The sequence below is a fragment of the Drosophila melanogaster genome, chromosome 2R (genome assembly GCF_000001215.4).
Source record: "Drosophila melanogaster chromosome 2R".
NCBI classification, from domain to species: domain Eukaryota; kingdom Metazoa; phylum Arthropoda; class Insecta; order Diptera; family Drosophilidae; genus Drosophila; species Drosophila melanogaster.
Window position 1 is genome coordinate 13,321,409 of NT_033778.4, and position 55,945 is coordinate 13,377,353.

The following is a 55,945-nucleotide window of genomic DNA, read 5'->3' on the forward strand; positions in this document are numbered from 1 at the left end:
CACATAAAACATCCAACCGCAAAACATATTAAATTTATTATCAATAAATTTTCATTAGTTTCGTGTATCAGTTAGAGAAGTACCGAAACGCACCCCCGCCGCAGCTAGCTCCCCTTGCATATCCTTTATAGCACTCCAACTATAACGAGCTCTGTGGGTCGTGGCCAGTTGACATAATTTACAATTTTACTCATAAAAAGCACAGGCACACTGCCGCCACACCCCCTTCCCCCCCACACACACACACACACACACACACGAGACGAGGTGACACCACCAACAATACCACAACAGCCCAGTGACCCGCCACCCTTTTTGTAAACCCCCTTTGTAGCCCCCTTTGTAAAACCCCAACAAAAGCCGTCGACAAACCCCTTTAAAGTTTGCCGTTTGGCTGTGCCAAAGTTGGCCAACAGCGAATCAACACAACAGTAAATGAAACATCCAGTGGGCCTGTGGGTGGTGGGGGCACGGGCTAAAATACCCCCACTGCAGCTATTATTTCATTTTGCTTAATTTCCCAAATCAGATTTCTGGGGGCTAATACATTTGAAGGCTTGCCACATTTAATGGAATTTACAATTGTGTTTGTCTGCGATGTTATTTTATGCATTTCAGCGTAATGAAATTTACTAATATTTGGCATTCAGTATAAATATATGCAAAATGGTAAATATTCTTTTAATATTTAATAAAACAGAAAAGTTTTCATTTTGCTAGCTTTATCTTAGATAACTTTGGTTTTCATCCAGTAATTTAGACGTCTAAGCTGGTAATATTAGAATCTAAGCTATAGACCCGTAAAATTAAAATTATAAATTATTGTGCTTAAGATGAATGCTATTATTTTTCGCTTTTTTGTTGCAGTATGTATAAGCTTGGCAACACTTTTCGTCGGAATTTTCTCGGTTTCTTTGGTGTCCAAAGTTAACCGAATTCTCCCTAATCGTTATCGGTTTTCGACTGTTGGTTGTTCCTCAAAATCGAGTTAAGTTTTTATTGAATAAAAAGTGTAAGTTGAGACTTTTTGCATTTCCCCATCGTCATTGAATGGAGCATCGGTGGGAGTAGCATCAGCATTGCCATCATCATCACCACTACCACTACCAATGCAACTACCAATACCAATAACACTACCACCACAACTACAGCGATGTGGCGATGATGATAGCAGCAGCGACGCCATTTTATTTTCTCTTTGTGCCATTTTTTCCCCTTTTTTTTTGCAGTCCGCTTTCTTCGGCAGAGAGCTGATGCTGTTGTTGTTGTTGTTGTTGTCCGTGTTGTTGTCCTTGTTGCTGGCGTATTATAATGCCAACTCATATTGCGCTCGTTATCCTTTTGTGTATCGTCGTGCAACGGAATTGACCCTTTTTTGCCGCTGCGTGATGTCACCGGGGGGATGTCAGTGGGTTGGGGCGGTGGGGCGGTGGACCGGTGGGGTCACGGGTCACAGGAGGGGGCGGGACAGGGGTCAGGATCTGGGAAAAGGTAACACGCGGCGATGGCAACGGCGGCGGACTGCTAAAGTATCAAAAGTGATGGATGACAGGTTAATATGCGGCGACATTTTCATGCTGATGCTGATAAAATTTTTCGTTTTGCATGCGGGCACCGCAGCTAGTGCTGCTATCATGGGCTTCGGAAGTGGGTGGTGGGGTGGGTGTCTGGTTGTGGGTGTGGGTGTGATATTCGGCTGGGAGGACACCACAACCGGATCACGGCCATGTCGACGGTCCTGCTCGGTGACATTTTAAATGCGCAGCAGACAAGTTTAATTTTACATAGCCCCGGCAAACGTTCAAACAAATTAAGCGGAACATTTTCTCTACACCCTTTGCCGTCCACACTGTCTGTCTCACTTACCATCCGCTGAATGAGTGAATGAGTGAACGAGTGAGTGAGTGAGAACACGAGACAATTGCATTAAATTCGCCTGCACAACGGTGCGTATGCGTAATGTTTAATTGCCGTCAGCAGCTTCATTAGAAGAGCTGCTAAATAACTGCCAGTCAACCGGGTAGCGACCACCACCAACCAACTTCACCTCCACACCATTTTCGTCGTCCTTGTTCCGCCTTCCTGCAGCAGCAGCAGCAACATCCTGCCAGCTCATCTGCATGCCGTTTGAATGTGCAACACGAAATGGCTAACTGACTGGCTGGCAAGCGAGAGAACCAGAATATCGGGGAGTCGCCCCCTTTGGCCTGACTCAGTACAGACGAAAAAAATATCAACCAAATTGGCAGCAATTATATAGTTTTTACACCTGTTAAATATACTATGTGATATACATATATATTTGTATAGCGCGAGTATCAGCAAAAAGCATCTGTATAATTTGAACGGAACAATGATTCAAAAAATCTGCAGGGCCATAATGTGTATCAATAAAATTAAAATCTTATTTATGCATGAAAAACAAATTAGTCAATATTTACATATGCAAAATAAAGACATAAAAAATGCATATGAATTATAATACAATGTACACATGTATTTAAATGGTCGCATTGAAATTCTATTTAGTTCTTCTGAAAATAAAAGATAATTTTTTTGATTTTCAATCGTAACTATGTAAGGAAATCAAATGATTAAAGATCCATTTGAAGAGTTGCCATAACATATGTGGTTTCGATTTAATCCCATTTTTCTCTGTCTAGCCGTTTGTTGCAGCAAAGGGCCTGCGACTCAACGAGCGGCATTCGAATGCTTTGGAAAAACTTCCGCTCCATTAGTCTGCCTGTTTCCGGCAGCGTTTTCCAAGCACAATTTACGCAAATTGATGTCATCAGAGGGAGGAGGACTTTGACCCCCACCCTCCCAGCACACCCACTCCTAACGGATCCAATCTTCCCAGAGCGTGCGTAACTCGGCAAATGAAGTGAATGAATGAGTGCATGTTGCACAGGCCGGATGGCTAGACATTTTGGGGTCAGTGCGGGCAGCCGAGGGGCCACCCAAAAGGGGGCCAGTCGACCAAGATGTGTTGACATATTCCGGTCTCTTTAAGCCAGGATATGCAACGGTGGCTGGGCGTTGGGGGCTGGTGTACTCGAACACCTGGCAGCGGCTCAATTGGCACTGCCAGATATGTACCGAGATGCTATACTTGTTATTTAACCAGATTTCCTTGGATGAAAACAACTTTATTCTCGGGCCACAAAAAGTGCAACATCATGGCAAAAAAGCGAGCACAACTCGAGCACAAGCAAACAAACAAACAGGCAGTCTGACAAAAGGACGAAAGGACATCGGGACAGACGGGCAAGGCAAACTCGCAGGCAAACTCGCAGACAGAAGGCAGCGAAAAACTCAGCCAACACAGCCAACTTAGACTTCGAGTGAGTTTCGAAAGTCAAGTGCGTGTCGCTCTTGGCAATCGCAAAGTTTGCCATGTGTGTATGAGTGTGTGGGTGTGAGGTCCTGATTTACAAATATTTACCTGGCACCGCTAATGCCAGAAGCCCTTGCCATATGCACTCGCTTAATCAACTTTAGATGGATTCTCGTGTCGCAGATAGAAGTTTCGGCGCTTTAAGCGATTGCCCAACTTAAACGATTTAAACTCGTTTGAACCGAGATAAAGGCCGCTTAACTAATATATTTTAATTACAGCCATTAGCCTATGGCCCAAAAATTGATCCTTAATGGCCATATACATATGTATATATGGTCGCATCGAAACGAGGACATCGCCGGACATTTAATTAGCTGCATAAATTATGGCTCCGGTAGTAGAGTCAAATAAGCTGCTTAGCTAATGTTATTGAAAATAAACGTTTTCCTGCTTTAATTCGGAGTTTAAAAGGTGTTTTAAGTCAAAGAGTATTTCATGGAATAAAAACTTTAAAATTGATGGGAAGGTAGACATAACTTTCAATAAAGCAAATGCTGAACAATCTTAAAGAACTTCCATTTATGAATCGCATTGAAACTTCCCTAATAAGTTTGACATTTTTGAATCGTTTTGGGATTATTTGTCCAATTCAATGCATTAAATATTTCATTATTAATTTAAAGTGCTTAATTAGAGAATTTTAATTGCACATGATTTATAAATTCGATCAATAGAGCCATGTATTTGAAGTCATGTTTAAGCTGTGCCAACTGCTGAATTCCTCTTATTTATTTATATGGCTTATTTACCTGCAACAATTTGCATACTAATGCGCTGCAAAAGGTTATCCTTGCCACATACCAACACACACACACACACAGCTCAGAACTCACAACTCATGAGTGTGACACAAAGTGGTCGCAAAGTCCTGACTGCAAATGCAAGTGGAGAGCTGAAAGTGGCTGAAAGTGGCGCCAAGTTCATTTGGCACTGGCTAAATCTCGGCACCTTTTGGCCTGCTTTGCGTGGAGTTCATAAACCAAAATGCATTTCATTGCCAGCATTTCACTGGCAGCCACGTAAATTCGCCAGTTACTTGCGATGCGAGTGGAAAGTTGCTAAAGTTTTAGCCGCATAATCTGCCCGGGCGATGCCATAAATATCCAATGGCTTTGTGTCTGTCTTGGTTGCACCAGGATGCGAAAGCACACAGGCTGTCCTTGTATGTGTGTGTTTGTGTGTGTGTGTTTGCCTGGTTAGCAGGTTAGTGGTTGCAATCGATCTATTAAAGGGGCCCAGGAGCTCGTTATTAAAGGCCGCCTGCTGAGTTCATTATTCGACGCTGGATCCTGACCCACCGCCCATCCCCGCCAGCTTCTGCTCACTCGTGTGTGTGCAGCCATCGATTAAGCCGAGCAGACGGGCGTACCTGGCGTATGAGCAATGCTCTTAGCGCGGGACGACTCCACACCCACTTGATATTTGCTCCAACTTGGGGCGGGAAGGCTCCTGCTTTTTTATTTGTTCGACAACTTGTGCGCCTCGCGGGAGATGGCAGCACTTTCAATTGAGAGACAACAGCCGCACCTGGCGGAATTCCTCACGCGACTACTCCAGCTCCAGCTCCGACTCCCTCGGAATTCCAGCTGCAGCTTAGCTCCGCAGAGGATCCTTCGTTCTTTTCACTTGAATTGCCAGCAGCATCGATTGCACGTACCACTCTCGTACCGCCCGACACCTCACTACCCCAAGGCCCCCGTACTGCGATAAACAAACGGATCCAGGGGGGATCAAATGGGTTGGTGGCGGGTTGGACGGTCGAAAGAACAAACAAAAGTGCACAATTCCCGGGCGATTACAAGTTGGGTCCACAAAGTGTCGGCATCTCTAGGTGGCGCTGAAACTCTCAAGTTTGATTCTTGGCAAACATTTAACATTTACCGCAAGCAGAGCAAAGTTTTCTGTGGCATTGTTTTTAATTTATCTAAATTGAAAAGTGCAACAAATCGCGCAACTTAAGGATGACCAACGAAACCAACAAGAACCAAATGCCAGACAGGACAACCAGGGGGCGATTTCGTCCTGGCTGAGTGGGTGGCTCGATGGGCGGTTAAGATGGGAGAAAAAACAGTAAGGAGTGCTGATTCTACACCTAAAGAACTAAGTAACCAATTCCAAATTTAAGACCTGAGATACAAGGTCAATTTAGAACATGTTTTAAAGAAGGAGTTTCTTACAAGCTACACTTTTAATGATTATTTTGATTTAATACTGTTTATATAGTTTTTTTTTTGCAATACTTTAATAATTTAACAATTCAAACACATGAATTGTTTTTGGGTGCTAGACAATTTGTATGCACTTTGTTCCTAATTATGCTGGTTTCACGTTTTTCTCTCACTGTTTTCTATGGAGGTAGACAGCCGCAGAGCGCAAAGGGCAAGACATTTGCTGAAATAAAATTTCAATTTGCTTGAATTTCATTTGTGTGTGTCCGTCCGGCTGAGACTTTTGCTCCCGTGTGATTGTGATGGTGTTCTGCTGCGCTGGTGTGTGTGCCCCTAGTATCTGTGTGGGTGTGTGTGTGTGTCGCTGCTTTATCGCCTTGCCAGTTAACGTCAGCTTGGTTTACCGTTATGCTTGGCTGCGTAGGTTGCGTCCTGCGTTCTTCGTCCTGCGCCTTCAGGCCACAGCCACTCGAACTTGCCAACTATTTGCCGTGTGTATCTGTATCTGCTCGCGTATCTGTGTGAGCGGGCAATCCTCCCGGACTCACGTGTATGCGTGTGTGTGTGTGTGTGGAGCAGAAGTATTCCCGCTGGTGACGTTTGTTGATGGTTTCCAGGTGAATGCACGAATTGCGTTTTCGTATTAAATAATAAATGAATGTTGGATTGTTTTTTCGCCCCTTGCCGGCAGTTCCTTGGTCCGCGCTCTTTAGTCCTTGGACCCTGATTCCTGATTCTTGATACCCCCCGATTCGCTGCTCTCTGCCATAATTCCAGCTGCCCTCGCTGATTGCCGTCCTTGTTCTGGTTCTCGTTTTCGGCTGATGGTTTCTCTGGCTCGTTGTACTTATGCTCCATTCTTTCTGGGGCCCCGGACATTTAATGTGTATTTTGCTCATTCCTTAAGTGCCGATGGTTTGTTTATTAAAGCGTCTGCAATGTCACCGCGGGGAATTGCGCACAGTTATTGGTCCCAGCTCATTGTTGATAATTAAAGCGAGTGCGATATGTGTGCGCAGTGCTGGGAGGCAGGAAACTGGAGCCGGAGATGAAAGCTTGTAGCTGGGGTATCTGCCACTCGCTGATAGATTAACCGCACAAGGAATGTGGCAGGACCCGCTGAGTGGAACTTAATTACCCGCCAGGAGGTGACCGAAAAAACAGGAAAAGGACTCGTCAATGATCTTCTGCGCGCACAGCGACAGTTCGTTGAGTCACTTTTATTGGAATTCATTATGGGGTTTCTCGGCTCATCGCAACATCAGCAGTTTCCTCAATTAGTGATGATTTGCCCAAGAACTAGTTATTTTTTTATCTTTTTTAGCTGGGATGCTCAAAATACGATGTCGATGAACTTGGATTTAAAAATCAAAAAAGTCTATTTTATATTAAGATAAATATCATATCACCCTTGTAACCCCAACTTTTTTGATACTATTTCAATTGAACTACAAATTACACTAATTGCTTGCTTACTCTTTCGATTACGGAAATTTATTAGATCAGAAACTTTCCATTATGCGTTTTAATCCTATTAAATTAAGAAATAAAAGCTTAATAAAAGAACACATGCAGCATTAATTGTTTCAGCGCTGATTAAACCCTGGATAGCCATAGTTAAATACAGGAAACCAGAAAAATGTCATTAAAAGGTTAAATGCTTGATTGGCAAACATTTATGCACAAGATTAAATATTCCGCAAAAGCCACTACAAATGTTCGGTTTATAAAAATAATAAATTTATTAGATAATTGCAGATAAACACTGCTGACCGCTGTGGGCAGTTATATGAGTTATTTAAAAAAAATTTTGCAGCCCAAAATCAGCTCCCCAAAGAATCCAATAAAATGCCGATAATTGCATTACCATAAATGCAGCTTTTTCTCAGTCATGTTTGCCCGAGGGAAATAAATAGATCAACGTATTCAGCGCGATGACAATATTGAATTTCGGTAAATACTTTTGGTATTGCATGGCAAAGAGCAATTAATTAATTCCGCAACCACAAAACGCAATGTAAATGTTTAAATATCGCTGCTTGATGAAATTATATCACAAACATAGACGAAGGACACCGAAATGCGGGGCGGTGAGTACCTATATACAATCATACGTACTATCAACAATTTAATTTCAGTTTTGCGCACGTTCAATTTGCAATTTACTCTTGCAGAAGGAACGAAAACCAACAGCAGTTGGTTGATTTTTGTGCAACGTTAGCTGCTAATTTGAAAATGATTTTGCACACTGAGCAGCCACATGGGAATGTGGATTTACACGGCATGGAATCGGATACGGATACGGATTCCTGATTTCTTCAGTTTGTTTTCTATTCACGCTTTAGTGCACTTATTTACTCGATTGTATGATCCAAAGCTCCTCTTTGACTCGCCGAATTCCTGTCGATTCAATGGGTATTGGTTTGATGAATTGGTGATACGAGCCCTTATCAGTTCTCCGTCCAGTTGTCTTTAAGTGCACACGGGGCGAGAGAATGATAAGGGTACGAATGCACCGGCCAACCCTCGGGTCAGCCCAGTTAATCCACTGATTTGCACACTTTTCTTTATACATACGAGGATACTTACCCCACGTTTCGATTACGCGCATCAATCAATCAATCATTCAATCATTCGCGCAGCTGTGAAAAGTTACCCATCCAAAATGACTAAATGGCTAGCAAAACGCTTCTCACGACTTTTCGGGGGAAGGTGTTGAACAACAGCTGGCGGAGGAGCAAATGAAAAGCCAAAAACTAAAACTGAAGAGAAGCCCTTGGCTGCTGGCTGCTGTCTGCCAACTCATGTGCATAATTCATTTGCATGACGCATATGTATATATAAATCAGCCGAGCACACACCAAAATGTATGTAGGATGCGGTCCGTATAAATAATTCAACAATCAACGCAGCTCCAGAAGAGGCCCCTTTAGTTCGCACAAAGAATAAACTAAAACTGAAAAACCCTTTGCCGCCTTTAAAATATTTTTCAAACGGTTTTTAGTTGCAAACTTGCTAATTGATTTACTCGCCAGTTCGTTCGAGTAGAGTCCACTCCAGAGTTTTCCGTTGGGTTTCCGTGGATTTCAAGTGGCAATGTTGTTTAGGTATTTTTGCCAAATCACATTCAGGGCCAAATGCCAAGCGAGGCATTTAAAATTAGCTCTGTATCCGCATCCGAATCCGAATTCAAGTCCCAGTTCTAGTCATGGCCTGTCTCTGGTAATATAATGCCCTGATATTGCGGATATAAACTGGGTTCCTGGATGGAAGTGGTGGAAGTGGAGGAAGCGGAGGAAGTGGTACCAAGCTCCATTTTCCACCTTCCATGCCATTCACGTTCGCCGGGCGGTCCCGTCTCGCTGCTGCACGTTATGAATTTTCAAATGGAATTCGCTGTAGCTGTCTTTGCTCTGCGCTGCTCTGCTCTGCCTCGCTCTTCTGTGTCCTGCTCTTCTCTGCTCTGCAATAAATCAAAACTATGCAACAAAACGCGGAGCAACTCCTGCAGATCCTGCTGCCATGCCATGCCAACCTCGCCGTCCTAGCCATGCCAAAAAGGATGCCAGAGGACTTATCTCTCTGCCCCGTAAAACGTTGCCATGTAGCATAAACCAGCCAGCTGGTTGGGCTGCCTGCCCCATCGTCCTGTCTCGTTGCTTTTTTCACTGTTGCACTTTTACGGTTATAAATTCCGCCCATCGCTCCCCATCCTGCCAGACGTGGGTTGGGGTGTGGGGGCGTGGCACATAAAACCGGACACATGCTTTTAATCTTCGGCGCAAACATGCTCACAGCTCGCTGATGCATGGCAAAGGATGCTGATGCATGGCAAGGAGCTGCAGTAGCTCTAGTAGCTCCTCATCTACTTCCGCCGGAAGTTAAAGCGTTTTCCCAGCTGCACCGTCTCAGTCGGTGCCCAAGTTCTGTCCATGTGTGTGTGTGTGTGTGTGTGTCCTTTTCAATTAGCGCCTCAACCTAAAATTGGACAAAAATATTCAATTTTAGCTTAGTGCCGAAACTTACACGAAAAGTGAATGGAGACAGGTTGAGGTCGAGAGTGGGTTAACCTATCCAATTCCTGGGCGAGTTTTTGGGCGCATAAATGTCGCTTATCGGCTTTTATCCGCTCTCTTTGTGACAGTGTATGTGTGTGTGAATGTGTTGGTGAGTGTGTGTGGGCACAGGATATGACCGGGAATCCCGAAAAGGGGGCCATTGTTTGCATCTGGGCCGTGCGGCTGTCGCTCTGGCTAACCAATAATGGGAATTGGCCTGGTTTGGGGGCTCCGGGTCGAAGATACGGCCTGCTATCGCCAATGGCCAGGACACGCAGGACGTGTCGTGTTGGTGCAGCACCTACTGCGTTATCGGGCCTGCTGCTGCTCCTATTGCTGCCGCTGCTGCGGCTGCCACAACCCAGCGCAGGTGCTTTAAATTTCCCAAAATGTTGACCAAACTATGAGGAAGAGAGCAACCAGGATCCTACAACCAGCATCCAGGATCCAGGGTGTCAACATTCATGGGCCTGTGACATCGAATACTGAGTTTTTATGCGCTTCCGTTTCGGAGTTCTTACTTTGGCCCCACTATGGTCATGGAAAATCGAGCATTTAGCGCCAACGTTATGAATATTGAAACAATTTTACGCTTGCCATTTTGCATTTTGAATGGCTTGTGACCCCCGTTTCACCCCGTATCACCCCGTTTTCCACCATCCCTTTGGCAGTTTTGCTCTATTGCGGTTTAGCTTTGTGATGGTTTGGCTTTTCCTGGGTAACTTTTGGCCCGACATTGGTTCAATGCAGTTTGCTGGTGGAAAGTTCAGAAAGTTTTAGTGCAGTAAATATGGTAAATACACAAAGACACCTATGAATTATTAACCATTGAGGTAGGCAATTGCCAAAGTTTGAGCAGTTTATCATCACGACTCAAGACAGTCCAAGTTTAATTAGCTATACTAGAATGCTGAGTAAAATAGTTAATATCATTCCAATGGCGCAAGACTCTTTCTTACAGTTTATGGGCTAGTTAGTCAGGTTCTATCGTATTTCATATTTCAATATAAATAGTTGAAAAACGAGAAATTCACATTCGCCATCTTTCTTATTTACTGAGTTTCTTGAAAAGCCACTAAGGCCAATGCAAACATTCCAATGGACTCGCAAACATTTCTCATTTTTGGCAGATTTTCAACTTTTCATTGCAAAACATTTACCCGCCCTCAGCAATTTGCTCGGTGGAAATCTTGTTGAATTTTGGACAAACAAGTTGTTAATATTTATTTGGCTTTTACCTGCATGTAAATTGGGGAATTTACTGGGCCAAAGGAGCCGGAAAGGAATGCCATTCGCAATGGGGCTATGATAAAAATCAGTTGATGAGTTGAAAATCCGAAATGAAATATGCTCGAATCAATTTACAATCCAGCCGTTGATGACGACGGCCCTCCTGGTGATTCCTCGTGATTCTGATTGTGTGTAGCTTGTGCGTACACCCATTTGGACAAGGACATGGACACGGATTGGGATTCGGATTCGCATGCGGATTCGTACATAGAGACATGGCCTGTTGACATCTCGCACACGGCTTTCCTTTACGGATATTTTCAGGCGGACAGTTGATGGTGTGCGGTGTGTGTGGGTATGCAAATGCGTTCGCATTTCAAATGAATGTGGCATGCAAATACCGAGCCGTGCACAAAATCGTTCCAAATGGTTCGAAATGTGGAAATCAAAACAATCAAGTGAAGCGTTTAGCCCCGGCCGCACCAACTACATACAATGGATGAATGAGATGGCAGCACTCGGCGAGAAAGAGACGACGCGATGCGAGACAAATGTCATAAATATAAAATCAAATGCAAATTGGAAATGCAGACATAGAGGCCGCTCTATGCAGCAGCAGCGGCAGGAGCAGCATACAGATGCAGATACATATCGAGATTTAGATACATTTTAGCTCAACTGAATTGGAAAGGATTTGCGAAACATTCAAATTGCGGCAGAGCGAGAGCGCAGCTGTGGCAGAATGAGACAGCGCGACATGGCCAGAATATTTGCATTTAATTAGCAAAAAGCCCGGCACATCCAATTGCCGGTGGATGGGCATGAAATTTGTTTATGGACAACTATTAACATTTTCCAATTACACAACATAACGCTCATAAATTATGCCATGCATGTGTAATTGTTTCGAGCCCCTTTTCCCTCCTCTCACCCCGCTCTGCCCCATCATTCCTTGCATTTGTTTGTTGTTTAATTAAGTATAACTTTGCCGTGGACAAATATTCAATAAGCAGGCCACAAAACCAAATCAACGGAAGTTGTTGTTGCCGTTACAGTTGCAACATTCGAGTAATTAACATTAAATCATAAATGCCACAAAACGCTACGGAAACGAGCAATATAGCCGATTCACTTTGATTATGATTGTCATACGGATAGACACATAAATCCGAACGCGAATTGCAATCCAAACTGAAAACTGCGGATCGTATTTATTCTGGCAACTTTGTCTCGGCCCTTTCAGTTTATTATTTCCAGCAGTCAGCACACACAAAGTGCTGAGCTCTGGAATGTGTGAACGAACGGGCATCGCATTTCTGCCATTTTGGGTTCCTTGAATTGAGATTAAACGCCAATTCCCAAGATCTTAAGTCACAGCTCGGGGATAGTTTTTGTGAGCATGCGATAAGAGTAGTGCCGGATAGGGGGACTCTATATACACATGTACATGCATATACATATGCAAATATTGAGCTGGCATTTCGAGGGCAGGCGATAAAAGTCGAGCTGCAATGGCTGCAAAGATAACCATGTGGCTCGGTGACATCAATTGAAGGCCATTGTTTGGCTCGCAACCGAAGTGAACCAAACCAATCCTAACTGAACCGAGCCGAACCGACTGCATAATTGATGCCGCGCTCAGCCAGCTCATTTGCCTACCAAATGCCTTCGAGAAAATGCCAATCAATTGGAAATGTTTTCAGCCCGACATGTATGTATGTAGTTATACTTATTCACCATTAACCCCCATCCCTATGCTCTTCTTCTGGATCAAGACGCTAATTAATCATTGCGATGTTTGAGGGCTGGGGCAGCAAAGTCAATTTAATTGATGGCAGGATGAAACCGGAGCCACCACCAAAACATCCGGCAGGACGAACCGCAGACCCAGTTACATTTGTGATCCTTCGAGCTGGGGTTTCCCAAGGATGCAGAGGCTCGTGTGATTTGCATGGCTAATTTGACAGATTACATGGAAGACATTGTGTCCCGTCTAGATATCCAACCACACACGCATGACCAAACCGAATGTGATTAATTGCATTTAATGATGCGACAAGCAAATGAAGAAATCAGTAAAGGAATCGTTGTTTAATTCAAATGTGTTGAATCTAAAAATCTTAGGAATGTAGAGTGAACTCCCAACAAAATTCTGTTTAATCACATTTAAACATTTATAGAAGAAATATTTGTTCAATCAAAATAGGAACTGTGATAAAATTCTAGCCTATGAAAAATTACTCTAGCTTGAAAAATTCTTCAGCTTTGAATTGGATTCGAAATGGATGCTGATGTGCAAACTAGTTTTAATAGCTTGTAATGATTTTAGTTCGTTTTCTTATAGATTCCCATCTTTAGTTTGCCTAATATTTTTAGCTTCAAACCGTCTTTAATCAAAAGTTTAGTTTATGTTTTCGGTTTCCTTTCTCATATGAGTTTGCGTTGTAAAAGTGATGGATGGGCAGTGGCTCCGCTTTTGGCACTGTCAATAAAACTCTTCCCCTCTCTAAAACCGAAGTAACGCCCCCTGTCCACATACCCCATATACTCACTCCCAGTCCCATGCCCATATCCCATATTTGAGTTGAGTTTAGTTGAGTTGAGCTGCTGCTTAACTGTCCACTTCCTGGCGAGGCCCGCATAGCGGAAGCCCAAGCTCAGGGGCGTTGCAAAGGGGGGAAGCTCCAGTGGAGGATGAGAAGGGGTCAGCTGTGTATAGAGCGGGGGCCATGTGGGCATGTGGGGCACATGGGGCACGCGGCAGCTGGCTGAGAATGGGGTATTCGAAATGTATGTAGAACGACGGCGACGCCGACACTTAAGCGATAAGCGACGGCAACAACGTCGCGCATTTGAATTTCAATTAGAATTTTAATAATCGAAGCAATGAGTGTGTATGTGTGTGTGTGTAAGAATGAGTGTGTGTGTATGTGCGTAAGTGTGTGCGGGCAGTGGGGCCAATGCGTTCAATGTGCGCATAAATTTCGCTTCCGTTTAGCCTGGCCCCACCATCCGAAAACGAAGCCCCATCCTCAATCGGGCAACTCTTTGAGCTATTTGGAAATTGTTTTGACTCCGGCGAGGGAATTTATTAAAATGTTTGCGCACAGAGGCAGAGGATGTGGAAAATAAATGAAAACATAAACAAAATTAGCTGGGGGCGGCTCACGAAATTAGCACAAGGACAAAGCCGACAGCAAATCCCGCAAGGATACGTGGGAAAAAACGTGCGACATGTTGCTAATTTTTTTTCCACTCTGGCTCCTGCGTAATGTAATGAAAAAATGTGGTGCAACAGAAGACGAGACAACTAACTAACAACAAACAGAGAGCGAATTCCCCGTGGGCGAACAAACAATTCGTGGAAAAAAGCTAGAAAACCTGGCTGGCTAAATGGCACAAAAAATGGGTAAAAATAATACCGAAAAGAGGTGAGATATAGGGAGCGTTGGCTCAACAATTTCATTTGATAGGGAGGAGGAGGATTTCTCTACAGAGTCGCATATTCAACAGGAAAATCCCTTAATTGGAATAAATTAACTGTTATTGCTGTGGCATCCACACACATGTACAGCCGCACGCAGCTCAGATAGAGATACAAATACATTCGTTGCTATCATTTTGCGCTGCTCCCAATGGGGCATGTAGTTGTATCTGTACCTCTGCATCCATGAGTGTGTGCATTCGTATCTGCTGTGTGCTTGTTGTGTGTATCTCAGAGTTCGCTTTTTTTTCGCTCAGCAAAGAGGGAACCCAAAGCAGACATAACAAAATTAAATAATATGATAAAAGCGAAATTTATGACACGAGAGCGCGACTGCGACAGCCAAAAAGAGGGGAAAAAAAGGAAACGCTGCCAAAAAATACAGTTTGGCAGCAAACTGCTCTGGTTATTCTCAATGTTTGCGGTCGAGAACTTAGCACGGTTCAAAGTTCACACAATGCTCGGGAGCGAAGTAAACCCGAATATCCTGTTTACAGGGATCTTTTGCTGTTAATGAATAGAAATAGAGGACAGGATGTGTGTTCTTTGAATTTGCATTTGAAGGGGAATATATCAGTAGAGTTGGTCATTTATGGCTTACTGTATTCTCAGAATCTAAAACTGAACCTGATTTCCATTAAAATTGATATCTCGAAAAAAAAAACTAAAAAAGCGAAAATATAACAGAATGTTTCTGACATAATATATCAAAAAGTTGCACATATATCTTGTTCGTATTAAAATGACTTAATTTCAAAGTATTTTCTTGGTTATTCATGGTTCTTTGTTCAAGTTCCCAACTAGAGATGCCCTCACTTTATAAGAAACCAAGTTGAAAAGGATTCTCCAATAGATCTCGTTCGAGATTAGATCCCAAAACGTCATGGACAGGCATGAGAACAACAGTACAATGACATATCCCCCATCTTTTGCTTCTGCTTCTTCTTCTCCTTCTCCTCTTTCTGCCCTCTTTGTGTCGCCTTGCTGTTCGCTTCGTTTTGGTTCTGTTATGTGGCTTTCTTATCAGTTTGGTGAGCAATTTGTTGGGCGATAAGCGTATGTATTTTCGGCATTACTCGCGCTGTTTGCTCTGCCCATGTGTGCGTACATGTACGTGGCCATGTGGCAGGCAAAGTACTTAAATTACTGTGATGAGTAAACCCTGGATTGGATCTGACCGAGATATCTGCGTATAAAACTCACCCGAATAAAATTCCAATCTCCAGTTCCAGTCACTCGATCTGTTTGCCTTCCAGGCACTTCAATTAACAGACGCGGAACGCTTAATTTGCTGGATAGTTCTCTTTTTTGTGTGGTGGGAGGGGGGCTGAAGTAGCTGGTTGATTTGACATTTCACGCGATTGATAGCAGTTATATGGCCTAATTGAGAGGTCTTTCTCGCAGCCATACTATCCTCCTATCCGCATAGGGCTTCCAATTTTCCTTTCTTTCACATTTGGGTTGAGTGATAGGGTACTGATTCCGGGAGGGGGGTGGGCACATCCTTTGGCCTTCACCCAAATACCCCGTTTCACTCCGAACCGCTCCGCTCCACTCCGTTCACCACCGCTGACGACGAACAACTGTGTGTGCCGCGGAACTGTAAAAGGCAAAAGAAACGGTCGAAATTTGTATAATTGAAACGGAACAGGGGGAACACGGGAAAGGAACGAAAGAGAGCGCAAGAGAGCGAGTGGATGTTTCGCTTCCATTACGGTTCTCTGCTTATCACTGATCGCTTGTTGCGCCTGCGAGAGCAGGATGGACTGAGACTCCCCAACCCTCTTGCTCGCACATTATTCATAATTTTGTTCTTTCTTATTTTATCGCCTATTAGAACTACGTATTTTATGCTCAAGAGCGACAATAAAATCTGCAAAAATAAGAAAAAAGCAGTGACAGAGAGAGGGAGAGAGATAGACAGGGAAAACAACATTTGCGAAACACATGTCAATGGCATGTCTTTTTTTTTTTTTGGTTAGACCCTGGGATTTGGGCACGGAAATCCTTTTGCTTGCGTCACAGCAGGCGAAATGCCACGAAAAGGTAGGGTGCATAAAAATTAGGCGAGCAAAAAACGGATTTGCTGAGCGCGCAGCTAAATATTTGAAATTTCAAAGGGAAAACAAAGGCATGGAGCGCAGATGAGCATGGACTGAGATTCAGAATCACCATTCATTCAGCAGCATTCAGCATATGCAAATTTTCTCCGTTCTCTATTCCTCACGCTTTCATCGTTTTCGGTTTCTGACGTATGAATGCTGATGTCAAGCTGCCCGCCTGCTGCCCCTCCTCCACCACTCCGCTCAACCGTACATCTTTAAATATAATTTATTTCCATGGAGCACCATGCGGGGAAGATGCCACTGCCATATGCAAGCGTTTGCCGCTCCTCCGCTTCCACCTCCTCCTCCGACCCCTCCTCGGCCAGCCACCAAATGGGGCAGCGTCATCGAGTTTTATGAGCAATTACAACATCTGTTGAATATCGCGATTCTCGCACAAAGAATATAGGCACTCGCACAAGGACAACCACCAGCATGAAACACTTTGGCGTTTTATTCGCCATACCTACACGGTGAAAAAATAGTACTTCATAATAGAAAGTGCTTCCATCCACATAAGAATAATTAGAATAAACTATGAGAAGCTCTTAAAGTGTGTAACCAAGCCTCTTATTATCTCAAAGTTCCAAGGATCCATCGGATCAGATACAGTACCCCTCGTTGTTCCCAGTGTTCTTCAAATGGCAAACAGATCAAGTGGGAATATACGAGTCCAACAATGAGACCAGTGAAAGAGGCAAAGAATCGTGGCAGAAAGAGCGAGCGAGGGTAGCGAACAACCCCAACCACTTGGCATTGAACTTGGCTGCTCCCCTCTCGCTTTGGAAAAAAAGGGAGCATCGTGTCCTGGCAGTGATTGAGCCATTGAATTAACATTTGGCAATGATTTACAAACAAATTCAGATAATGGCCTCGAAATCGAGCTGCGTGGGCGTGGCCCTTGTGCGTTTGGAATTTCAAGTAACCATTATACCGAAACTACACCAGCGAATCATTCCCAGAAGGAAACCCACTCAAGACAGAAACCCTGGGGGAAAACATGGGATTAAATATGATATTCTCGAGGCCATGTCTATGGTTTCCTCAATAATTTGGTTAGGTCGAAACCTCGATATATGTACATATGTAAGTATACAATTGTAAGGGAGTGATGATGATAAAAACATAGGTTTCAATAGCTGTTAATTAATATAAGTATTGTGCAATTCAAAACTTGAAATATTGGAAAGAGCGAATACGAATTAGTAATAACCACGGTCTTGTATTTTTTTGAAAACTTCTCTGTTGAAAAGATATTAAGAGATCAGCTTCAAAAGCATGATGAAGTAAAACTTGTAAGGCAAAAATCCAACTCGAATAGCATTCGCCACACCAGGCCAAGTTGCCCCACTCAAAAGCTCTAACCGCACTCTGTGCGCTAAAAACCCTTTTTGAAGACCCTTAACCCGGTTTTCCCCCTGAAATGCACCAATCAATCAGGAATTAGGGTGGAGGCAGGGGCACAGGACGATCGCGGAGGGACGACAAAGGATGCAGTGCCAAAGGCGGAGCAAGCGAAATCTGTCAAAAAGTGGTAAATGAAACTCTTCAGATGTCAGTGAGCCATAAAATTATGCGATAATTAATTTCTCATACACAAATCCCGTGTCGTTTTCAATGGATTTCAGGGCAAAAATGAGGGGTGCGACGATGGTCCCGCATTCCCCGAGTGCATTGTTTGCCCGGCGTTTGCTTTTTAGCGATTTTTCAAATACATTTTTTCGCTTTTCGCCAGTGCCGAGAGACCCTCTCAACCCTCCCAATCCTCACAATCCTCCTCTTGGCTGGCTTCTGCAATTATGATTGTCCTTCGTCACTCGTCGCCAGGCGTTTCTTTTTCTGCACTCGATGCTGTCTCCTTGCGGCCTTAATTAAAATCTGTACAAATTTCTGTTTTCGCCAGCAAATTGCCGGACTGCTGGCCACTGTGCTAGACAGGGGGGTGCCGAGGGGTTTTGAAGGCTGGGGGTGGTGGGGGGTTTCGGGGGTCAGAGACAACCCCCGCCGACTGGCGAGGACAAACCTTTTCAGTGGGCAAAAAGGTTGCCAAGCGTGGATATGCGGTGGCCTAAAACAAAGCGCACAGATTTCAATTGTTTGTCGCCATTGTTTGGCTTAGCCCATAGAAAGGGGCGTGGTCGATGGGGGGGGGGGGTTGGATGGGAATGGTGTGTTCGGTAGTATCTGAAGCATGCTATAAGTTCCCATTGTCTTGAGTGCGCATTGAATATGCGAGTATGTGCGGATGCTGGGGCCCAAATGGCAAAAGCCAAGTCCCGATCCCTGAACCATGGCCACCATTTCGAGAAGAAGTCTCCGTGTGTGTGTGTGTGTGCGTCTGTATAAGTATGTGTGTGAGTACCGGAACTTACAGCTGTTCGTTGCACCACCCAAAGAGCCACCCACCGACTGAAACCCACTTTCAACTAATTTGTCAACCTCAAGGCAAATGAGCATAGCACCATTACGAATTCCACCGCCGCCAGGTGGCGCTTTGCCGGCAAACTTCCGTTAATTAACGTTAATTTACTTGAAACTCGCCCCAACATCCGCCAGCGGAAATGTTGGAAAAACGAGGTGGGCTGTGTGGGTGGTAAACTAAAGTACTTGAGGCGATTTGTCCGCCTGATGGTAAGAAGAACAAACATCAGGGAGCTGGGAAATCACTGAAAATGAAACAATGGAGCTACACCGAAAGATAGATATTATAGGTTGCATTGGACCAACAATAAAATATTGAATAATATTAATTAAAATATAAAACTCGTAGAGCTATATTATTAATTGAGATATATTTGAGAAATAACTTTTTCGTCCACATAATTTATTGTCAGTGCACAATGAGCAGGCCAATAATGTTAAGTTGTGGGCGTGTTGGCTGGCAAAGCTGGCAAGTCATCATCGAGTACGTGCCACACTCGCCCGCAGCCATTCGCATGCATCGAGGATATTTTGATGGGTGCAACGAGGCGGCAGCATCCTTTCTCTTTGCGGAGATTAAAAAATTATCCCGCACAAAAAGTTGACAAAAAGTCGGGGCAGCGGAACTATTGGAGGCAGCTTCGGCAACGATGACGACGACGACGACGACGACGGACTGTTCAGTATGCGCAGTGTGTGCCCGATGGAAATATGATTAAAGTCAAGGCGAAAACAAGCAACAAAGGCGTCCTGGGCCAGGACGTGCTCCAACTGCCGCTGACCGTGGCAGGATTATGCAAAGGCACGTCAGGAGTTGTTTGATCTCTGCCGGGGGAATCGACGGATGGTATAAGAAAAGGTACAAGTACATGTAGCCGACTGGGGAAATGGAAAATCGGGGAGATGGCAAACAAATACGAGGTCCTGCGGCCATTTATTGATGCGGTGCACTCTGCACAAAGTATCCCGATCCTGCGCCCCCGTACAAAAAGTATGCTGTATCTTTGTTCATCTCTCCCACGTGAGTTGAACAGAATATTTTAGTTATAACTTTTCGATCCACCCAGCCAGCAGCCAGCAGCCCGCAGGGCCATAAAAATTCTATAAAATATCGAAAGTTTTCGCCCAATGTTTTTACTCCGTTAGTGTAACTGGTCGTGCAGCTTACATTTTTGCAGGAAAAGTTATGAAAATTCATAATATGCCAATATACACACACACACACACATATGGCGTCCAACTTTGTGGTCTTTTAAAAGATTGTCTGCATTATTTGCGGCTGTTGTTGTTGCTCCTGATCCGGATTCTATATACCACCACCCAGTCATATTTCCCAGCCCGCTGGAATTAGAAGCCCGTGGCGAACCGAGGCAAACATTCTCTGAGCTGTTAACAAAGTGAAACCGCACAGTTTTGTTTTGAAAAGTTTTTCATTCCACACCCCCCTCCCCCTGCCACTTTTCCCATCTGCATCATAATTTTTTAAGCGATAACGGTATTTAGTTCTGGCCAAGCATCGGCTTTTAGGGGTTTTTCTGGTTTTCAAGGTTTTTGTGGCTCTCCTTTTTTGCTTCGGATTTGTAACAAATAGGGGGGATGATGAAATTATGGACGGGGGTCTATGATTATTCATGGCCTGTGGCTTAAGCCCTGAGATTATGTGCAAAAATAAGAAACTACAGCAACGTTCCATTAAAACCGTTTATTGATATTGGCTTTAGGCTAATTGGTTTAAAGTTTTGTAGCTAAACTATGGTTAACTGCATTAGGAACATGTTTTTAAGTAAAGAACAAGGCGTTTCCATTTTAAGTCTTCAGGCCAAACATTGCTGTTTAAATATCTTTTAATTCTCAAAAAGCTTTACGTTCTTTGAGCAATAGTTGTAATATAATACTTTCATCTATTTTAGCTCTCCATTTGCAGTTAAAGTTGCTTCAAGTTAACTTGTACCTTCATATACCCCCACCCATATGGTAACTCTATTCCCCGAAAAGCCAAAAGCTAATTTAGTTGATGCGTGAACATATTTTGGCCTATTTGGTTGCTTTTCTGGTTTTATACCATCGTGTTTTTGGCGGTCTGGCGTAACGAGCTGCTAAATCGATTGTGACTAATTCGCGGCAGGCGAGGACGAGGCAAGGACCAGTCCAAGGACCTGCTAATAAACCAACACCGTCACAAGTCGAGCCGGGCCAGGCATTATTATTAATATATTAAAGACAATTCAATTGGAAAATTGGCAGACGAAACGCCGCATTGCTCGTATGAAGTAATTGAAATAAACGAGCTGCGCGAGATGGAAATGCCATACATTCAGATACAGATACAGATACAGATACTGATGCAAGTACAGATACGGAACGGTACTCTCTGTTCTAGAGTTGAATGTTTAATAAACGATTTCCGTCCGCCAGTACAGAAGCATTTCAAATGCAGGCAGCTCCGAATACGAATGTATCCGCATATCTATCTATCTATCTGAGTCTCGGATATATCTATCTGTATGTGCATCTGTATCTGTATCTGCATCTGCGTTTGCCGAGATTAGAGCAGTGTTCGTGCCTGCCAACAATTGGCAGAGCAAACTAAAATCAGTGCGTGGAGTATCTGTATCCGAATCTGTTCCATCTGTGTATCTCTATCTGCCACAATGAGCTCACTTTGTGTATGTTCTGTGTTCTGAGTTCTGCGTTCTGTGTTCTGTGTTCTGTGTTCCTCGGTGCTCAATTCTCGTTTCTGTGTGTTTTGCGCTCGAGTGTGCGGGTGCATGTCAGACATTTCATTATCGAAATGTGTGCGAGCCCCTCGTCGAAAATGATAATGAGGGCTTATCGGCCAGCTCCGGAACGGAAGTGACCCGCTCTTCCATTTAAATCAGTGCCACAGAGCCACGGGGAGGCGGCAATAAAAATGAGTGGCATTTAAATAAATAAAAATCCATCAACAAGTGGCGGTTAGCTATGCTAAGATAATTATAATTAAACACCCCTGCCAGCATGCTAAACTCGATTCACTCAATCCACGGCTGTGCAATCAAATAGTCATAAATAAGTTATGATGTACCCGGGGATTCCTCTTTTATCCTTGTATCTTTGACTATCCGAGTATCTATGTATGTACATTGCATGCGAGCAAGCACACACATACACACGCTCAAAGAATGTGTAAGTGCAAAAGGCATTTATTTCTGGACCCAAATGAAGGCACGACCAGGCGTGGCTTCAAATTGTAATGATGCCACGCCCCCACACCCATAGCCTACTCCCCTTCTCATGATCCCAGGACTCGCACTGAGAAGTTCCTTTTGCCAGCGGAGAGCAAATAAATTGCTATAAAATTTTACCCAAAAGTCGCATACGAAAGCCCACAGCAGTCGTGTATGTTGCTGGATGTGTGGAAGGGTGGCTTGGGGTGGTGGGCTGCTAGTGGGTGGCTGGTGGGTGGGGGCGTTGCCTTGCAGCCTAGTGCCACTTTCAATGGCATAACCAGACCGAAAAGCAGAGTCTCAGGACTGAGAAATGAGCCTGGGAGTTGGGCCACTGTCGTCATGTCAAGCAATTCAATTCAATTTGGTTTCTCACGCGTTTGTTTGCCCGCCTCGAGGTTCGCTCCTTCGGTATAAGTGTGTGTGTGTGTGTGTGTGTTTATTTTTATTTAATTCATTTCATTTCACTTCTTTTCTTTCCCATTCGGTTTTGCTTTTCATCTGGCAACCGACATTGTTGTTTGTGCCGAATGCCATATGCCATCTTATTTTTTGGCCTGATTATGCTAATATTGATGGCAAATAAATAACAATCTGTGAGAGTGGAAAACTTTTGCAGCGCATAATTTATTGAAACTTTACTGGCTTTTGTCGTGGGAGCTCATAAATTTTACGTTTTCAAAAATATGAAAAGACAGGCCCATAAAAAAGCGAAAGTGAAACAGATTATGGCTGTCATAGATGGTAATTTATGGGGCCATGACTTCAACTGCCATACAGCCATTTAGCCATTTAATTGATTTAGCACAGGTCCAGGAGAAGCGTACACACATCCCCCGAGATCGGCCGAGATGGCATTACCAGCAATTTCCTCGGGGAACTCATTTATCTGGCTCACTCACGCAACATATTTTCCACTGGCAGCTTAAAATTATGCTACACACACGCACACGAACACTCGACTCTCGACACTCGCAACCCGCAACTCGATGCTCGGATGATTTAAACACGCTTACTTACATGCCAGACGAAGTGTTTCCAGCTCGATGAGGGGGGTTTTTTCCAATTTCCGCTTAGCTGCTTCCGGTGTTTTTGGCCGCCGGCGACTTTAAGTGGTCGCCACCGCAGCTGTCATCATCGCTCAACTTAAAGCCTGGCCGCCGGCTGTTGCTCCGAATATTGATTGGGAGCTAGGACTTGGCAACTGAGATGGGCAAACCTCTGGCCAACTGGCCCTTTTCCGCTTCGCCAGCCAGCCAGCCAGCCAGCCATCGGTTTCAGCCGCTCAATCAACCTGACACGAGCGAGTTCTGCAGCGAAATGAATCCGTGGGATGCTGCGTATCCACAAGATGCACGATTTCGAGGCGGTCTCTGCTTCTGCTTCGTGAGCCGAATGCTCGCGAATCGTTTTGGGACAAAAGCTGAGAGAGCATAGTGCGCAGGGCGAGAGTGGAAAGTTCGGAGGGGAAATGTAAACAAAAAACGCTCGGCTAACGCTCGGCTTTTTGGGATGCTGCATTTAATTAGCCACCGCTTGCATATTGGAGCTTTGCAAGAGAGCGAAATCCGGGTAAGAGAGCCCCAGAAGAGAGGCCTGCTGATGAGGCTACTGACCTTTGTCTTGGCCAGAGGCGTGGAATCGGGGGCCTCTAGGGTTACATATACTCCTATAAATGTATATATATATATATATATACTGTAGATATACTGTGGGCTTAGCACCTCGAGCACTAAACGCTCTCGAGTGTTTTCTAAATACGTTGAATTTACACAATTTTCAAATTTCGCCGCCGGCGAGCGCTTTTAATTAAATTAATGCATTGCCTACATTGCGGCACTGTTGGCCACTTAATTGTTGGCATTTTTCTTGCCCCGTTTTTCGGTGAAGCGTTGGGCGGGTGGACAAACAGCTGTGCCATGGAGCGCATAGATTACACAACAAACAAAAGCGGCTCAGAGACAAAAGCCACTGGCAGCTGGGGCGCAAGTTGGAGTGGAGCAAGTGGGCAGGAGCCACTTACTTGCTGCGAAATCTGAGCAGCTTTAATTCGAGATACCCGGCATATGTCAAATGTTGAAATGTTGAAATGAAGGCAAATTTGTTTTCCCTTCGTGCTAGCGAAAAGAAAGAAAATGGTAAAAATTCACGACGAACGAAGGAGTGACGAAGGAAAAGTCGGCTAAAGTCAGCGGGGGCGCTTATTAATCAAAACGAGTCCGACTTGGACACCGGACTAATTGCACGGCTCATATGTACGTCCATTTGCTGGGCAGCATATCTGGATGCCATTTAATTAAAGTGATTCATTCGCTGACCATTTTTCTATATATCTCATGGCTGCTCTATCAATGGGCTTCTATCATCCCCCTGTGTCTGCGTTTCGCATTTATATATATTTTTCATATATACTTTCATATTGGTATTTGATTAATTCAAATAACTTGTGTAATTAAGACCAAAGGTGTCTAAAATTATGCCATATCAATGCTGAAACGTGTCCAAAAGTATGCATTTTGCAATCAATTTCACTGCATACCTTTGCACATGTTTTTCAATTTCCATTGCTTGTTTTTTCAGCAGTTTTTTAATAATTTCTGTTAAATGAAAATTAAACATTACATCAAACATTAGCCATTTTATTTCTGGCATTGCTTTCTAATCAGTCAATTACCTGACTAATTGTCCGACCTTGTTTTTCCAGCGCCCTTTTTCCAACCCGCTTTTCACGGGAAACTAGCTTGCATTGCCCACTGAACCAATTTGAATTTAAATACCGCCTGCTGTTTGTTTGCCGGCTCTTTCGCACTTCGACATGGCATCTCGCTTGCTCTGCAACAACAATCAACACATGCCGTGTTAAATTATCTAGTTTTCAATCACGGTGTAGCAACGCTTTTTCATTTTCCTTGCCCGGCTCACCTCCATCCCATCGAAAACCACCTCCTCCCCACGATCTTGTTTTTCCGCTTTTCCCATTTTCCGTTGGCCCAAAGCGAAGCCGAATGATTAATGACCGCTCTGCATTGTCGCTGTTTTCGTCCTTGCAGCGCAAACTGTCGATGGAATGTGTCACGAACAAAGTAAAACTAAAAGCCCGCTCGAAGGAAACTCGGGTGGAAATGAAATTTGATTTTGTGCCGGCGAAAAGGGCTAAGCTAAAAAGCTGCAAGTTGATTGAGTAACCTGGGTATGGCTGGAAGGTGGAAAAGCCAAGGAAAAGTCCTCGACAACTTGCGAGAAAAAAGTGTCGATTGATAGCGATAGCGCTGATATGCAAGCCAATTTTTTTTTTTTTGTGCTTCTCCTCTTTGCTGCGAAAATCGCAAGCCGTTGTGGAAAAAACAAACGGAACAGCTGACGATGCGGGTCGGAAAAGCGAGTGCTGATAATGACGATAACGCCAAATTCGTTGACAGCCCATACGCGCCCAGGCCCCAAAAACTTTGCCTTCCCCCACCAGCAACCCACCAACATAGCAAAATACAAATAACAGGTTTGTATTTTGGCCAATTCGAAGGACTGGAGTGTTGTGTGATGTGGCTTTTGGGTTGGCTCTCCATGACAAATGAAAAATGTGTCGGGCATATTAAAAAGGATTTGGTTGGAAAACCAATCCCTAAATAGCACTGGCCGACGCATTACTTAAATTAATTTCGCTTTAAGGACAAAAACCCGATGGAAAACACCCAAACAAAAGGATGAAAACTCCGGCTAAAGTAAATATTTAAATGAGCACAAAAGGGACAAAAGGGCAGCGCGCTGCTGCAAAAGTAAAACAAATAAAACGCAAACACGTCGAACGCATTAAGCACGTGTAAATATTTGTGAAGAGCAGCATTTGTGCAGCAGCTACCCTGGAATTATGTGTGTCAAAAGCTGTGCAAACTCGAAACGGGAGGGTGACACTTTTATTTTAATTAGCATATCATGGCGGAAAACTAACCAAAAGGGTGTTATAGTTATAGAAGCGCGACAAGGAGATTAGATTAGTCTGTCCAAAAAAAAAAAGTTTTAGAAATTAAAGTTACTCAGTTGACTAAGCTATTTGATATACAATTTCAGCATAGCCAGTTATGAACAAGAATTCGACTGCATTAAATTCTCCTTGCCTTACCTGCATCGCTTGGCTGCTCACTTTTTGTTTTTACTACTATTTAAGGGCGTGTCTACTGCTCTTTGACAATAACTAAAAAATCTTAGCAGCTGTGGGAAAACATGGAGGAAAACCCTTTTGTGGCTGCCTCTAATTAAAAAAGTGCCAGCGGTGGAAAGCGGTATCCGCGGCAGTCTTTGTCGCCAATGGAGCAGCTGCAAAAAAACACGAACTGCAAGCCGCAAGATGGCACAAAATTCGTGGCATACTTTCGAGAGCAGCGCATATTTTTCCCTGGCATAATTAATTAAAATTATTCGCCGGGCAATAATAAATTTCTGCCCCACCGACATGTGTGTGTGTGTGTGTGTGCCTGGAAGTGCTAAAGTTGGCCATAACTGAATTTCGTGTAGAGCAGCCAGAACATAACTGACATCATTAGCAAACTTTAATAGACTTTTTTGCAAGCAAGGACCTCGGCCAAAACAAATGAAATGAAGCAAAATGAAATGTGGCTCTGTGTTGCAGCGCATTTTCTTCGGTGTCTGCAAAAAATTTATTTAGTAAACAATTTAAACTTTGCACATTTGTTTCGAAATATGCAGTGGACTTGGCTTATGCAAAACTCCGCTCTGATCTGGCCAAGTGGCTTAGATTTTTTGGCCCAAACACACACACACACACACACACCCAGACACACATCGGTCGGTGGGAAAGAGAAAGGAAACATGCGCAAACATAATGACAAAGTTTTGCCACTGCCAGTTGCAAGGTGGCAAGAACTATGTGGGATTAGACAATTTGTATGCCGGGCTCTCCTGCTTTCCTGGCAGAGCCCAAGCTTGTGGTTGAACAGAACTCCAAGTTCGGGGGAGTCCCAACTCAAGCCGACGCCTTCGCATACCCATTCACCCACAACCAAACCCAGACCCACACCCATACCCATACCAAGACCAGGACCAAAGCAACCGCCGTCCGCATTAAGCCACAACTGATGTTTACATTTTTAACTGCGGCCAAAGAAAAGTTTGCCTTGCCAGCAGAAAACTCAACGTTGCCAGCAAAACCCCGCCCGCTCCACTAGGCAACCAACCAATCCACCCACTTGCCACCCCCTTTCTGGGCCATTTGGGCATAAAATTTAATGCATATAATATTGGCTAATGATGTTTGCAGTTGCGGGGCTTAGGCGAGCATTAACTTGGCCAAGTCCAGAACACCTGCTGTCCCCTATCTGGCGTTTTTCACTGTCCTCCTTTACCCATTTCAGCGTTACTCTGTGGGCCTGTTTCTTATATAAGTCAGTGAGCCAATTAAGTCTGCCGAGAAGTCGAAGACTTGGCCATGTTAATTGAATCACCGTTTAAAGTTGGACCAGATAAATAATTTAAAATAAAACTGATGGATATTCATGGGGGAGAACAAAATAGAAAGGAATTTAAAGTTTACGTTCGTGTTTGCAATAACAAACTGGGTAAAATTAATATAATCTAAATTTGTTTACGCAAAGTACATATATTTAAGTATGCTTTTGAGAAAACATAATATCATGAACCAAACATGAATAAAGATATCAAGTGAAAAATAATAAGACAAATTAAAAAGCGAAGTTAAAACAATATATTTGTTTATTATAACAATTTAGTACGCTTAAGAAAAACTGATGGTATTTTGCATATATTTTGACTAAACTTTGATATCACCACAACAATAGATCCCTAAACTCACTTATATGATCTCCAAGAGAACTCCTGCATGCCATAAAACTTTGTTGGCCAACATTAGCCATTGTTCCATGGCCAAACAATTTCAAACTCATTAAAAATTGATTGGCAACCCACACTCATACACTTGCACACACAGCCGCACACCTACATAAATCTAATTGGAGAGTTTATGGCCGGCAGTTTTGATGTCCTGCCCAGGGGGACAGAGACAGGAAATCAGGGGAAGCGAGACGGCGAGAGAATTCGGGCCAGTTGACCAGGGAGCAATTCCGCTGCATGTTTGATGAATCCACGCTGACAACTCGCACACACATGTCAACATCCAGGATGTGACCGGGGTGTGACATAATTAAACGCCAGAATCCTGGCTGCCTGGCAGCTAATGAGCAGGAGAAAGGAACGCCACACATGGCGGGAGCGAGACAGATGCTGCTCATTTTTTTGGAAGTAGGTTAATGGGAAATTATGACAGCAGGTTTTGGGCTGCTCTGGGCATGCATTTTAAATGCTTTCATAAATACACAATACGCTTCGTTTCAAGCTGCTCCTGGAGGAAAATCGGCCAGGACCTCGACAGGATCCCACCGAGGAGCAGCACATGTCCGACCCTAATGACAGGAAATTGTGCGGTCAGTCAGGCAGATGGACAAACAAGAACCACAGCAACAAATCATTATGGCCACAAAATCATCATCGCCTCGACCATTGGCAACTGGTTTTGCAAATTCAATTGCCTGACAGCAAACATTTCGCTTTGCATCTGCATCTGCATCTGCATTTGCATTTGCATAATTGGCAGCCAAAAAACTTCGAACCCCGAGTGGCAAGGAGCAGAAGCAATTAAGAGTCAAGCCAGACAATTGCATCATTCGTCTTCCGCAGCCATTTGTCCGCTTCACGCGCAGGATATGGGAACCTGGTCGCAGGACATAGGACATAGGACCCAGGACTAGGAACACTGGACATCTAGCATGGGCTCTGGACAGTCGCAAACACATTTAGTAAATTAAAAGGAAATTTATTGCACACTAAATGCAGCCATTGCCGTGTGCATCCTGCCATCCTGGACCCTTCCCACAAAACCCCGCCAAGCCCGCAATCCCCGCCGATTCCAACCACCCTGGCAGGACCTGCCAAATGCCCTCGAGTGCGAGTGTTTGCTTGTCCGCTTAGCCCGGTTTGCTTAATCTTTGACAACCAGCCAGAGGTCGTTGCCTCGGTTTCAGTTTCTGCCACGCCGGCAATCAGAGCAAACAATGCACGGCTCGGCACCAGGGATTCCGGATTCTGCAAGTTGCACGGTCGCCTGGTGAACACCGGTGGAAGGTGGACACCGAACGAAGCCAGCCAGGATATGCGAGGATATGCTGAGGTAACAACAACAATAATCAGGAGCGTGTGCAGGCAGCTGGCAAAAACAAATGCAGGCAGCTGGGGTCAAAGGACGTACCGCTCACAGGTCGACTAATTAATTATATCATTAGGGTCGACGGCGGTGGTAAAAGGGCAGAAATCATTATACACAAGTGCGCAGCAAAGTTCGGGTAATGAAGATTAAGAATCTCATTTCAAGATCCATAAAATTAGCAAAGTCAGTGGATTCTATGAGCACTTTGCTCAGATTGCAATTACCAGGGATAGGAAATCAACATAATAGTGACCACATGTGATCAAGTATCTACCATTTTACCATTATTCAAGTTGTATTATTTTTATAATTGCATCAGATTTTCAGAAAATTTTTAAGCCTTGATTAAGGTATAACCGCCAGTATCCTTAACCCCACACCGTCAATCAAAAGAAATCCAGTCCGACAACTGAGCTCCGTGGATTTATAGGATGCACAATTCGAAATGAACAAAAATGGGCAAGCCAAAAAAACATGAATAAAAACCGAGATAATTTGGCACAATTTTAGCATGTGTGCAGTCGCTAAACTTGGGGGTTATTTCTTATCCAAGGGAGTACGATAAAAAGCCGAGGCAGCCCAGAAGTGCACTCGCCGGCAAAATAAATTGGTAATTGTATGCGGCAAGGCAAACATTTAATGAAACGAAACAGGACATGCAAATGGCAATCCCAGATACCCATTCCATTCCATTCCAACCGCGCCCCTTACTCCGGCGACATAATGAATAGGATTTTGGGTTTCTGCGGCGAGAGAAACAGCCGGGAAAACATCGGGACATGAGCTCCTTTTTGCCGGGCCAACACTGCAATTTGCACCAGAGCCAAAAAGGATATGCAAAGCGATACGATACGATGGTGCACGGAGCCTGCAGCTTGGAGCAGGAGCAGGAGCTGGAGCTGGAGCAGTTGCCTTATGGCAACAGATGTTGCATCTTTGTTGAAAAGCAGCCAATTTGGAGAGCACCGAAGCCGAAGATAGACATGGCAGAGTGACAAAAATTTAATATGAAAACCCGGGCCGGGGAAACAGACTCAGCGCACGAAAAAAACACAAGTGAAAAAGGAAAATACAACGAAAATCGCCGGGCGAGAGCGAAATAAACGGCAAAATAATCGGCGCACAATGCATTGGCAGTGAGCCAGCGGTTGGGCTGGTCGGGGGAAAATGGGCGGAAAAGCGGTTGGAAAAGCCCCCGCTGTCTGTGTTTGCTATCGATGAAATTGTGGTCGCGACACGGACGGGCGATAAAGCCGCTTGCCAGGACGAGCAGCCATGAAATGGGCGTTACAAACGAGGACATGGCAGGACAGGTGGAATTTTGCAGCTGGGACTGTAGGTCACGGCAGGACATGTAAAAATTAATTAAGCCCGCCCACCGTCCACGAAACTAATTGAGAATATAAAGCAAATTGCCCGCCCATTCGGCACGAGTCGAAAAATTCAATTTGGATTGGCTCCGCTGAACCAGTTTCTCGATCCCGGACCCTATCGATTGGCTTTGTCTCCTCAAATGTCCGCACAAAACTTTCAATTACAGCCTAGTGTCAAAGATCAACAAACAAACAGCCGATGAGATGCGATGGCTAAGGGACCGGGGGGGTCCTTTGGTGGAAAACCGATGCCTGGGGCAAACATTTCAATTTGCCTGCCTGCCAGCTGACAAAAGCCAAACAACGCCGTGGAAAAAAGAGGCGAAAAATCGAGTGTGGATTGGCCCACAAATCGGACAAATAGCGGAAAAAATAGTGCCAGCTAAACTGAAGAGCTGCATCAGCCTTTTCATATCCTGTGCGAACGGATGTGACAGTGAGCACCAAATGGCAAATGGCGACTAGAATGGAACTCGATGCCCAAAGCCCGGCCCACCGACTTCGGTGGAGGGGATTAGGCCAGTTTCCAGTTGCATCTCACCCAGCAAGACTATCCATGCCTGGAGCGGAATATTAGTTTACAGCGCTTTATTTAGACATGGCCGAAATTCCGGAGCGTTTTTCACGGCAGCAGCTGCTGGCTGGCAAATCGAAATGGCTAAAAAAACCTTATCGAACGACGCTTGCCATATTTGTTTACCCCTGCATTGTGGCATGTGTGAGCTATTATGGCCAAATGAACAAACTGTGGCCCAAAACATGGCCAAAACCCAAAACAATGAATGCCAAAACCCAGGCGCTTGCTGAATAAATCGCATTTTACCCTAGATTTAAGCTTTCAATTGAATACAATGGAATTTATTTATTGCTGTGGCCGATTAAAAATATAATGTCATTACTTAACTTAAAATAATACAAGGAAATGAAACGCATAAGTAATAAACATATTGTAAAATTATTGCTAGATATTTAAGATTTCTTTAAAGAATTTATAAACTTAAATCTTTGCACAGAAATCTCATTTAAACACTCCAAAGTATCCAATAACATTTGTCACACAAGAATATTTCAACTTAAAATAGTTTCAATTAAATACAAAAACCAAGTGACAAGCTGCAGACCGCAAAGGGTATCAACTGATCCATGTGTTGGCCAATAAACATTTAATATTCACATTTTCCAATATTTACTTGTTGGTCATTTTAAAGTGCAACAATATTTGTATAATATAAACAACTTTTTTGCGAGCTACATTTTGATTTACAGCATCAAAATAAACACAAATAAGGGCCCACAAAATATTGGTATTCGTGGATATCGAGATATATTGGTATATGTATGGCAAAGGGCTGATTCAGCATCGATTTATTTTCCTTTCGGTGCAATATGCATGCGTGGCAGCACTTTTTGTGCAAGCAGCCAAATCAGTTTATTGGCGCATAAAATTGAATTAAAACGTGGCTAAAATGGGGGCATGGCGACCACAGGGCGTATGAGCAATCGTGATACCAGCAACTTGGGCTTCCACCATTCAAGCAGCTTTTCTAAGAAAACGCTTATCTATCTTGTTGGCTAAAAACTCATTAAGGTGGTCAAAGGACAAAGGACGAGCCAGAACAAAGCACATTCCAGTCGCATTTTATGTCTTTTTCGTTTAATTAAAATCCACTGACAAGTTTGCATAGATCTATCTTAATACAAATATACATATTTCGTAAACGAATTCACCAGTAAAGCAACAGCAAATAAAAGGGGCCCAGACTGAGCACCATCAGCGGTACCATCATAATACCAAATAGACGCCAGTTCTGGAGGAGATCAAGGGATTAGGATAGGTACTTTCTTGTCATTGGACACATCTTTTAACGTTTAAGTTTAAGTGTAATGCTTTCACATCCGCCACTACTAATTAGTAGTCACTTGATAGTGCTACGAAAAGTTACCCATGGAGCACTTACATCGTGGAACTGCCTGGACACCTGGCCATCCATGTCCAGGCTGCTCCGACAGATTGGGCAACGCTTGGCCACCCAGTTGCGAGCTTCCCTGTACAGTGCTAAACAGCTTTTGCAGAACGCATGATTGCAGTGCAGCTTCTCTGGATTCTGTATGCGATCCAGGCAAAAGGCACACATATCCGGCTGATCCCCATCCTTAATCGTATCGAACAACGATGGATGATCGCCGTTCTCACTGGAGTAGTCGCTCCGCAGACCAAAGTTCGTCGCATCGAGGCCCTGCTGTACCATTATGCCCGTTCGATTCTCTATGTCTAGTCTTCTAAATGTTATGTCTTTCAATGTATTGTATATGTGGCGATCGTGTAATAGTGTCTTCGTGTCTGGGTATTTTGTTTTCAATTTATTTATGTGATTTCAGTTGGGTGGTTATTTTTGTAGAACTAAAAATTTAGATAACACCCCCATGCCGGAAAAAGGGATTGACAGGTGGGGCAAAGCGGGCGCCGCCACGATTAAACTTTAATTAAAATGAACGACGATAAATCTGACCGGAAAACACCTTAAGCTTCTTCGCCGGCCAATAAAATTTAATTATATCAACGCCGAGCGCCAGGCATCGAATGCAATTAGTAGTCGACTTGTACAACTCAATTAGAAGAGAGTCTGGCCGGGATGGGATGAGATGGCATGGTATGGGCTTGGATTGGATGGCATGGGATGGCATGAGCTGAAGTGGAAGCCATGTGTCGCGTGGCTCGGCTCATCCTTTGGCTGATTTTTACGGAGGACAACGCTTTGCACTTTGGGGCAAACGACCGCAGACGCAGACGACAAAAATCGAACTTTGCAACTACTTGCAAGGAGCGAGGAAGCTAAATGACAAGACGCCGGCGATTACTCCAACAGGGTTTTTAATTAAGCCCGGCACTAAAAGTCACATCAGTCGAGGACAAGAAACCCATCCCTCGCAGGACGAAGGACGTCCCAACAAGCAGCTGACAAATTGAATCACTGGCGTCAGTTGCTCTGCAATTTAACAGTCGGTAACAAGCACATATTATTAACGCCGGCCAATTAGGTGGCCATATAAACCAACTATCCGGCATTTGCATCCTCAACTTGATTAAAAAGTTGCCAGTTCCAGTTGCCAGTCGCCATTGAAGCCAACTTGATTGTTTATTGTTCGGTGGGGAAAAGTTTTGCTCGGCAAATTGTTAAATTCTCAACTCGAATTAATTTGCCAGAGTTTCTTTAATTATGTTTATAGATGCCCGAGCAATTGTTAAGACACATCTACAGACCAGCCCCACCCACTTGCCAACTTTCCCCATTTCCTGATGCTCCACTTCTGCGAGCAGGTACTCAAATCCATACAGTCAGTCGGAAAAGTCAGAAAAGCCGGAAAATGCGGAAAAGTCGGGAAAGACGCCCAAAGACAAACGGCATCAATCTGGAAAACTTAGCAATGAGGCGGGCTCTGAACTTTATCTTTAGATTCGTTTTGTTATTATTTGCCTAAAGAATTAAAAGGAAATCAAGGCAAATGTTGGTGGAAGCAACGTAAGAACTAAGAGAACTTTTAAAATAAATACTACATGAAAAATGTGAAGAAAATTTGTCAATAAGAAATCGGCCATAAAAGATCCAACAGTATTGATAGAATCAAAATTGTGTTCTTTTGAATGAAACTTATATAAATAAGCAAAGCAATTTAAGTTTCTAAAATATTTACAACCCATGAATATTAATGGCAACTACGATTCGAACTGAAACTTAAATGGAAGCAAACCAAAGCCACTTAAACAACAGATCCTAATAGGTCCAAGTTGTAGTAATAAAGTAGAATAACCATAAAACCAAATATACTCAGAGCAATTCTCGCACAGTCATTCCTGAGAACGGCAACTTAATTAGAGCTGTATAGAAATCTGACAAGTCTTCGTTCTGATTTAATACTTGCAAAACTGTTCGCTTTTTTGTTCCTTCTATTTTCGGGTAAATCCTTTGGGCAATAGTACCCCCGAGTTTCCGCTAGATGACGCTGCACTCGTTGCCATTGCTACTCTCGCTAATGAGCTTTGTTACCGGAAACGCGGACCGACAGCGAAACACAGCAGAGCAGAGCTCATTTATGCTAAGCTTTTTGTGCATTTAGACCGCAAAACAAGGACACCGACCGACAAACAACTGTATCTATGGCTTAATGGGTTAACGTGACACCGAATGAATCATGGAGTCGAGCTGGGGCCCAACTGGCATTAGTGGGTTAATGTTTTAGCTGCAGAACGGGAACGGAAACGAAACGGAAGCGGAAACGGATGTTGCCTGTCCAGATTTCCGCCTCGAGGCGATTTCTCTGGCAATATTCTCTAATTTAATGAGAGCCTGCTTATTTTGCAATTAGCCAAAGTTGTGCACCTTGTGCCTTGCCTACGATTGCCTGAAACGAAATGTAGCTGCGACTAATTAGCAGAAATGTCTAGTAAATTGTAGTGAATTATGAAAATTGCATTTGTAGGTGTTGCAAATGAAACGGCGTCTCAGTGCGAAGGATGCGGAGATCTTATGCTGGCATTGAGTGGCCTTATTTTGGCATATAATGACTGTCGAGCAGAAGCTGCAGCAGCAGCAGCGCAGCAATTGGAAAGGCCTCAGACAATGGGCACAAAAGGCCATTTACTCGCTTTTGGGCGTGTACAGAGGCCTTCAGCCACTTCATGTTACCCGGCACCACCATTGCATTGCAGCTCACTTCACCTGGCCACCACCTCCTTCATCACGACCACCACCACCATCATCCTTATGTGCAGGTGAATGCATTGCATGTGCCCAACCACCGCCCACTTGTCTTTTTGTGCGCCCCTCAAGAAAGAGCGGTAATTCAGCTAAAATGCACTCAGGCCGGCTTTGTTAACCCGGCTCACAGTTGCTGTTGTTGCGGCAGCCGGGAAGGTCCTTGCTGCTGCTGTGAAATAATTGGAAAGTAGGTTGCACATTTAGTTGCATTGTCTGTGGCCCTGCCCATACCCATATCCATATCCATATCCATACCATACACACCCGTACCCATACCCCGTGTACCATTTCCAAATTCCCATGCAAGGCGACCCAGTTACCATAAATCAACTGGCCGATGGCGAGCAATTTGTCGGTCGATTTGCAACATTAACAGCCCAGGCCTTCTCATAAATTAAGTTAATATTTTTGCATCTTGGCCCTGAGAGCGGGTAGCCAAGTGGAAAGCCTGTGATATCAACGACTCGTTCGACAATTCAATTGAAAAACTGGCAAATACATTGCCGATGGCCCGAACTAAAAGATTGTTGACAGCTCGTTACAGCAACTGCAGCAGCAACAACAACAGACTTTTGGGCAATGAAAACTATGCAAATGACATGCAATGGCTGGGAAAACTTTGAAAAGCTAGCACAGACCGGGAAAACTGCAGGGGATGAGGAGGGGTGGATGGTTGAAAAGTCGGAGGAAAGGCCTTAGGATAACTGAGGACCGAGAGATGGAAGTCTACGCTATATACACATCTATATGTATGTATATGTTTATCTAGTTTTTGGGCGAATTGCATTATGCAAAGTTGAGCGATTTGGGATTGCTTTAATAGATAAGCAATATGCCGGCGCTGGCTGGCTTGTTTTTGGTGAGCATATAAATTGGGATTTATGTAGCCATACGTACATACATACATATATCTGTGTGCGATAAACGGCACAAATTAGAGTGCCGAAGGGAAAAGCGGAGACAGCAAATCATCGGTGGCAGATTGCTCTAAGGGAAACCGGAAAATTGCTCGAAAATGCCTTCAAGATACAGGATATATTTCTGGGCTCTATCTTGGGCGCTATCCTGTGAGTATAGAACTTAATTGTGAAGCAAAATAAAATAACTTAAGCTTGCCAAGATGAACAATTTGATGCGGCGAAATCTTGCAAGCCAGACACGATTTTGTAAAAATTCATCATATTCTTTATATTATTCATATTTAAGTTCTTTCTCCGTCGTCCTTTTGAGGGTACTCCCACGCCCACTACAAACTTTAATCATAAAACAAGAAGAAACCACGAAACAGTTCCCAACACTTTCAGCAACTTGAGGACGGGGACAGGACAGGACAGGACTTCTCTGGACATTCTCGCTGAGCTCCACTACCACCACTACCAAGAGCACCGACACCACTCGACGCTGCATTAATTCCTACCTTTTATAATGCAAAAATGGAAGAAATAAGGTGCACTTACGCCGCCCAAAAACCCAACTCAACCCAAGCTAGTCCTGTTCCTTGGAAAACGGAGCAAAGGAAGCATAAAGCAAAGCAAATTCCAAGCATGCCATGGAGATGGCGACTACGTCGAGGACTTGCACTCAACAAGGACGACCATGACGACGACGACGACGACGACGAGGACGTCAAGAGCAGTCCAAAATATTAAAAAAAAGGACCCCGCTCACACAGTGAAAATGGTTCGTAGCCAGCGCTTTTTGTTCGAGGCAAAAACAAAGGCCCATCGCCGGTCTTGTGCTGTTGAAAATCCCTTGTTTAAAGTAAAGTTGCTCCACCTAATTGTGAAAATGAGCGAACGTGGATCACTCTGGCTCGCCTACAGTTGCTTACGAAATTGAGTGCCTGGTGGTGGCGTACTTATCCCGGCTACTGTATACGCTCCCAGTAAAATCAACAAGCAACAACAATTGCCATTGCACTTCAGCAACGAGCACTAAGTTCACTTTATTATTGCAAACTCGGCGAAGTCACTTCCTTTGGCTTTTTCACTCTACCACACATTTTTATTTTGACTTCCAGTTTCTGTCTTCTGTTTGCTGCTCCAGCATTTTCCCCAAGCTAAGCAAACACATTTTTTTTTTTATTTAACAGTACAGGTGTGCGAAATGGAAAATGGCTTAAACGCATAGTAAATTATCTGCTAATGAGATCGGAATTCGCATCTCTGAATGCAAAAGCAATTTTCACAGCATAAATACGACACTGGGAAAGCTTCTAAGCTGGAGGAGTACTTGGCCAAGGATAAGACGAGATGCTGTCAAAAATTCAATATGTCAGACGAGTGTATTTGCAATCATAACACAAGCAGTCGAGAAATGCAATTTCCACAGGACCCTTGAAGCCGAAGGACTTGCATGCATACACATGCTACGAAAATTAGTTCAATCTCCAGTGAAGAGTTTTGATATTTATGCCTTTGCACATGGATATCGATATGTCATGGCCCTTGATTGGGTGAATTAGAGATATAACTGACACAGAATAAGCCAGGATGCATTTTCGCATTGCAATTTAATAGATAAATACTGTGAAATCTCCGGAGAAGAGTTTTTGATTACTTAGAGATCTGCTTTAACCAAGCCACTGAAGTGTGATTGCCTAATTAAGATGAAATCTATGGAAAATCATCTAAATTTAATAGCCAAAAGCTCCATGGAATAATGTGCTGCATCAGCAGACTCCAATGGTTCGTTCGCAGCGAAAGCGTGTGCATATGCACATTACGTATACGCCAGCGCGACCACAGAAACTCCCGCTGTGTGTGCGGTTTTGTTTGACTGCCACCAGGTGGCACCTGCCCCACTATCCACTATCCGCAAGCCACTCCCTCTTCCAGCACACCCCCAAGTTAATATTTTCTGCATAAGAAATGCTGCATAACTCACGGCAGCCGTGTGTAATTGCTGGCCAGGAGTGCGTGCTCTGGACTTCTCGGGCTCGAACCACACATGAGTGACCACCCCGCTTGGTAAATCCTCGGAAAAGCCCCTGCAAATATGCCAAGTTTACCTTGGTCAGCAAGTGTCGCTGGCGTTAACATATGCCTACACCCTTCTCCAAATAGAACAAAACCAAGTGCCAAGTGTACATAGCGTCTAATTACAGAAGACGACCGATTTTTTATCATTAAAAGCGGCGTAAAAATAGAGTGGAAAAAAAGTAGTAGCGAGGAGACCTAGCTAAAATTGTGGCAATTACGTGGGGAGAGCAAAGAAAAAAGTTTTCCCCACTGCGAGCTGGAAAAACATTTGAAAGCAGAGGGCGAAGCGCACGAACGCACGAATAATTAACAAAATTTGCACTTTATCGCAGGATGCAGGACGCAGGGCGCAAACTTTAACGAGCAAACGCGAGGGTCCTTGGTCCTTAGTCCTGCCGCAGTATTTTTTCCCTGCCTTTTCTTCTGGTTTTCCCTCCGCTTGTGTGTGTGTGTGTGTGTTTATTTTCCTCGCTTGGCATATGACGGAAGCTGATTTGAGGCAAACACAGTAACACATTTAGCTGGCAAACATGTTGGTGTAGCCGGTATGGCATGGTTGCTGCTGCTGGCTCTGCGCCGGAAGCCAGGCTGGGAAATCGGAAAATAACTGAAAATGTGAAAATGTCAACGGAGTCGGAGTCGCAGTCGGATCTCGGTTTTAGGATTCTGTATGGGAATGGGAAATGCTGAGGCGCAAAATCAACAGCGCGCGTTCGAGCTTATGCTGCCATAAGTGTGCAAGTGCCCCCGTGTGTGTGTGTGGGTGTATAGTTGTGTGCTTAAGTGTGTGGAAGCTGTTGTTGTTGTTGTTAGCGTTGTTATGGGCGCGTTGCAGTAGAAGGAAAAGCGGTAGCAGTAGCAGCAGCTTGGTAACTAAAATGCAATTAAGCCAAGCCGAAACAAGGCTTTTTGCTGCCTTAAACCTCTGGCTGAGCCATCCCTTAGCCACCCTTTTCCCGCCCAAAATTTTCCACCTCCACACCCACACTCGCACACATGCAGCGCATTACTAAGCACTTTTTGCAATTATTCACATTTTCCTTTTAATTGGAATTTAAAGTGCAGCTCAGCAGCAGTTGCTTCGATCCAACTAAAATTCTGGGCTTTTCACAGTCTTATGCTGATCCTAATGGACAGTAACAACTAGCGGAAAACCCGTTTAAGGACTTAACCATTTGATTACTATTGAAATAATTCCTTTTATTCATTGCCCCTTCCTCATTTTGCTTGGCAAAGAAAATAAAAAAAAGCAACGCCATTAATAATTCTCGTATTTCACCGAACAAACTTAATTTAAATTGCATGCCCATTTGATTAACATTTTATTTGCACTTACTGCTCCCGTAATTGTGCATTATTTTGTTGGTGTTTCAAAAAATTACATTGCAATTATTTATCGACAAGCTCCAATGCGCATTTAATTGATTGTGACCGTTGCAGTTAATGCAAAATATTTCTGCTCGCGAAGGGATTAAAAGAATGAAGCTAGCGTCAAACATCTGTCAGATGTATCAATTTTAAATTAATGCACAGTCGTTTCTGTATAGGCGATTATTTTCTAAACTTAAAAAAATATTTTTTTTAATTTAACGTCTTTATTGTAATTATAGAATTGCCAAAAAAGATGTCTAATTTGTAATTAACAAAAAATCTAAGCTGTGCAACTACCTATCTACTCGTTATTCTTTACATAAATTCAGTTAAAAATCCTCAGCTGAAATTTTTGTATTTTTTTAAACAAGAAACAAAAAGCTTTAACAAAAAGTGCAACAAAGCATTTAAAATAAATTGCTTTTTCCCGAAAAAATGCAATTTGTTAGCCATTTCTGTGGAACCAGGTGGCTGGTTTTAATAATGTAAAGTGTTGGCTTTGCATATAAATATTTGCACAAAACTACATTTTTTTTTTGGGTTGGCCTAAAAGTAATAAAAGCAGCTGAAAGTAATCAATGAATAAAAGTATATAAATAACGGCGGCGGTTGTAGGCAGGTTTTAACGGATGAACCGCCTGTATTTTAATTAATGCGCCAGTTAGGCGTTGTAATTTCGCCATTAAAATGCTCAATTAATGCCATACAGGCCGAGTCGGAGGCATTAATGAATTTAAACACAAATTTATGTACTTACAGCGAATGGGCGGCGGGGCGTGGTGTTGTAGTCAGCAGGAATTTGCATTTTAATGATTGAATGCTTTTCAATTGAATTCAATGTGTTTTGGTTCGGTTTTTCATGGTGTTTTCTATACAAGCCGTGTGTGTTGTCCTTTTGTAATTAACCAAGCTCGATCGACAACAGTCAAATGTCACTTTAATTATTTTCAGCAAGTACATTTGCTAATGTTTGTGTTGGCAAATGAATTATATTACAATGTGCCATTGTATCCATGTCCTTGTTCGTTAAATGCATGCGGTCCAGCAAGGTCAGTCGTTGTTATTTTTTTTTTTTTTTTTTTTTTTTCATAATTGCCAGTGTAATTGCTTGTGTTGAAGGTGTCGAGCGGACAGTCGAATAAATAATGCATTGTACAATTGCAGGAGGAAAGGCGAGAAAGGCCAGAAAAAGCATGAAAAAAACCCGCCGACACGGTTCACAAATTATGCAAATTACTTTGACAGAGCATCTCATTAAATGGCGGCCAGGACAGCGAAAATAATAACTACTCAACTTTGAGCGAAACTATGAAAAGTAGTTGCGTCTAGCGGTCGCTAGGTGGCGCCGCCAGTAGTGTGAATAGTGAGGTCTTTCAGTGCTCTGCAGTGCACAAACACAGTCACGCGTCTTCTTTAGCAGTTCGTATTTTCCAAGAGTTTTTCACACTTTTCTTGTCACTTTGTTTAAGAGAAATCCTCGCTGGCTGACTTTTCCTGCCGAAGTTTCTGCTGACGCTTCGCTGCTGCTGCTGCTGCTGCTAGTTGAGTTTCCTTGAGCGATTTTTCTTATAATCTGCCACTGCAACGGACTGCTGCTGGAAAACAGGACACACACAGGACGCAACGAATTCAACTTGTGAGCAACGAAATGCGTTGCGGGCGTTTTTATACCGCCTGCCAGCCCGATGAATTTTCCGGGTGGGGATATGCAAAAAGAAAAGAAGCGCAAGACGCACGGTCGAAGGACGAAGGCACCGAGAGCGGAGCGGAGCGGCAGCGCTGCCCCCATCCCGCTCGCACTCGAGGCGCAGCATCCGCAGTCGGCATCACTGCCTGCGCACGCACTGCCCGACAGGACATGTCCCAAAAAGCTCGACCAAAGCTCTCCGCCGCACTCGTTTCACCGTCGTGTCGCGAGTTCGTGTGCTCTGCGTGCTTCGTGCGTGTCGCTCGTCTCGGCCGAAGTTCATGCGTCCTTCGGGTGGTGTTCATTTTCGGGACTGCTTAGCGTTCATTTTCAGCACTTCCCCTTCGGGTTTTTATTTTGCTTCAGCCCGTTTGCGCCGCTTTGGTGCAGTTATTATTATGCGCTGGCTTTGTCTCCTGGCTCTAATTTACAGTTTCATTTAGTCGGGGTCAGACTATAAATAGTCGCGCTCATTTGCCGCCAGACATGGGCTGCCATTTCGGGGCTTTCCATTTCGCAGACACGAAACCCCCGCCACGAACCCACCATTCACCCACACACCGCAGGCCCGTTCGAACGCCAAACGCCATCAAATCAAACACGAAAATCAAATTTGTAAACAGCGTTCAAGTGGCACAAAACATACGAGCGGAAAGTGGGCGGGAAAATCACTTCCCCACCTGGCATAAATTGTTGCCTTTGCTGCCTGCCATTAAAATAAACCGCTAAACGGGCAATATTTCGGCACGCTCCAAGTCAAGTCAAGTGCTCCCGGCTCCTTTGCATATGAAAGGCCAAACAGAGAACGTATAAAACCGCTGAGGAATTACCTTTCAGGGGAAGGGGAGTGGATTTCTTTTTTGACTTTTCAACTTTCCAGCAGCCACTCGATAGGCGATAAGCGATAAGCGACCGGAAATGGCTGTTTGCTGGCAAATTGGTTGCACGGCTGACTCGCAACAAAGTGCGATACAATTTTTGCACTTAGCCGCATTTCGTGTTTTGTAAACTTGCCACATTCAATTAGCCGCAAGTGCACAGTTAGCTGCCGTCGCAGCTATAAAGCGGCGATTTCTAATTTCGATCTGTCAAACGCAAGGACCCAAGATCGATGGCAGCCGATAAAAAAGTATTTCCACCCGTTACAATCGCTCGGAAAATCTCAATTGGTGCTCGTGTGCCAGAGAGTGGTCGAAATCATTTACAATTCATGTGGAAAATGTTCGTCTAGTGCATTGTGCAGCAATTTATGCTTAAATAAAGAGGCAGACAGGCCTGAACAGTTACTGAAATTTCACTGGCAGAACCTAATTCGCCGTTCGCACTAACTTGCATCACGTGCAGATCCAAAAGAAGGCTAAAAAAAAACCCATGTGGTATGGTTCACCTGGCCGATGATGAGTTGGAAAGTCAGCCAGGAATCGGGTGTCGTCCAGCTCGCCCACATCACACTGAAACGGGGAGTGGCAGTAAGGGCCAAATTGGAGCCACATCGCTGTGACCATTAGACTTAAGCTGTCGTAACCAACTCGTGAGATGAAAGCCTGGCCAATGTGATGGTGGCAAACAAAGCCAACGATTCGGGAGGGCCACCAGCACAGATATAATAATAACCAGGGCTGCGAGTAAGATATATAAGATGATGGTTATTGTGTCCACACCATCAAATCGGCCACAGAAGGGGTTAATGGTGATATGGTGGAGGACGTTGAGAGCTTATCCCTTCCTAAACAGAAAACGAACCAAGCCCAGAATGAGTAACATTAAAGTAGGGATGTTTCAAGCATGAAACTACAGATTGCGCTCTTAAATTTCAATGTTTCCATTGATTCAACCTTAAGTTATTTAATTTATTGGTGTAAAAATTGTATTAACCACGTTATTTAAACGCATTTGTGCGTGAGTTTTGACCCATAGTAGTCTGAAATGCCCCAAAATAACTCACTTCCTTTATCTCATTACCCAAACCCATTGATCTCTTCATGACTACGATAATCGTCTGTCCAGGTCACAGCACTAATTATTCCTGGCCCCGGGCTCCATTGAGCTAAGCCCTCGAGCTATCGTTTGGATTCATCATAAAATCGCAAATTCAATTTGTTTGACACAATCTAAACCAATATTTTAGGAGAGCCGCAAGCTGCGGGACGGGACGCCTGCTCCCGTGGAATGGTTATGGCCATTGAGGTTGTGGAGGAATGCCAGTGAACGTTGGCCGCATCGGCAAATTATGACCACGAAAATAAACGAGTTACGCGAAAAGCCAGAAACCGTGCGCAGTTTGCAGTTTGCATTGTGCAATGTGCACTATGGGTTCCTGGAAACAGGAGTTTGGAGTTTGAAGCTTGGAGCTTCGAGTTTGCACTTTGGTTGTAGGATGTTGGCCATTGCAGATGCCCATGGAGCTATGCCATCGCCTGACAGCAGAAAACCAAAAATTTTGATTTATGACCGGGGCATAAACTGCATTTGACGCGACTGTCTCGCTCTCGTTCGTGCTTTCTCTCTTTCGCTCCATGTAGGTATTTCTCTCTGTAGAAAGAGTGGGCTGTGCATGATATGGCGGCTACACATATAATCAAATAGTGGCAACAAATGCGAGGATACTACCGGATCGCCCAGCCATATGAACGGTGACATGGCAGGCACGAAATTGCAGTGAGAATGCCATTTTTCCGACGGATTTTCATAGTCCCCGTAAGTGTTCGCGTGTGCGTGTGTGTGTGTGTGCGTGTGCACCGGAAGTGCGAACGCAATATCGTGAATCTGCTACACTCACACACACTCTCCCGCTCGCTCCGTCTCGCTCACATATGGAGTTTTCGCGACGTAATGATGATTAAGCATTGTAATGAAATTGCAAATTGGCGCCACGAAACCAGCAATGCAGTGATGGCGAAAAGGGGTACGTTTAACTTATCCACCAAAATAAAAAGCTTACATTTGTAGCAAAAAGTACTATTTAACAATGCCAAGCTTGAAATATGTTAGGATTTTGTGAAATATTATTTCCCTTTGATTACCTATGTATGTAAATAATTCAATTAGTTTACCTCCTACAAAAATGATTGGACATTTATTAGCCTGTTAGTAAGTTGTATGAATATGTTAAGATGTTACCAAGTGGGTTTAGACTGAAAACTTAACCTCTTGCAAGCTAAAAATATAAGTTTTATATTTTCCTAAAATTCCTTATCCTCTATAAGGAATATATTTGCAGTCCCCACGGAAAACATTCAGACTACTCCCCTGCAACGTAACGTTTCATCAAAGGGAAAACTCGAATGACGAGGGTCGTTGATTTCAACAATTTTATTGCCGAAAGGCGGTGGTAATTGTATTGTAGTTGAGTGCCGAGAGCTAAATAAAACCACTAATAAGCCAAATGACTAGCATTTGTCAATAAGTCCGCTCAGAACTGGACCATATTCTTCGCCAAGTCACTATTCGTTGCTTCGCGGCTAAAATTATAAGTTAATAAGAAGTTATTTAGCCAAAATTCGGTTCAAGTGCGTAGAAAATTGTCATTTTAATTTATGAATTCCTCGTATATTTCTGTTACAATTATGCATAATTAAAATCGCATTAATAATCCAGGTATATAAATTCCTTTTTTTGTATTCAAACATAAATCAGCTGCCAATAAATTTATATTTCATAATTAAGCCCATATAACAAGAATTTCCTTTAAAATTTTGGAATAATATGAGTTAATTTACTTTAAGCAGCGTTTTTAAATACCAGAAAACTCCTAATGGTCAAAAGAAGCCAGGCATTTGAAAATGACTTCCATGCTAACAATGAGACTCATTTAATTTACCAAAGAATATTACAGTCAGCATTAGTGTGTTTGGCTGACATTCCCCATTTAATATTTTAGAAACAGATTTTTAAAAAATAATGCTAGGAAAAATACACCAGAACAATGGGAAAGCACCGGCAGCATAATAATAATTCGGTGTGGCTGAGGGGGGAGGAGGATGGAAAAAGTCGGGTCAGGTGGATGAAATACAAACAAAACTGTCAAAAAAGCCAGCAAAAATTTTACATAATCAAAATAATGACTCTGATGCTGGATGAATGTGGCTTCGGATGGGGGTCTGCGGGTGAATTCCGCTTCTGAGCCAAGAAATACACGACAACAATAACAAAAATAAATAAAGGCAATGACAAAAGTAAATTTCGAAATGCAAACAAAGGTAACACAAGGTGGGCGGAAGGTTTCCGGCTAATCTTTCAAGTGGCAAATGCATTCAAATGAATGTCAGGGATATTGAGGAGCATGGCATGGGTATGGGTATGGGGATGGTGGTGGTGGTGGTGGTTGGCGGAGGCATAGTCCTGCGGGCAGGACGAAGTGCTGATGCAGCAAGGACAGGGTCTCAATGGCAACGCGGCCTCAGCGAGGAGCTTAACACATGCACTTGAAATTTAATATCACTGCCGGCTGCATTTTATTATAGCATACTTTCCAGCTGCCCCATCCTTCCACCTTTGGCGGCCGCTCATCCTCATCCTCATCTACTCCTTGGAGCCGGCACAATAATCCCTCATATTTATTTTTGCAAAATTATTTGCTTTGTCTGATTGCGGATTTGCAGCTGCAGCGTTTGCACAGTTACTTTGCAGCAGAAACAGCAGCAGTAGCAGCAGCAGCAGCAGCATCATCAGAATCCGAATCAGAATCAGAATGAGCAGCAAAGGCATCCTCCATAGGGGCTCCACAGTTGCCAGATTCGGTTCCGGGCAATGAATGAAAGTTCTTTATGGGCATTCGAGCCCGAGCCGGGCACTCATTTAATATGAAAGCAAATTGCATAAAATCACACCTGCAAGCCAACTTAGCACCCGTCTTGCCCGAGGTCCTCCGGTTACCTGGCAGCCAATCCCTGGCGCTTAGCGAAAAGGACGAAAGACCTGGTCCAGGACTCGGCTCCTAGTCAAATTGTAGCCTGCAAGCGGGAGGACATTACACAGAGCGGAAAACTGAACTTTTAGAACTATTTAAAACACTATTTTTGTATAAAGATAACACAATTACTTCATTTACTTCATTCATTGTTACCTTGAAAAATAGATTTTTAAATTTAATAGAATGTCTTTGGTCACTTTAACCACAGCATATCTTTAAAACTGCTTTATAGGTATTATTATAAGTATTTTCGCCGTGCATGACAGCCATAGCCGTGCAAATATCGACTGCAAGGCCCGAGCGCAAACAACATGCTGCCCATCCAGCGAAGTGATGTCCTGGCCCTGGCCCTGTCCACCTACACCACCACCACCACCACCACCACCACCACCACATCCGCATCCTTATCCCCATCCGCCGCCTCCTCCTTTGGCAGTTGTAAAAACACGTTTATGGCCTCTCCCCCTTGCAGAGTGTCTCTGTCTGTGTCCACATCCCACATCTTGACTGCATGCCAAAAATACTGCCACCGGAACGGAACGGAACGGAGCGGAGCTGAACTGAACTCAACTCAACCGAACTGAACCGAAGTGCACTGCACTTCACTGTCACCTAGCGATTACACGGGTAAGGATAAAGGATGCAGGGATCCAAGGTGGCTGGTATGCGGGAAGGGCGGCTGCATAAGGGCGAGTGGGTGGCAGGAGCAACTTTACGATGTCTTGCAAAGAATTTCCGGAGATGGGGGTTCAACCCACACAAATAAAGTCGCGTAATGGGCCTGTTACTAATTTTGTGGACATGTAAAAGTTGCATTCGTACCAAGCAAATGCAGTAAAATGTCCGACAAACTCAAATTGGAATACACAAAATGGCCGAATGTGTTTGTTAATAGAAAACTCGGTCGTTAAGGGCCATCATGAGAACAGCGGTGATAAAATCGGGTCTACATATATTTGAAAACAAAAATGTTTTTCAATTCATCTAGAAACCTTGTATTTTCATTAATGTACTTAATATGAATAAAGCATCTTTACATTTTGTATGCAATATTTTAAAATATCGTTCTTACTTGTTCACAAATATATCATGTTTCTCATTTTTTAAGAAAAGTAAAAATATATCATTTTTGTAGTTACGAAACTAGCGACTTCAACTGGTAACTGCCGGCAATTAGAAACTGTCAGCTCCTGGTCCATTTATCCCTCTCTTTCTTTGCAGAGCCACCCGTCTCTTTCTGTCGTGCGGTTACAGTGAAATTGCATACGCTTAGGCGTTGGTCTTTTGGTAGCCCTGTGTTTATGTAGCTGTCACGGCCACGCCTTGTTGCAGTCGGCACTTTGCAAAACGCCCACGTTGCAGTTGCAGTTGCACTTGCAGTGGCCCTTGTTGTTGTTGTAGTTGTTGTTGTCAACGCTTCGATTTTGCAGCTGTAGACAATAAATTTGTGCCCGCTCATTGTCAACTAAAATCAAAAACATAATTCAGAGCTGCCAACACACGAGAGCGCCAGAGGCCGCAATGTTATGCAATAAGTGTCTGTGTGCGAATGCGAGTGCGAGTCCTGGGCATGAAATTAACACAAATGCCAAAACAGCAGCGGCAGCAGTAGCAGCAGCAAGTGGGCGTGGCCGGGGCCTAAGGACTCCGGGCAACGGACATCCGGACACTGCACTGTGAAACCGTAGTCCGTTTGCGCTTGCATTTAATGCATTCGCAGCTGCAGGAACAGCCACATCAGCCGTTGACCACAAATCGGCAAATCCATCTCAGCAGGCGGATACATTTGGTCACACAAATGCACTGAGAGAACAAGTAGAAGATCTTACTAACAATAAACTATGATAACATATACAACAAAAACAGGTCCAGACAGTCCGTAGTGAATGAAATTTAGCTTTTGAAAGCTTAATTGTAGACTCTTGTTAATTATATGGAAATGGAATTATATGTTATTAAAACAATATGAACTTATTTAGTTCTTTGTAGATAAATTCAATGGAACTAATAATTGGTTCGTACTCTCACTGAAAACTGAAACTGGAAAAATGCTCATCAGTGTTGTATAGCTTTAATTTAAATAGCAAAACGGAAACGTTTTCTTATCTGTGAATAAACAATACTGGGCCGCTTGGAATGACTTCCGGTAGTCGTCGGTGTTGTTTGTTTTAAGCAAATATCAAATACCGATCGAGCAGCAGACTTCAAATATTCAGGCTTTCCACTACCACTGCCACGCCCCCTACCACCTAACCAAACACCCACCGCCCATCGACTAACGACCCACATGACAACCACTAATCTGCACTTGTAGTGACATTATATGGACATTTGTAATTTCCGGTCGATGCCATTTTTATAACCCTGTTCAGAACGCATAAAAGAAAATTTGCAACAATGGGGCTTACAACAATAAGCTGCTGACCAGAAAAGAAAGGCCGAGAAGTGGGTTTTTTTTTGCGGGTGTGGGGTTGGTAAAAAAGGGTTTTGGTTATTTGGGTGCCAACTTTTGGGTCACAAAAGGCGACAACTTCAGCTCGTTTACTATTAAAAAAAAAAGGCACCCACACAAGCAGAGCTGGCAATTCGATTCTGTTTACGGACTCTCATAAAAACTTGAATTTTATTTCAAACGCCCAGGAGTCAATGGCAGAATGTGTGAGCGTCTAATGAGGCTAACTTGCCATAGAAAAGGGATTGGATAAACCCACCCACCCATCCACACACACACACACACACTCTGCCAGAATATCGGAGGTCCTAACCAAATATGCTGGAAAATGAAGGCTTGCCACATTTGCTTAGTCTGTGAAAATGTTTGGCTTATTGCCTTATTAAGTTCATAAAACGTTCGAGTATTTAAAGGCAACTGAAAGTGCTTATGAAATTATTGCCAGTACACAGATTCCCAGGCAATGGCACACCTGTGCTAGGCCGTAAACCAATTAGCCAAATAGGAGCTCGAATTGCAGCCAGGCTGCTTTTCAGCTTTTCTCGCACAAGGCATTTTCACCGGCAATCTCCTGGATTTCCATTAAAAAGGAAATTGAAGTTTACAACTTTTGTGCAGGCAAAACAATGAACTATCCTTTAAAGTTCCCAACTGAAGGATAAGCAGAGGTAAGTATAGTTGAAGAAATTAGGGTTCAAGCTGAAATATATAAAGTTAAAACTAAATGTGGAATAAAATATAAACTGAACCTAAAAATTTAGTGGAAATATTCATAGAAAATTTGATTTTAGAAATTTACAAATATTTGTACACAATTTAAGAGTAGACAATATATCAACCCACAATTTGAGTAATCTAGTTAAAATTATGAGCCTACAAAAGAGGAAAATAGTTTTCGAAACGGGATTATAAGTATTAAATTTACTAACCAGATTACAAATATCTAAATTTCAATGCAACTTTTCTAAGCTTAAGAATTTACCATAATGATTTGTAATATATTATATAAAAGCCGATTAAACAAACCAATTAAAGCCCTAACACGTTTGTTATCTCAGAATTGCATTTGAATCCATTGCAAAAATCCAAACAAAAATCAATTTGTTATGGAAATCAACATTTGATGGGCCCACAACCCGTATGTCGGAGTTCAGCCGGAGGACAAAGGACTTATTTTTATATTTCGGCCATGCCCGGAGGTCATAGGTGTGACGGCAAATAAGATTTAAACGCTTGCTTCATTTAGCCCAGGTGGAAAAGTCAATATTGCGGCTTTAGTTGGGAAATATTAACTGTCTCCGGTTGCAAGCACTTTGGCTGCCGGGCAGCTTCGTCCTGCGTCCTGTGTCCTGCGTCCCCAATCCTGTGCCCTGGGATAAAGGTAAACCTCAACTATTTGCATGCAATTTGTAGAAAATAGAAAATAATCAAAGCAATGTGCAGCTAGCCATGAAGTGGCGAACAAAACAGGGAAAGAGAGGAAGTGTGGTGGCAAGGGGCAGTAGCTACTTAGCAAACATCAACACCTGTTAAGGGTTACACTCGAGAACAAAGCTGCAAATTGGCTGGTGGTAAGTGCAGCTATGGCTAAGGGCAACACAGCCCCAAGCCACCAAAAACACAACCACCCACAGCACTGACCGCCCACCAAAAACACCCACCCAACCTGCAACAACAACAACAACAACATCTAATCAATTTAGCACAGTGCAGGGAGAAAGAGAAAGACGGGCATACACACAGTGAAAGGGATGGGGCGAAGGAAATTCTGCTGACCGCAGGCAATGGAATTGTTCCGGGTTACGGGTTCCTGGGCCATAGATGCCATAGAAATGGCCAGGGCCGAAAGCATTGGGCTCCTAACTTCATTATGAGATTTGTGTAATTGTTAACCAATTTACCGTTACGTTTTCCATGCCACAAGCCACACGCAAAATCGGCCCATCGGCAACTGCGGGGAAAGCCCCTCCCCATTTTGCTCGCTAATCTCGATAACACCCGTGATATATGGTTCAAATTATAATGCCGGAAATGTTATTAATTCAAAGCGCACCTCAATTTCTGAGCACTAATTACGATGTTCTTGCAATGATGATGATAATGATGACGAGGCCAGCAGCCATCAGCAATTGTACATTCGGCTGAATTTCAGAGACTTCAAAACACTCAACTAGTCAAGCTGTGTTTCTGTTGCTAGATTTATGCATATTATATAGTATTTGCATACTTTTGTCAGTTGCATCTATGTGAATTTTTCAAGCGAGAAGAAATTACACGTTAAACACACTGAAGGTCTGATATTTGATATTGGCGTATGGTACGTAAAATATTTGTCTAAAAATTATGCCCATTTATGCCACTCAATTAAATTAAATTGATTGGCCTTTGTTTGCCCTTTGTTGGAATCAACAGCCGCTGTTTGTGGCACATATCCTAAAGTTATATAAAATATATACTTCATTTTAAGCTGCCAATTTTTAGCAACTTTTAAGCGCGCCCTATATAAATACTCATGAATATTAGCGGAGAGCTATAAATCCCCTTTGAAAAGGCATATATATATATTCACCTGTGCCCCATCCACATCCACTCCATTAACGTGGGTTTTATGGCCCACTGGCGCCACACCATTTTATAATAGCGCCGGTGTTAGCCTAATTAAAAATGCCAAATGATGTTGCAGCAGCCGCTGACTAAATGAAAATTATTTGCATGTGCACTGTGTTGCACGAACGGCGATGACAAGCAGCTAATGTTGCAGCATTGTCAGGGATTTGGCCCAGTTTGTATTACAGCAAACAGGCTTCTCCCCCCACTTCATTCCAAACCGAATGACCTTTAATTGTTTGATGGCACACACACACACGCACAAGTACTGTGGCGGCTCAAAAACCACTTTCGCTTATTGGAAAGGATGCAGGATGCAGGATGGCTGGTTTATTGATCGGCGGAATGCTTTTAAGACGCGGGCATAAAAATAATAATGATGCCACGGCGTGGTGTCAAAGGGGCAGGCGGCAGGCAGCAGGCAGCTGTAGCAAAGAAGCTGGCAGCTGCACATAGAAATAAATATTTATATGGTCGGCGTCTATAAATTGAATGGCGAAAGGGTTGCGCGCCCCAACCACCCCACATCTACCGCGAAAAACTCAGGTGAGACAGGCGGGACTTATGGGCTTTGGGCCAAAAACACACTCCCACACACAACAAGACACAGCTACATACACACATAGGAGAAGCATTTGGACCTGGACATTTTTACGATGTGATTTCACATAACCACAACAGACGTGCAGACAAACAGGAGCAGGACGAAGGACACAGGATGCAGGACGAGGGAGCGGAAAAAGACGACATAAGTTGCAGACGCGCGTTGGTGATAAACTTGGAAATTGCCAGGACGAAGGGTCTGCCAGGACGAACGGGAATTTATTACCCTCCAGCGGCATCAAGGAGCTCACATCCTCGACGAGAGCAGCACAAGCGGATTCTAATAAGCAAAATGCGCTGTCCTGCAACGGAATCGGAATTATGGGGCATTACCCAAGGAGGCAGCCTTAACCCATGTTCACCACGAGACCATTCCTTTCGCAATGACAATCACTCGCTGTAACCCATAGTTGTGGCTTGATTTCGATGGCACGCCAAGCATAACGAAGGCATTAATTTTCGAGAATCACAGGCTAGAAAATACAGATGTCCTTCGCTGATTTTGCAAGTGTCAGCGCGACGATGATGGGCCACCCACTCGAGTCGAGTCGAATCGAGTCGAGCTGAGTTGAGTTGATTTAATTCAATTCATGGACAGACAATGATTGCGTCAATTGCCGCATGTTTATCATTGTGACAGCCCAAACTTGGCATTGTCCTGGCCAAAATCTTGGCACACAAACCCGACCGCAATCCCAATAGGAATAGGATGGCGGCCAAGAAGCCGCGGCGGAAATTGTGGAAATCGTATGTAAGCGTATTAGTTTGGCGATTGTGCGAGTGTCATGCTGGCAAACCCTTTCTCTGCCATTGAAATATTCCCAAATGCTGTTGCTTTAGCCAAAAAAAAAAAAACATATAATATGGGGGTCATTATGATCATGCATATGGTTGCAAATTGGGTCTCATTTTCATGGCAGATCGGAAAAATGTAGATAAGGACACAACGCGGGTCAAGGATGTGTGTTTTCTAAACGAATTATGGAGATTGAAGTTTTCAATTACAAAGTAAAATAAGTGCACTGAACTTCAAATATGGAGTATATAATTTAATATTTCGTCAAGTTTTAGGCTTGTCTTCAATCACAAGACTGATTTCTTGCGTTTAACATAAGCAACATAACCGTAGTTTTGTTTCATTTGTAATATAATTATTTTACCTCTTTATAAAGGTTCGTACATTTTAGGTTATTATTTTCTAAATGACATCAAGATACCTGAGAATTTCACACACTTCCTGTCTTGGTTGACCATTTGGCCAATTAGGGGTATCCTTTTAAGTCGGTAAGAGGTATATGGTACACCACCCAGGGGTGCGATTCAGAGCAGGTTTTCAATTACACATTATGACTGCTGCACGGTCTGGCTGGAAACTGCAGTAAAATTTCAACTACCCCGAAAACTCGCACACATTCCGAAGAAATTGGATTTGCGACTGGTTGCCTTTCTTTCTTCTTGGGCATTTTCCGCTTGCATTTGGCTCGTTTTTTATGGCCTGCCCCCTCCCCAATCGTCTCCCATTCGAAGTTCCCGGCCCGTTGACTTTTATGAACTTATAAACAAGGGAAACGGGGCACAACCCTTTCGGCCTGTTGCTGCCACAGCTACTTCCAGTGCTTATTATGTGGATTATTAGAGGGATTTACCCGATGCCATGTACAAATTCATGTGCTCCAACTCGGATTTCGGATTCCGGCTGCTGGCTGTCGGATGCCGGGTTGCTTCCTCTGCTACCTCACTTGGTCCTGGTGGCATCAATGACATAAATAAAAAGATTTCCAAAGGATTTGCCTGCGGGACACCGCACCCAAACACCCGAAAAGAAAAGCGAAGGGAAAACACCCCGACATTCCAGCCAAGTTTTCCCAGTCCAATGAAAATCATGAAGGTGTGTGGGTGTGATTTACTCGCATGCCAAGAGCTAAGAGCTCTGCCAAGTCGGTGTTGATCTGGGCATTGCCATAAATTGATAATAGAAATATATACCTATTGTACATATACATATATATGGACATACTGGTTGAAATTTGACTCAACTGGCCACTGATAAGCCACTTTGTTGCCCGGCGTAAACAATGACGTGTGCTGGACTTTCACTTCCAGTGGCCTGTTTGGCTAGCAGTTGTTGAATCACGGATTTGCCTGCATACCCTGTAATTTAGGTTAGGTTATCTAATATTGCTCATGAAGCAATTTATACTCTTACCATTTTAAATTAAATTAATATTTTCCAATTTTTGTTGAATTGAATACTTATAGTAGTCTCCAAAATTCTACCTATATATTTACGAATGAATAATACATTTTATAGTTTTGAATATCAGCGTATAGTCTAATATTCCTATGTCACTTTCTTACAGGGTAGCGAAACTAATAGAATTACTTATCAGCCAGAGATGTTCACGTTTAACAGATTAGTAAACTTCTCGAGTGACTTCTTCTTCCTCTTCAAAATGCCTTAAATCACACGTTTAACCCAATTAAATAATGTCAATTAGCATTGAAGCGTGTCAAAGGATTAGAAACCATTAAAATAGTATTTATTCAAAATGTCAATAAATGGTTTAATTTCTCGAGCACAATAAATTCGAAAGTAATCTAATGATTCTACTCTGTCTATTGCTACCACATTGCGATGTCAATCAAAGCATTTTGGCATTGATAGATGGCTAATTAATGTAGCCATAACATAACATGTGCTTGCTGCTCCTGCTATCTAAGGAGCATCAGGTGGCTTTGGCATTCCGCAGGACCCTCAGGCGCGAGTACACAATGTCCCAGTCAACGAAGGCGCCCAGAATGTGGCGCACATTGCGGTCCGTGTCGTCGTACCCGGTACGTCCGTGGACCAGGCGCAAATTGTCGAACGTGAGCACGTCGCCGGGCGTGGTCTTGAATCTGCAGGAGTGCTCGTGGGCCAGGCCCACAAAGGTGGCCATCGCCTCGTACCACGGACGCACCTGCTCCACCGGCACGCTAAAGTGGCTGTCGCGCTGCGGAATGCTGTGGTTGATGCGCACACACCGGCCCTCCGCGTCCAAGCTGCAAGAGATCGAAATGTTAGCCAAGTTCTGCTGGGGCAACTATGCATTTCCCCTCGTCAACAAATTGTTACCTCCACCTAAAAATATCTGAAATATTTTTCAAGATAACTGAAACATTTCAAGTTGCGAGAAAAATAGATTTTAAAAGTGCAGAATTTGCTTGAAAAATATGAACTCAAAATAAGCATTTTTATAGTCTGACTGCACCTAAATGTATTCTTAAGTCGCCCTAAGCAATCAAAGGAACTCCATCAATATAAATCTCCTTTACTGGACTCCCAATCTAAATCTACTCACTTGATGACCGGTGCCCTCCAGATATTGTGAAACTGCAGATCGCCGTCGCTTCCGATGTCCGCCCAGTCCACGGGAGTCTGGCAAAGAACCCGGAACTGCTCCGGATAGCGTTCCCTCATCACCTCCGCCACATAGAAGGCATCGGCCAGCAGATTGACACCCCCGGGCGACGCGGACTGCTCCAAGGTGTGCAACATGGTCACTCCGGGCAGGTACTCAAAGTAGGGCATATCCGTGTGTAGCGGGAGTGGTGCGGCCAAGTAGGCGTAGTTGCTGCCTCCAGGCTGAGCCCGAACACTGAACTCCTCTCCATAGGTGGTGCGCCTCATGAAGCCCACTCGGTTGGACAATCTCCGAAGGACGTCCATATCGAGAGGGGCTTCCTTGACCATGGCCACTCCGTAAACTGCCAGATGCTGGAGCCATTGCTGCAACGCCGAATCGCAATCGAGCAGTTCTTGGTAGTAGAACACCTGACGGATTTTCTCAAAGTCCAGACCGCTCCACAACTTCTGCTCCGGGCGGTAAAAGTCACGCAGGTAACGCTGGCGATTCGCG

The 55,945-nt window shown here is 43.7% G+C and overlaps 2 protein-coding genes, 2 long non-coding RNA genes and 1 other non-coding gene across 7 annotated transcripts in view; all 5 read right to left on the bottom strand.

The window, feature by feature from the left end:
* Window positions 1–7,943: 7,943 nt before the first annotated feature.
* On the bottom strand, window positions 7,944–23,400 carry lncRNA:CR44206 (long non-coding RNA:CR44206). Of its 2 annotated transcripts, NR_133116.1 has the most exons (3): window positions 23,093–23,400; window positions 15,544–15,940; window positions 7,944–9,546 (listed from the first exon to the last, which is right to left on the bottom strand). It is a non-coding gene; the product is annotated as a long non-coding RNA:CR44206 (long non-coding RNA). The 2 variants fall into 2 exon arrangements; NR_133117.1 differs by lacking the exon at window positions 23,093–23,400 and having other exon boundaries at window positions 15,544–15,927.
* Window positions 7,994–8,093, bottom strand: mir-184 (mir-184 stem loop). The gene has a single exon (NR_048100.1). It is a non-coding gene; the product is annotated as a mir-184 precursor RNA (primary transcript).
* Window positions 23,401–32,229: 8,829 nt separating the features above from the next.
* Window positions 32,230–33,091, bottom strand: CG17048 (uncharacterized protein). 2 transcript variants are annotated; one of them, NM_001201989.3, is made up of 2 exons: window positions 32,635–33,091; window positions 32,230–32,484 (listed from the first exon to the last, which is right to left on the bottom strand). In NM_001201989.3, exons 1-2 carry the CDS (start codon window positions 32,923–32,925, stop codon window positions 32,401–32,403), a joined length of 375 nt encoding a protein of 124 aa, NP_001188918.1. In that variant the 5' UTR covers window positions 32,926–33,091; the 3' UTR covers window positions 32,230–32,400. The 2 variants fall into 2 exon arrangements, with proteins under 2 accessions (NP_001188918.1, NP_610866.1); NM_137022.4 differs by having other exon boundaries at window positions 32,350–32,484.
* A 7,325-nt stretch (window positions 33,092–40,416) lies between these two features.
* On the bottom strand, window positions 40,417–41,427 carry lncRNA:CR45312 (long non-coding RNA:CR45312). Its single transcript, NR_124542.1, has one exon. It is a non-coding gene; the product is annotated as a long non-coding RNA:CR45312 (long non-coding RNA).
* Window positions 41,428–54,566: 13,139 nt separating this feature from the next.
* The window catches only part of CG10814 (uncharacterized protein), a 1,757-nt gene continuing 378 nt past the window's right edge, over window positions 54,567–55,945 (bottom strand). Inside the window, exons 1-2 of the mRNA NM_137024.3 lie at window positions 55,388–55,945; window positions 54,567–55,088 (exon numbers count right to left, since the gene is read on the bottom strand). The exon at window positions 55,388–55,945 is cut by the window's right edge and continues 378 nt beyond it. Coding sequence (NP_610868.1) covers window positions 54,773–55,088; window positions 55,388–55,945 — 874 coding nt within the window. The 3' untranslated portion in view covers window positions 54,567–54,772. The remainder of the gene's footprint in view (window positions 55,089–55,387) is intronic.

Coding starts and splice junctions, on each gene's coding strand:
- CG17048 (NM_001201989.3), bottom strand. CDS start 32,925: ATGGTACAGCAGGGCCTCGATGCGACGAACTTTGGTCTGCGGAGCGAC. Junction 32,485..32,634: donor TGTCCAGGCAGTTCCACGAT/GTAAGTGCTCCA, acceptor GATCTCCTCCAG/AACTGGCGTCTATTTGGTAT.